At 39.3% G+C, this 71536-nt stretch overlaps 5 protein-coding genes across 7 annotated transcripts; all 5 read right to left on the bottom strand.

The window, feature by feature from the left end:
* Positions 1–3795: 3795 nt before the first annotated feature.
* On the bottom strand, positions 3796–5296 carry LOC105052893 (putative calcium-binding protein CML19). Its single transcript, XM_010933872.4, has one exon. It carries the CDS (start codon positions 4594–4596, stop codon positions 4018–4020), a length of 579 nt encoding a protein of 192 aa, XP_010932174.1. The 5' UTR covers positions 4597–5296; the 3' UTR covers positions 3796–4017.
* A 6395-nt stretch (positions 5297–11691) lies between these two features.
* On the bottom strand, positions 11692–19467 carry LOC105052894 (WEB family protein At5g55860). Its single transcript, XM_010933873.3, has 3 exons — positions 19214–19467; positions 14907–15102; positions 11692–13742 (listed from the first exon to the last, which is right to left on the bottom strand). Exons 2-3 carry the CDS (start codon positions 15075–15077, stop codon positions 11964–11966), a joined length of 1950 nt encoding a protein of 649 aa, XP_010932175.1. The 5' UTR covers positions 15078–15102; positions 19214–19467; the 3' UTR covers positions 11692–11963.
* A 5446-nt stretch (positions 19468–24913) lies between these two features.
* On the bottom strand, positions 24914–29574 carry LOC105053290 (glutamate receptor 2.7-like). The gene is made up of 5 exons (XM_010934396.4): positions 29277–29574; positions 27477–28735; positions 26383–26689; positions 25898–26265; positions 24914–25629 (listed from the first exon to the last, which is right to left on the bottom strand). Exons 1-5 carry the CDS (start codon positions 29572–29574, stop codon positions 25177–25179), a joined length of 2685 nt encoding a protein of 894 aa, XP_010932698.3. The 3' UTR covers positions 24914–25176.
* Positions 29575–34773: 5199 nt separating this feature from the next.
* On the bottom strand, positions 34774–46187 carry LOC105036189 (uncharacterized). Of its 3 annotated transcripts, none has more exons than XM_073245095.1 (5): positions 45461–46187; positions 45095–45230; positions 44012–44150; positions 43711–43797; positions 34774–34920 (listed from the first exon to the last, which is right to left on the bottom strand). In XM_073245095.1, the coding sequence occupies exons 1-2, from the start codon at positions 45839–45841 to the stop codon at positions 45177–45179; spliced, it is 435 nt and encodes a 144-aa protein (XP_073101196.1). In that variant the 5' UTR covers positions 45842–46187; the 3' UTR covers positions 34774–34920; positions 43711–43797; positions 44012–44150; positions 45095–45176. The 3 variants fall into 3 exon arrangements, with proteins under 3 accessions (XP_073101196.1, XP_073101195.1, XP_073101194.1); XM_073245094.1 differs by lacking the exon at positions 34774–34920 and adding an exon at positions 42919–43378; XM_073245093.1 differs by lacking the exon at positions 34774–34920 and adding an exon at positions 42919–43360.
* Positions 46188–50681: 4494 nt separating this feature from the next.
* On the bottom strand, positions 50682–54832 carry LOC105036188 (glutamate receptor 2.7). The gene is made up of 5 exons (XM_010911950.3): positions 54377–54832; positions 53018–54273; positions 51904–52210; positions 51430–51797; positions 50682–51233 (listed from the first exon to the last, which is right to left on the bottom strand). Exons 1-5 carry the CDS (start codon positions 54684–54686, stop codon positions 50781–50783), a joined length of 2694 nt encoding a protein of 897 aa, XP_010910252.1. The 5' UTR covers positions 54687–54832; the 3' UTR covers positions 50682–50780.
* Positions 54833–71536: the final 16704 nt, after the last annotated feature.

Genomic DNA, 71536 nt, shown 5'->3' with positions numbered 1-71536 from the left:
GATCTCCTATCACTTCGTCTACCGCCTCCTCCTCCTCCAAAAGCTACCAAAGCTGAGCTACCGCCACTTGAGCTCGAAGCTGGGTTCTTCCTCCTGAGAATCTCGTTCTGGAGTATCGCCGCGGTGACCTCGTCCATCTTGATGGTGCTCTTCTCTACTAGAAGAGTAGTCACTAAGGACTCGTATGAAGGAGGAAGCGACGCTAGCAAAATCAGTGCCCTGGTCTTCTCCTCAACATTCTCGCCAACGTTGAGGAGGTCGGTGAGGATCTTCTGGAAGTGACTTAGATGCTTCTGTATGCTCTGTTCCTCAGCCATCCGCAGCTGGTAGAACTGTCTCTAGAGGAAAAGAGTATTGGTGAGAGACTTTGCTATGTACAACTCGAGCTTCGATCATAGTACCGTCGGAGAAGTCTCGCTAAGCACATGGATACCATCTCATTCGCAAGGTATATGCGGATGGTACTCACCGCATGCATCTGTAGCCGTTTTCAATCCCGCACCTCCATGGTGGTCGGCTTCTCCTCGCACAAGAGAGTATCGATCAAACCTTGTTGGATAAACACGTCTTTCACCCTTGCCTGCCACAAGGAGAAATTACTCTTACCATCAAACTTGTTGATCTCCATCTTGATTATTCCTATCTTTTTCATCTTCAGTCTTGCTCATCACTACTGCAATCTGCGTCCTTATACCACCTCGCTCTGATACCACTTGTTGGTGGATGTCTGGTCAGGACACTACCTCCCAAGATTTTTTCAGTACCACGCGATGCAGCACGAAGAAAGAAGAAATAAAACAAAAACAATCAAAATATGTGAATCAACCAAAAAGGCTCGCCTCCATGGGGCATTCAAACTTCACTATGAAAAAAAAAATTTATAAGAGGAGATCTCACTCTCAATCCTCATACATCCAATTTCTCTCTCACAAAAGCTCTCCCTTAGAAGATCCTCTTGAACCCCTGAAGTGATCGCTATCCGCTGTACAGGAGCCTCCTGCTCCTCTCACAGCGCCGTATGTGTCCCTCTCTATCTCTTCACGGGATCTTCTTTGGTCTTCTTGGATTCACGCATCGCACATCCACAGAACTAGCCGAACCACTCACACACTCTCTGTAGCATAGATCAAGCTTTTATAGGCTTAAACCCTTCTTAGATTAGGTTTAGAAAGTGATTAGGAGTCCTAAACAACCTCAAATAAGTGCAAAATCCTTCCCCAACCGTCAGATCGTGATCGAAAACTACCCACGCCCTTCGATCGTGTGCCGGTCCATAAAATAGTACCGTGGACCATGCGAAATGCATGGAAAATACCCACGCGCCCATCCGTGGACCGTGGAATCAGGCACCAGCAGTGCACCTGGGCTTGGGCCGGCCCGCGAGTGGGCCTGGGCCGCGCCCCGCACGCCTGGGCCTGGGCCAGCCCGCATGCCCCACGTGCCTAAGCCTGAGCCGGGCCTACCCGTTGGGCTATGCCCCGCCACGCGCGGCCGCGCCGCCGCTGCTCTGCCAGCCGTCGGCGGTCCTCCACCATCTCGGATTTCATGCCGACTTCAAAAGCGCGTATCTCCTCCGTCTGAGTTCGATTTGAGATGATCTTGATCTCGTTGGACTCCATTTTTCATCACGGACCTCGTTGTGGACTCAATATAGACCGAATGTCAATGCGTCAAATCCTAACAATGATTGTGTTGTGAGTTGAACAATGAGATGATAACACCTTCAACCCATATTTGTGAAGAATGGTAATGTGAACCTGTACATTTAAGTTCCTTCCTATGCTGTTCAACAAAAGGAACATTAGTTACAAATCACAATGTCAATGGGCGGCCAGCTATACAAATGAGGTTGGAATTGGAGTGCCTTGGAACATAACCCACCACTACTGTTGGTCCCCGAACAGCACCATCAAAGTTAAGTTTCAGAGCACCCAAGAGAGAGAGAACCCATTTAACAGTTGGGTGAAGAACATGAGCAACCTACCGAGATTTTCCTCAAGTTCTATGTGATATTAGCAGACTGTTATTATTAGAGGAATGATCATCCAGCAACCTTACCTGCCTGATGGTAGTGTTGTGTTGATCTTGAAGAATCCTGCCCTCGCGCACCCACCAAAACTGCCGGGAGCTCCCTATGTTCCAATCTAGTTAGATGGCTGATTGGTGCCGGTGGCTGCATACTAGCAGGAGACTTTGGGTGTCTTTGCCAGTCAAATCGGCCGTCAGACGGCATCAATAGTATCATGCTGTATCAATATTTTTCTTTTTCTCTGCCCTTGCTATTCATCGCCCTATGAATTTTCGAGATAACATATGCTTGCTATTGGTCATTATATCATAAAATCTTGCATAAGGCATTAATGTAAAGCTAATCCAATTTGAACCCTAATGTATCGGGTTAGTACAAAGTCACTTCAAGTAGCTCAAAATTAACTTAAGGATAATGATTCCTTTTTTTGCTTTTTTGTAAGCATTATTAAGGTAATTCCTTGAGATCAATACAACTTATCTAATTTTCTTGCCACCTTCATTTGAAGGCATGATGTCATTTAACCATCTCCCTTGTTAATGGACCAAGCTTAGTTGTTCTTGTTATTGTTAGGCCACACATGCTGGCATTTGCCAAGCAAAAAGCAAAGAAGGGGAAAATATAATTCAATACAACTACAATATTAACTTGTCTTTGAGAAAAACAATAATTCACATTTTGATGATGAGTGAGGAAAACAGTGCAAATCAGGGGTAAGCTAACAACATGGAATAATTTTTTCATGTAACTTCTATCTTGAGGTACTTTACAATGCATTTTGAACTCATTTGTGAAGCGAAGTTCCTGTAATCTCCTGATCACAGTAAAAAAGACGGTATCCTCCTCCAATCTTCTGGGACACAACTGAGGACACTCTCTCAAGATCTGTCTTAAACGTTCTCAAGTTGATCATTTTTCAGTCATTCTTTTTCAGAATCTGCTTGAGGAGTTGTGGTGCTGGCAACTCAAGTTTGTCTTCTATAAACTTGAAGATACTATTTGAGAAGAGGAAATATATATGCCTCGGACCCTCCAAGAACATACACATTCAGGCAATATGAACAACAAAGCGACGCATCATACTTCTTCATGTTCCATCATCATGCCATAATTCTTCATATCGTAGAGGTTCCGCTGCAATTGCCAGTATGAATGGCGCCATAGCTACCATCTAATCATGGCGTAAAAGCAGTCACCCATTACTCTTGCTACTTGGGTGTCACATTTTTTTTGAGATGGTGATAGGAGTAAAGTTTGCTTGTGATGCAATTTTTCTCATTGTAAGATTAATTGATTTGGTTGGTTTTATGTGCATTCCAAGCTGGTGGATCCTAGGCCGAAGGCTATCAAACAATATTCATGCTCCAAGTTTGTGGCTCAATATTAACTTTGATGGCATCTTTACAGACATGTAGGCTGTTGTCATGTAGCTCATGATTCTCAAATTTGATTGCTTCAATTGATGCATGCTGGGACAACCACCCCAAATGCTTTGATCATTTGGAAAGAAGGTCCACCCTTTTTTTTTGATGAAAGGAAGGGTCTAGTCTTTAGATCCTAGCAATTTAATTAGATGCTTGAAACCCATATCCATGTGCGATCGATGTTGCTATGCACCATGGAGTCATTGGATAGGAGGTGTGCCAGTTAGAGAGGATTGGTAGCAGGAACCCCTCTTCTAGGGAGCTTGGAGAGTTGCACTAGCACTAGCCTAGCCGGCTGGTGTCATCCAAGTCCCATTTCTTTTGCGTCCATGGTCCCCAACATTAAGAACCTTCACCACCAATTCCATGGTAAGTAATTGTTGAGACAAGATTAAGAAGAATTGCTTCTCACAGACTAAAATTGATGACCTATATGGCCATGGATCACCTGGAAGGTACCTATGAGGACTGGCGCTATGCATTGTCATTGATCCACAGGTCACATGGCATGCATGAACCTACAAACCAAAAGGTGCCTCCCAACTATATACCATGTCCGTCCAATCATAGCATCATGATCTGGAACTCATCAAAGCTGATCACACCATCCCCATTGATATCAAACCGATGAACCATGACCGTGCACTCCTCCATTGTTTTGGACTCCCCAAGCTTGCCAAGTGCCCTCTTGAGGCTGGTTGGTGTGATACACTCCTGGTCATCCATCTTGTACACCTGGAAAGCCTCCCTCAAACTCCTCCCTTTCTCCTCCTCCCCTTCAGGGCCCACCAACTTAATGAAATCATCAAAGCCCAACAGCCCATCACCATCAGAGTCCATGGACTTCACAAGGGCTGCTGTGTCCTCCAGTGATAGCTCTTCGCCGGTCATCCGCATGCAGCTCTGGAGTTCCACTGGCGAGATCTTGCCGTCACCATTCTCGTCGAAACAGTGGAAGACCCGCTCGAACTCCAGGGAACTTGGCCCAGCCAACAGCAACCTAGATGCCGTTGGGGGCCCAATGGGCTTGGCTTTTTCGGGCTTCTCCTTCTTGGGTGGCGACAGAATACCGCACAGCCAACTGAAGGACCTCTCTTTCTTTTGACGTTCGGTGGAGCTGCGGGTCGCTGCTTTTGACTTCATGTTTTAAAGTAGAAATCGACGACCAATATTTCCTTTGATCAGAGTTTCTACGCCCACAAGCTCACAAGAACAAGAAGTTGGCAGGAGCTATGGAGCTGGTGAAAGTGAGGATTGTTCTTTGGAGATTAAAGAGCTAGGGGCGTTGTTCGGAACTTGGACCGCGATTAAATCTCATGAAACTGGCAAATGAGTGAGAGATGGTGCGAAGAGTATCGGAGTTTGGTGGAAGCTGATCTGAATGGTTTGGCAAACCTGCCATTCAGAGGAGTAGTAGGGTTTTGATGGACTAGAAGAATGGAGAACAGGCCTAAGCAGCGAGAGAATGGATTATAGAGAGGAGAAATAGTAGGTGATCAACTTATCAGAAGCAGAGAGGAGATAGTTGGGAAGTACACCTACTGTTTGCGTTGGTGTTTTGTTCGTGATGGGGCTTCATAGCCACATATGAGAGGGTACACAACATGGCGAGAACTGACAATATTATTGACTCTTGTGCAAGCCTTGAGAAGATTTGGGTACCAGAAGAGGGTGGGAGAGAGAAGGGTTCTCAACCACACCGTGGTTCCCTTATTGGAAGGAGAAAGGCAGGGATTGAAAGAGAGGAAACTTCCTGAGCTGGGAAGCTAGCTAGGTCGGGGTTTCCCGAGCTTGGATTGAAGGAGAGGAAACCTTCCGAGCTTGGAAGCTTAGATTGGGGTGTCCAAGTGCTATATATGATGTGGCGAAAGACTTTTTTAAGCTTTGCATGGCGGTGGCAGTTGACGTATTTCGATCGGAAAGCTCCTACGAAGGTTCCGAGCAAGTTCCTGAGATGTAGACTCGTAAGAACTGGTGGCAGAATTGTATTTCAACAAGAAATATAAAAATTGAATGAGAATAAAAGCTTGTGATATCCTGCACGGCAATTTGTTTATAGTCTCAGCAAATCTGAGGCTGCAATTGGTTTGCATCCAAAATAAGTTTTGAAATATAGAGCAGGACTATGAACACACTAATGGCTCCACAGTCCTGCATGAAACACGACAGGGAGCAGCATCTCGTCCTCAGCTTGACCCACCCCAAGGGTACACTGGGACCATTCAACGTCTGTTTGCAGGTACCATACAATGAATGGTAGATAAACCATGGGCTAGTAGTTAGCTCGATATTTTTAGCCATCCACATGAATTTGTAGAGCCTAGTAGTTCGCCTACATTTAGCATACATCCCTGGAAGTTAGGTTGTATATGTATATATATATATCTTTTGCATGAAAGAATGGTGGATCTTCTTCTTTCATGACGTTGATCTTCGGAAGCATTTTAAACTCTTTCATTTATTTATCGGAGGGAGATAAATCTTTCTCGTAAAAGATGCAACCTCTATCGGCATCTCTACAATTACAAATGTCGACAAAGCAAGCCAAGTGTGCAAAGAGATGTTTCCAACTAATCAAGGTTGGATCCAAAGAGCCAAGGATCAATTGGATTGATATAATATTTCCTTTGACGGAATCATCAAAAAAAAATTCAGGTCAATCCAGAGTAACAAGTAGATGGATTAGAATATTATAATTGTTTTAATTTTTTTATTAGTAAACGGTGCCATCCGTGCCGCACTTGGGTAAGGTACTAGTGCGGCTACGTCATTGTCCACATTGACGTTGTTATCCTATAGGTACCTTTCCCATTCTACTCCACCGTACATAATAAACTTCCAGCTACCTTCTTGGAAAGTCTGTTCGTACCTACCAAAAAAAAAAAAAAAAAAAAAAAAATCCCTTGATGCTTCTGGAACCATGCTTTCACATTTATCAGAAAATACCAACCGATCAGCTAGGGATGCTATTGGGTCAGGTCAGTTAACTAATTCCGGACCCATATCCATACCCATACGTACCCATTGAGGACTTGGGTCCAATTTTAGTTCGGAACCTAATCCACTGAAACATTGGGTCGAGTCAAGATTCGGGTTAGGTGGAGGTTGGATCCGGCTATCCATTAGGTATCAAAAAACGTTGTTCTCCATTTTTTTCCCTAAAAGATTTCACAATCTTGCCAACAAGAGCCACTACGATCACCATACACCATAGATTAATTAGAAAGTTCTCTTTCTATGATTTTAATTCTCTTATTAATTATATAAATATGCTGGCACAGTATATTTTGAAAATATCATTAATAAAATTATTTTTACTTGATGGATATTTCAACTTGTCATACAGAACTTCGGCAATCTAAGTATTGATATTTTTTAATATAAATTAGCGACAAATTCATTTCTAATATTAATGGTTTCAGGATTAGCATTTATAATTTACTAAGCCAAATTTTAATAGATAATATTTTAAAAAAAGAAATCAATGCAATATGTGGATGGATTGATGATTAAAATGGAGAGATTATAGAAATTACATCTTCTGCTCTCTTTTCTATTTTCACTTGCCTACTTTTTTTTTTTAACCATTTCTAGTACTATTTTGTTTCCATAATTTGTATACTTTCAAAGCATTGATTGTGAGTAACCGTAGGAGTTAGGCAGTTTAAGAGTTTGTTTGGCTAAGCTTTTAGAGGGAAAAAAGTTTTTTATTTTTCAAAAAAATACTTATTTTGATAAAACAGGATGTTTGGTCAAGTTTATTTTAAAAAATAATCTGCTTTTGAGTGGTACCAGAAACTATTTTTCTATTGTAGGGAGGAAGCAAAATATTGGAGCTTCTCCTTGGAAGTAGAAGTAGAAGAAAAATTTATTTTTTCAAGACAATATCCTTATTCAAAATCATTATTTACCATAACTACCCCTATTTATTTTCACCTAATTAACCTTCCCATTATTTACCATAAATACATGCCATTTTTCATAATTTGATCGTTAAAAATATTTTTTTTTGAAAGATTTGTCTAACACAAACTGCTTCTTGAATACTAATAAAAATGCTTATCAAATAATTTTGTCAAACACAAACTGCTTCTCTCTCGCACGTAGTACTTCTTCTGAAACTTCATTTGAAAAAAAGTAATTTCAAAATAAACTGATTTTCACAGCTTGACCTAACAGAACCTAAGCCTTTCATTTGTTCATGGTATAACAATAAGGAGCAGAGTTGAGATAGGAACCAATTGTATCTTGGAAGCTTTAAAGATATCTACCCTACCAATGGGATAATAATACTTTTATCGCAATGCGTAGCATGCCTCTGATTCAAATTTCTCTATTTTCTAATCATGATTTATAAAATATTTCTTTCAAAATTTATTTTCTTATACAAAATCTTAATTTATTTTGACTTTATTCATATTTAAATTTAACAAATCTGGTGGCTAATTAACGAACAAGGCATGACGAAAGGTCCATCCAAACTCTTTTTATACAAGTCAGCTTTCATTAATTAATTAATCCTACAAGTAAAAACTACGTATCATCCGCGCAAGATCACGTATTTGGTTTCTTTTGAATGAAACGGACTTGGTCTCGTTGGGGTAGCGTTCTGAGTTCGAAAAGCCATATGGAGCTCTTTCATGTCTCCTCGGGTGGACTTACATGATTAAAGAAATAGAGAATGCGGAAGCAAGAGGTGAACTTCGCAGCAAGTCCGTGATTGACCTCACGCTTTGGCTTTCTTTGGTCTTGCCGTACCCAAAAAAAAATTAGAATTCGGCGAACATGTATCGCGGATGAAGATATGTTAATGCCGACAATAGCATCACCATCTTGCAGTCATTTTTTTTTGGTAAGGACCATCCTGCAGTCTTTAACAAACGATATCTACCGGGCTGTATCGTTCAACAATTAGCATGATGGTATGCATATCCATGTTCGTCATCATGTCGTCCATCTCGGAAATGAAGAGCTCTCCCACAATCTCTCTATGTGACTACGTGCGTATTTGGCATTTCAACAAAACGATCTCAAGTTCTTAAATGAGTGAGAGTTTGTCATTTCTAAAATGAATGATTTGGTTCCATCAAAAAGTTAAAATGAATGATCCGGCAGCAAGTTGTGCATGCACAGCCCTGTGATATGAGAATTGCCCTGCAAAGGATCCAAGCTCTATTTAACATGATTCTTGAATTCGAGAAAAGTGGTCCCTTTTTTTTTTTTTTTTTTTTGTGAAGTATTACGTACATAGGTGACTTGAATTAACTAATTATTCTTTTACCAAAAAGAATTAACTTCTAATTTTCTTTTAACACACTTTTCTTAGAACTAACTAGAATAATGTCGCGGAACCTACGAACGACCTAGCTTTTCTTCTCTAAAAGATGTAACAGTTTCTTTTGAAGAAGGAATCATTTCCTTCTGATTGGAGAAGAAGATGCACCCCTAGTGAGCTCAGAGGTGGGCGGGATCAAGTTGTCCCAGCTAGCTGTTGGTGTTTGCAGGAGGGAAATATTCAATTCTTCCTAAAGAAGAAAGCAACATAGGAGTCCATGCCAAGAGTTTTCTATGCTTGCTGAAGATTGGATTCTAGTCTGCAGCCATGAGAATTTTGATTCTTGTGAGAGGATCATGAGAAGCTTTCATCTTGCATTCAAGCCTGTAACTGATACGTTGATCTGATACCCCTCCTCATTATATGGAGATGGGTTTGCTTTGCCTCATTATGGCGTTCATTTATGATTTCTTTACTCAGTCACTTGTTGGAGGATGGAGGCTTGCAGTTTCCTTGCATGAACACTCTGGTCATTGTAACTATTATGGCTGCTATTCTCTTTGCCAACTTTACTAGTTAAAAAGAGTAATCCATGTTATGGTAGAGAACTTATTAACTTCACATGCCTTTTTTTGGTTGTGAATGTCTTCTTTGCTCAAGTTCTCTTGTTCATCTTTTTTTTTTTTTTTTTTTTTTGATGTAACGATTGGGAGGTTGAAAGCAACCACCCATGAATTATTGTATATATAATATTAAAGCAGTACAGGTATTTGTTGGCCTTTGTGGATGGTGGGGTTCATATCGGAAGAAATTGTTTCTTCCCAACATACCTAAACCCTCAGAGTTTGAAGGTCAACGGTTAACGTAGATATATTGTTAGGTTGAAGAGAAGGTAGAACGGTTGAGACTTGAGAGGGATAGGTGACTTCATCCTCCAATACTATGGAAGGTAGGTTTGGTGCTGGGGTTGCAGTATTGATGGAGATAGAAGTTGTGTTTGTAATATTATTTTGATTATTTTTAGGAGGTACTTGGTTCGTGATCGAAATTGGAGGCAGAATGAGAATCGAAATGACTTGAAATCAAAATCGAAATCGGAATGATCAAATCCTCCAAAGCATTTAGTTCGAGACCGAAATCGAAATTGGAATGAAAATTTGAATCCATAAAGAAGAGTAAGGATGGAGTTTTATATAGATTGAGTCATTTCCATTCCACTTGGAATCAGAATTGGACTTCTTCCAACCAAATAGTTGGAATGGGAGTCACCTATTTTTATTCTGATTCCAGACCTCGCTACCTCCAACCAAGCACCCTCTTAAGGATATACTAAAATGATGCCACGGAAAAATTGATTTAGACGATTGAACAGTCATTAGAGTTGGAGCTTGACTTATGGTTGGGGACTGTTTTGGTTTTGCACAGGGCCCTAATTAAAGAATCCTAAGGGACGAAGAGTTAGCAAACTCATGGCATTTCCTAATCTTGACACAAACTAGTTTGTTGGTTTGTGTGGTTCAGGTTAGGTTCATGATTCAGAGTTTGTTCTTTCAGAAAAGTTGGATTCAATTGGGTGAGAAAGAGAATATCACTAAAAACTTCCTTTCCAACAGCTTAATGCTGTGTTTTCTTGGACATGGTTTCCATCAAATAAGATATACCATATCATAATACAGAGACAACACAAAAGGAAAGGGATGGGATGTTAATAACGGAATTGTTATTCTTCTTGAAGAAGTGCTTGCATAGGAGGGTGGGGAGGAGACGAACGATGAGGAAGAGGTTGTGGGAGTCTGTGAAGACGCGACGGCCTTGAAGGTCCAGTAGTTGGAGCATAGATCAGAGAGGAAGGGAACGTTGGCGACGGGGAGGGAGAGCGAGTGGCCGAGGTCGCAGGCGATGGCACAGGGGAGAGGTGGTTCATCTGATGGTGGAGAGAGAGAGACGAAGAGAAGGAAGGAGCCATTTGACTTGCTCAGCAAGCCTTTTTTTTTTTTTTTTTTTTGGTGTGTTGGGGGGCGGGGGGGGGAGGACAAAATTATTGCAACTTTACCTAGGAGAATGTAGCAAAAACGGACAAAATAGAGCAAACGAACAGCAGTTATAGGCTGCAAAAGTAGTCCCGTCAGACGCTCAGAGTACATAAACAAAAGCGGCGAGAATATGAGAGGAAGGAAAGCGCCAAGCAGAGCACTTGTTGAAGACCCAAGCACCGAGAAGCCTGCTGATATACAATAGAGGCACCGGTGCTTAGATCAACAGTAAGTTCAATACGCCCACAACGGTCTTGATACCTTCCAAGACGGATGGATGATTAATTAAAGCTGGACCATTAAGGGGACGGGGGCAAATTAGTTCCCGACTTTACAACAGTCCCACCAATCTGTTAGAGGAAACCTAATCCAAGGTGTTTGACGCAATTTAAATTAACATTATCTGAATTGATTTGTAAATAGGGATAAGGAGAGGTGTTGTATGTAATTCCGATAAAGTATTCAGTGTGATTTGCCAAAAAAATCCAAAAACGAGAAAGAAAAAAAAAGGGGGGAAAAAAACACCACCCTATCACTTCTGGAAAAACTGGTTCTATCCTAATCTCAATGTCTTGTCTAGGTTTTATGTAAGGATGGAATGTCTACTAGGCCAGTTTAATGATTTTCCCTTCATTGGATACTTGGGGTGAATCTCTCAACTGAGTATTGACAGTGTTAGATTACTAATTTCAACAGGCACTTTGCTTTTGCTATCAAGGTATGAAAATAGTATTTCATGTCTTCATCGCCCCTAAACAGCAACCATGATATGCCCCTTTGTATGCACTGTTTTGGATGCACTGCCTAGAACTTTTGACAGAATCACTTTTTACCGACAGTTGGTTCCTTATATCTCTGGTACAGCTTTATGTGGAGCATGGGCGTTAGTAAAAATTTAGGTTATTTAAATCAAGGGAGATGTACAGGAGATAAAGAATTGTTGTGATGCTTTATTTTTTAAAACCATACACACTTTCCAACCAGCTGCATCAATTTTCAGAGATCATATAGTTCAAACACAGTCCCTCCAAATGATCAGCTCAAATCATAACTGATGCAGAAGGCACCACAACATTGCAAAAACTAAATTTAGAAGCAAAGAAAAACTGCTTACTATCTACAAAGAAAGCCCCTGCATACGTTCTTACTTTCAAGGTCAAAATCACACATTGGTAAATCATACAGCAGCAAAGAGTATGACATCATACAGGTTTCTCACCTGGGAGATAGGACGGGGAGCCACCATCAACCTGGTTCCTTTTCCTGTGGAATATGCCGCTGAAGTTGGGTAGCACCGTCTTCCTCGAGACTGCTGCTCTATTAACCTTTTGATTCCCTTCAGCTGTCTCCACTATGTTTGCATTTGGAGGCTTGGGTTTTGTCTGTGATGCTTCCACAGACATCTGTGTCTCAACCAGTATACGAGAAGCAGCCTCGGCAGCCCTCTTCTGTTCCCTCTCCCGCCACCTCCTCAGCTCTCCTTCCACTGCTTTCTTTGCTGCCTCAGCCATCTCTGCCCTCTTCAGTGCCTCTTCAGTTGCTAGCTCTATGTCCTCCATCTCCTTCCGAGTAACCTCTAATCTCTTAATTGACTCATTCTCACTAGCCCTCACAGCTTCCACCTGGGCCATAGCAGCAGCAACCTTCATCTCAGTCAACTTCCCTGACTCATCCACCTTCCGGCTCAAAGACTCAAACTCCTCTTTGGAGATTGTAATCTTAGCTCCGGACTCTGAAGTTGAGGCTCGAGCAGCATTTGCTTTCTCTGATAATTCCTTTATCTGGTCAAGGGCTCTTGCCTCTGATGCTTTTGCTTCTTCTGCATCCTTTAAGGCAACCTGCAGCTTCTTCTCTGCTTCAGCTAAGGCTATTTGAGATGCTTCCGCTTCATTTCTTAGTTCTTCAGCAGTTTTCTTCATTGCTTCTGCTTCCTGTATTGCACTCTCAGATTCAGAAGATAGCTGCTGAAGGGCTGACATCAGGTCATCAGATGCTGAGGTTGCTTTAAATTCTGCAGCTACGGCTGCCTCCAGCTCATTTTTGCACTTCTGAAGCTTGATGTGAAGGTTCCCAACAACAGACTCGGTCTCTGCATCCTTCTCTTTGAGCTCATCATGCTCTTTCTTCACTGCTTCCAACTCCAACTTCAGGGATTCCACCAAGGTCTTAAGGGAGCTTTCTTCTTCAGCAATTTTTTGCAACACATCCTTCGCTCCATCAAGCTCCGTCCTTACGGTCATCAGAGACTCTAAATCTGAAGCACGGGCATCTTCCATTTCCTTCTGGATGGCTCCAATCTCAGCAGTTGTCTCTGCCAACTTCACCTCAAGATTCTTATGAAGTTCAGGATCAAACTCCTTATGTAAAGACGCCAATTTCTTTTCAGTGTCTTCTAGCGCTTGTTTGTAAGACTGTCGTGCAGCATCTTTCTCAGAATGTATCTTCAATTCCTCCTGTTGGGCTTGTTCTGTGGCAAGCTTAACATGCATAAGTGACTCCTGTGTAGCTGCAATCTCCTTGGAGAGTTGAGCAGCCTTCTCTGTGTTGACATCAGACAACCGCTTGGCCTCTGCTTCCTGATGGAATGCTCTGAGTTTGGCTTCCATGGATGACTCAAAATCCTTCTTGATCCTTCTAAGTTCCTGCTTTGCTGCATCAAGCTCTGTGATGGCAACCGCATACTGTTCTCTTGCACTGTCCAATTCCTGTTTCCAGGCACTGTCCTTTCCAGTACCGTCACTGGAATTCTCATCTTCAAGTTCTTTTGTTTGATTCTTGGCAGCTTCTGTTGCTTTTAGTGCCAAGTCCTTGGACTCATTTATGGTATTGAGTTTGTGGGTTAGTTCCTCGACAGATTTTTTAGCTCCCTCTAACTCAGCTAGTGCTTGGACCCTCGTTGTCTCAGCATTTTTTATCTGTTCCTTATACTTGTTTAGCTCCTTCTGGGCCAGGTGTAGTTGTGTCTCCTTTGCCAATGCTCTCTATTACAAGAAAAATAAATAAATAAACAAATAAAATTTATGCAATGAGTAATCTAAGTGAATACAATGGACGTGCACATATTTTGATCAATGAAATAAATTCAGGAGCAAAAACCCATACCATTCAGCTAACTTGAGGAGTTTAAACTATGCAAAAGAGCCCATAAAACATCCAATGATATATAAATACAGGGCTAAAGATTCAAGCAAATAGAAACAAAAATTCCCTTGTTGACCCTAAGAAATATTATATTCTGAAAAATCAGCAACATCTTCAGGAAATCAAAATGGAAAATTTTTAATAATTTATCATGGGTGTGTTTGTTTCTCTGCAGATGAGGGTCCATACTGCATGTCATCCAGAAATTTGCAGTTCCGGGTGTTTGTTTCAGCATTAAGTGACTCCATAATGTGAAGTTCAGTTTCTCAGTTCAGCAAAAATGCCCAGCTTCAGTTCAGCCTGGAAAACACTTAAGTTTTGTCGAGTGAACCGGGCATTTAGTACTACTTGAGGGCCATGACGCTGACACTTCCAATCAAAGTGGGCCATTTAAGCTAATATCTAAGAGATATAACTAAAAGTTAATAATAATTTTAATGCTGAAGACTTATTTTCCTTTGCACCAACTTCCTCCAAGCAAACAGCAGAATCAAGTTCTAAGAAGTCAAACACTTTAACACTCATATAGGAATAAACACACCTGACTTGCATTTTTTGTAGAGTGCTCTGTGAAATTCGGAAAGCCAAGGTAGTTAAACTAAACTGTTGATAGACATACTATTTTAATGATGGCTCTCCAATTGCCATAGTAAAGGCAGTTATACTTTGCAGCTCTTCCTCCAGTCATAAAATCTTCGATACAGGTAAGGCACAATGCAACTGAAGCTAAGTCAGAAGGCTTCATTAAGTCATGTTGTAGCTTACATATGATCCACGGTGGTTTGTTTTTGCAAGTTGTAGAAGTGATCTCTTATCACTCCACAACTTAGTGTTACATTTTTCTTTTCTTTTCTAAAGATTCATTGGCAAGCTACATTCTATTCTTTGAAGTCAGGGAAATTATCTGGCTTTCAGGACTGCTCAATAATAACAAGTTGACAGCCGTAATATGCATATACTTGGATCTCTGTCACTTTCTCAAGAAAAGCAACTTGCAAAGTTACCTCTGCTGAGGAAGGCTTTGGCTTTCTCGCAGTTGGTCTATCAGCTGAAAATGCTACTTCACCAAACAAGCTGACAGCAGCTCTGACAGATTCAAAAGGTGCCCTCGTGTCTATCTCTCCAACCTCGGCTTTAGGTGAATCAGTAACATTTTGATGAGCTTTCACTCCCATGTTTCCCTTCTTATGCTATACCAGCCTACAAAAGAATTGAATCAGAGAAAATGGCATTTCTGAGCTGATGCAACTCAAAGAAATGATAAGTGATTTAAAATCCATCACCAAAAAAGGAAATTAAAAAAATAAAAATAAAAAGCTAGAATCAACCAAACCTAATACACCAGTACACTCCAGAAATAAGTAACAAAAGCACTTCCTGATACATGAAGTCATTAAGAAAACATTTTGATGACATAAAATATTACATACAGCAGCGGAGCATAATATTTTTTCTCTGGATAATTATTCCAGGTCAATGATTGAAATTTTCAATCAATGTAGAACTACAAACTAGTAGCACACATGACAAATTAGCATCTCAAGGAAACAATGGTGTACTCACATTGTAGCCCAAAGTAAGTCAACAATCATTTAGGTTACAAAAGTTAAAGTAGGAACTAATGACACTATATAATGCCTTTAATGCAATAGACTATTTTTACTGATTAGCAATAGTATTAGATCCATAAAATTCAGTTTGAAAATGAAAGCATAAAGGTAATAACAACTTTCTTTTAAAAAAATTGAGAATAGACCTCGTCAAATTGGCCGCACTAAGTAAATATGCAACTTAGTGGTTGCTTCTTACAAAATTACATTATAAAACCATCCAATATCTCAACATTCAAAATGTTGAAACTAATCTTGCCAAGCTTTAAAAACGAGTAACGGAGGGAGTACTAGCATTTTGAAAAACTGGCATGGTACCAGGTATTGACAAATGGTGATGCATTGTTAACCTATGCTGGTTTTCCACCGGAACGGTACAATGCTGCTCGAATAGCCCTGTTCTAGTGGTTTTAAAAAACTCTATTCACTATCTTCCACTATGCCGGAACATTCATGTCCAGACAGACCAATACCATCTTACCATGCATCTCATGTCAAAGTCCTTTGAAACAATTTCCCTAGCATCCCATGCCAAAATGCCTTTTCAAACTTACATTCAATTTAATGCGTCAAACTCATGAAAGATGCGTATCTCGATATCACCATCAAAATAGCACACATCCCAGCCGTAGAATGTAACTCTCAAAGAGCAATAATCAAACTTGACCTCATGTACACTAAAAACTGCACAACATAAGTCACAAGTTCTCCATTCTCTTAGTACAAGCTAAAATAGAAACATAAACTTGACGCAAATTACAGGCAATTTAGGAAGCATAAAAACTTCAAATCGAATGTAGTCTTCATATTATATCCATCTTCAATAACAATACTTGTCAGATACTTCTCAGATACGTGCCAGATACTTGTGCTAACTATCCTATTTTTTTCCAATTTTTTTTTTAAAAGGCACATATTTCCTAGATATACTTTGATACTCCCTCAACTTCAAAAATGAGGAGGGTCAATTTTGCAGTCTATTGATATTAATATTACAATGTATAGTATGGTTATTGTCTATGGAACAATGACTAACTGAGCTTGTAAAAGTTAATGCGACCATATAAAATATAGATTACGTTATTTTGATAGCTTGCTATGCTTTGTGAATGCTTTTTCATACATACATATGTATTTGTGTGTATGCTTGTGTGCAAGTATAAAATACAAACATAAATACATATTTACATCCAAACATATAGGTATATAAACATGTATGTATGTGTTTATATGTATAAGTTTAATATATATAATATATAGATATAACATATACTCAACTCGGCCTTAAACCCAAACCAATTGGGCTTGGCTGCATGAATCCTTTTCCTCCATTCCGCTTTTTTTAGGACCATACTTTCTAAAAAATGTAGTAATATCAAGTCCTTCCTTACTACTTCATCCCATGTGAGTTTTGATCTAATTCTACCCCTCTTTTCTTCTACATGTATCAAATCACTCCTTCGTATTTGTGCCTCTGTCGACCTATGTTGTACATGTCCTCACCAAGTCATCCTTCTCTTGATTTGGCCTCAATTGATCCTATCTCCACCTTTCTATGAATGACTTCATTTCTTATTCTATTTTTTCTTTTATTGCATTGATATAATATATATAACATAAAACATGTAATATACATAATACATAATATGTATTATGTAATATATAACATATAATATATATACACAATATATAATATATATAATATATGTAACATATGTAATAAAATATACATTATATAATAGATATTATATATATTGTGGATGCTTTAAGGTTGCCTTTCATATACATATATGCATTTGTGCATGTCTGTATGCATGTATGTAATTATAAAATACATACATACATATTTACATATATAAATGTAGGTGCATAAACATAAATGAATCTGCATATGTATAAGTTTAATACATATAATATATAGATATATGACATATGATATATGATATATAATATATAATATATTATATAATATGTATAATAAATAATATATATCTTCCTTGACATGCCGTATCTGTACCCTATATGTGTCCTTTTTGCTTAGGAAGCAACAAATTATGTTTTTAAGATCCTTCTTCTGGTAAACTTATATTTCACTCCTTTTACTTCCATTACTTTCTTATTAGCTTTTGAAGATTGAACATCCTTAACTAGTAAATATGGGGAAAAAAAATATCTGGCATGGAACAAATTTCACTAAGTTTAAATAACAGAACCAGTTAATTCGAAAGAACCAAATGAATCATTATGAACTGTATATTGAACAATGAAGAAATGTGACTATCATAAACAACATCCATAAACATCAAGCATCGAAAAAGCAATTGCATTTTCTAAGGGTTCTTTTGGTATCGTTATTGTCTTCCATTTTCGTTTTCAAAACATAAGATAAATCAATTAGAGTTAAAATCATTTATGATGAAACCTTTTTTTTTCTCAAATTGTTTGTAAAATCTTTAGAGCTCTTGGTAGCACATATTTATTGCTTTCAAAAAGAGTGAACACAAGAGCAATGAATAGCAGAAGTTTTGTGCAAATGCTATTTTCAACATCAACCCTCATGCGTTACTTTCCTGATTTGATGAGAATTAGAAATGCAAAAATAACAATGATACCAAACAGGCACAATTGGTCCGATAGGAATTATTCTATTTTAAAAACAATCAAATGTTGCAGTGTCATGATATCATATATTTTGTGACATTACTCATATAGTTTGTGATATTACTCATGATGTAAGGCAAACAAGTGTCGCCTCGCATCAAGATATGGGCATGAAACAGCTGTTCCAAAGAATTAAAGTATTCCCAAAAGAAAGTACATCAAGATATGCCATATCATCAAGATGAAATTGTCATCAGCGTGAGAAATAACCATTAAAAAACAAGTGAAACTGTTGATGAAAAAACAAGTTAAACTGTTGACTGATAAATATATTTATGTGGACCATAATTGCGGAGCTCTAAAGCATCAGAGTTACATTAAGGATCATCATCAACAAACAAATATAAAAGAAGAATAAGACAGTTATCAAATACACAATCACCTAAGTAGTTAATGATTAACAACTATTTAATTGAAACAAAAATCAGGTAGAGAATATAAAGGATTTTATCAATACCAACAGCAAATATGAGACAAATAACACAAAAAGCACATACGCAACGAGAAAAACCAATTAAAAAAAAAAAAACACAACTAGCTCCAACAATTAAAAAACTACAACCAATAGGCATAGCAAATATTCCATTCGATACACAATTAGCACAAGCAATTAGCATATAAATTAGACCGAACATTTAACAAATGCAACACACACAGCACAAATTACCCAACTAAAAAAGAATAACTTTTCTAACTTCCTCGAATGATCATCCTTCAAACAATTAAAAAAGTGCACGCATGAGACGCTGCGATGACAAATTAAACAACCACAGATCATTTAAACAGTCGCAACCAACAAATTCGGTAGCATGCATATCCAGCATACTCGCCAAGATTAAAAAACAACAATCATGTATTATCTCTTAACATAAACAACCAGCAATTAAAGCATACCCACTTAGAAAACAGAACACAGAATACGAGACAAAGTGGTGAGAGGGCAACGGCGAATAAAGACGTAAATTAGGGTTAGGGTTCCGGTCAAGGGGTGGGACTACACGTATAAGGAGAAAAGAATAGAAGGGAAGAAGAGATCAAACCTCGGAGAAACGAGAGCGCGCCGACGACGGCAAGAGGGAGAGCTCGAGAAGCGGAAAGGAGAGGCGGAGAGGGATCGGAGACCAGATCGAGCGACGGTGAGAGAAGAGGAGAGGACAGGTCGGCGCCGGCGACCGTCGACCAAAGGTGGAGGACCGAAAGCGACGGCAACGAGAGGAGAGCCAGGGAAAAGAGGGGAAAGAAGGGTCAAAGGAGAGGTAAACCGTACGGTTCGGGGAGGAGCGGCAACAGTGTAATTACCCAAACGAGGAAAGCTGGCAAACATTCTCCAATTCAAAATTAATCTTAATTATTACTACATGCCAAGTTGTATAATACGACAATATTAAATTAACTTTCGGTTTAATGTTAGTTGCTCTGGTAAAATTGGGTAATGTGTGATGCACGTGATTTAAAAGGGATTCTAGTGGGTCAGGTTTGGATCCAAGTCCAGCTCGAACCAGACAAAGCCAAAATTGGCTATAGGGGTAAGTTTAAATTGAACCATATTATAATTGTGTGTGGACAAGTGTATGTTAAGAGGAGGTGGATGGTCATGAAGAAATTTTTAGGAAGGAAACATGTTTAAGAAACAGCAATCCTATTGACCAAGGGCACATATGATCTCTCTGGTTACATAAATGGATATATGTTGATATGTTTTATACTACCAAGATAGTACACTATACCAACAGGATAGTACACTAACACCTGTCACATGAGGTGCCAAATGTGCTAATTGCTATCCAAGTCAATTGGAAAGGTATTTGAAGACACCGCCTGCAATGGTATTTATACAACAGTAGCAATTTTAAACTTTTGCCAGGCATATGAACTATCATTTCAGGCTGCATATGGTCGCTAGAGGGAATTAAAACATGCAAGCCACCGAAAGCCACCTCCACGGACCCAATAATTAATGTACCTTCTACTATTATAAATTATCATGTATTTTTTCTTATTAAAAAAAAAAAAAAAGGGAACCCAGAAGCATTATAATTATCTAGCTCTGAATTTTTTAAAATATATTATCAAAGAATCAAATCAAAAATCTCTAACTGCGGAATAGAGAGATGCGACATTAGGCCGAGTCTTAGTTGATAACCGCCATGTATTGTTCTAACACCAAATCAACGGTCATCCTAGCATGCAGACAATTGCACTCAAAGTAACGGTCATAGTCAGGTTGGCTCACCTTATATCAAGTTGTAAACTAATTATAATTTCTCCGAACTAAGTTTATAAAATTCAACTAAATAATTGAAATCTTAAATTGAAATTAACTGTTTTACATTACCAAACTTTCTTTTGGATCGTACCATCTTTTGCCACTACATGCAAGGGTTGGGGGTGTGATTTTACAATTATACCATCCATTGCCATGATTTTTATTTTTTAATGTCTATCTCTACTCGTCATGTTTATTTCAAAAAGCTACATCTTATTTGAACTAGGAGATAAATTTAATTCAAATTTTCATCTTACTACTATAAATACAGATCTTGTATATTAGTTTATCATGGATCAACGAAAAAATAGAATCTAGATCTTATTCTCATCAAAATTTTTATTTTTTTTGAAAGATTCGAATTAAATAGATCGGAAAAATTATTTTCTTCTTCTCGAGTAGATCAGACAATGACAATAATGAGGAAGAAGCGCAATATTGGAGGGTAGAAGCTCAAGCCCGTGGCTGAGCTTGGACTCGGGTTTCCTGAACTTGGATTGAAAGAGATGAAACCTGAGCTTGGGAGCTTGGATTTCAAAGTGCTATATATGATCTAGCGGAAGACTTTTTAAGCTTTGCAAGATGATGGCATTGACGTATTCAATGGGCAAGCTCCTAGCTAAAGAATGTGAAGGTTGCGAACAAGTTCCTAAGATGTAGACCTGCAAGAATTGACAGCAGAATTGTATTGTATTAAGAAAGAAAATTGAATGGGGAAATACTTGTGATATCCTGCACGGCTAGTTGTTTATAGTCTTGGCAAATCGAAGACTGCTTGGCGTGCATCCAAAATGAGTTTTGAAATGTAGAGCAGGACTATGATCCCATTAATGGTTCCATGGTCCTGCATTAAACACAACAGGAAGCAGCATCTCGTCCTCATCTCGACCCACCCCATGGTTACACTAGAACTATTCAATCTGTTTGCAGCGACCATACAAAGTATGGTAGATGAATCATGGGCTAGTTAGCTTGGTATTTTTAATCGTCCACGTGAATTTTTAATTAGCTCTATCTTTCATACAAAAGAATGATAGATCTTCCTCCACGATGCAGACCTTTGGACCGCACCTTGTACCAATCTCAAAGCACTCCAAATTGCCATAGAAAAAAAGAGAAATTTATAGGGATGATGTCAGAGGCAAAGATATGCTAACACCAACAATAGCATCACCATCATAGAGTCTTTAACAAACAATATCTACCTAGCTATATCGTTTAACATTTAGCAATATCCTATGCATATTCGTGCCTGGATTGTCAATCACATCATCCATCTTGAAAATGGAGAGCTCTTGTGCAATCTCTCTACCTAAAATATTTGGTAACCACCTTAGTGTTTGTTACCCCCCCAAAAAGAACAAAAAAAAAAACTACCCTAGTGTTTGGCATTTCAACAAAACGACCTCAATTTCTTAAATAAGTGAGAGTTTTTTTATTTCTAATATGAATGAGTCAACGGCAATCCGTGCCCTGCAAAAAAGATCTGAGCCCTGTTTAACATGACTCTTGAATTCGAGAAAAGCAATATCTTTTTTTTTTGGTGAACTATGACATAGGTGACTTGAATTAGCTAATAATATTCTTATAACACACTTTTCTTAGCACTAACTAGAATAACGTTTCAGAACCTAAGAACTACCTAGCTTTTCTTCTCTAAAAGATGTAACAGGTTATTTTGATGAAGGAATCACTTCCTTCTGATTGGAGAAGAAGACGCATCCCTAATGAGCTCAGAAGTGGGTGGGATCAAGTTGTCCCAGCTACCGTGTTTGTTGGAGGGAAATAATCAGTTGTTCAATAAGAAAGCAACACAGGAGGCCATGCTAAGAGTTTTCTATGCTTGCTGAATATTGGATTCTAGTTTGCAGCCAAAAGAATTTTGATTCTTGTGAAAAGTTTATGAGAAGCCTTTCATCTTCCATTCAAGCCTGTAACTGATTGGTTGATCTAATCCCCCACCTCACTGTGGAGATGGGTTTGCTTTGCTGTGTCTTTTTTATTTTCTCAACAACTGTTGGAACTCTATTTTTATTTAATATTATCATTTTTTTAATTATTTAATAAATAATTTTCTACACATATAAAACAAATAAAATAAGTTATTGATCTTGTCAATTTGAGGTATGCTATAGGAGGTATTCCTTTCAAAGTAGAATTTGTCTTATCTAGATGCAAACAATTAATAATGGTCTACTTACAAGATAGAACTACTACAAGTTCTTCTTGAAGTGCACTTTAATGAAGGAAAATCATTGTCGAACCTTAACTAACCACATCTAAATACTATGAAAATAGGCAAATGGATTGATAAAAATCTCTCTCAATTTGCTTTTATGTGGACTCAATCCTCTCTTCTCAAATGCTCAAAGAAGACACTCCTTTGTTCAGAGATGAATAGAAACAACAATTCCCTTTCCTATTTGGATATGAAAGGATCACGAGTATGAATGAATATTTAGGTATCCTTTTATTAGATGCATTAATCACCATATGATTCATCAGATCATCAAAGGTTTTCTCTCTTAGAATCATCATTAGGTTAGACATATGGAGATGCATCTTTTCATAAAAATGCGTCTCTTAGTGAGCAGAGAAAGATATATTTCTTCATGTTTCTCTTTATGATACTGCGTGTGAAAGAAATAGAGAGATATACCCATATAGTTTTAAGAGAGGAGAGAAATAAAGAAAAAAAAAGTAATTTTTTTCCACTCAAAAGATAAATCTTATTTGGGTATCTAAGATAAGGATTTAAGTAGGTTTTTGTTTAATTTTATATCCCATACAAGACTACTCTAAATATCAAAATTTTAAATTATTTTGATTAATAAACTAAATTCTCTCACATAATTTATAATTTTGAAAATCATATAACACATATAAAGTGCATCGAGATTAAAATAAATAAAAGTATCTTATAGGTTTGAACCTTTATATTGTATTGATGTATTCCATTTGTAGAACTATAGTAAACAAAGTACTAAACTAGACCCTTTGATACATGTTTCACATACTACATATAATGTGTTAGCCATTGTTGATTCAATTTGAGTCAGTGCATTTCAATCTTGTGCTAGTATATTGATTAAATAAATGCTCTAGAGATAGCCCAATCTTAATAGTTGCAGCCACAACCATGCTCACATAGGTGAGTCCTTCATGAGTGCTTGCAATGGATGAACATCCAATTTAATTAGCTACAAATCCACTAAGGATAATTAGCAATGCTCTCTAAATTATGTAATGTTTTTTATGTCATCCTAAAACAAGTTGTTAGTATACATTCAATCTTCTTCTTAGAATCTCCAATCATCAAGATTGGATTGTTGTTGTTCAATTAATAGGTTTCAAACATCCCTTTCGTTAATTTTTTAAGTCGCCCTTTGCAAGTCCTTTAGTTAGTAGATCTACCATATTCCCAGCATAATTTATATGCCATTACTATTATTCCATATTTTTGAAGATATTCTGATATTAGTAGTCCCAGGAATAAGTGACTCTAAGGTTCATTAGAGTGCTTGCACTTAGCCTTAGACATAAATGCTTGATTATTACAAAATCTGGATTTAGCAAAAATTAGCTTTCATATAAATAGAATATATGTTGATAGGCTTTTAAGCCATTTTACATGCTATCCAGGACTATCAAGTGCTATTATTTCAACTTCCATTGAAAATCTTGGGATACTAGCTTGCCAAGCTAATTTTCAAGTGATAGCAGCTCTACCAAGTTTAAAAACATTTCCAACCAGCAATCTAATTCAATTCACATCACTATATCCTTTTAATAGAGCGAGAAGACCAATATAGCAAATATCATATGAAATAAAAATCCTTCAAATATCTAAATACTTTATCAAGTGCTCACTACTATATGTATTAGAGAACTAGCATATCTACTAAGCCTTCCTGCTGCATGAGCAATATCCAATCCAATGTAATTCATAACATACATCAAAGAACCAATAATTTATGAGTCCTTTAATCTCATAGCCAATAGAAGTCAATCATATAATATATTTGCATGTTATGTATAAACAATGAAGAAGAAGATCATACTGTATAATGTGTCTGCACGTTGTATGTGTTGTTGTCACGAAATAGACACCTTTTACCAAGGCCCTCTTGAATTGCAAATTATTATTTTTGGGTACACTTGACTTGGAAATTTAAACATCAAAGGAGGTGGAGAAGAATAAGGAGCCGAAGGAGGAGGAATAGGAGGAGGAGAAAAAGATCATTGGCTGATCAACTTCAGGGTACATCAGCAGGGTTTGTAGCTTGTCTCACTATACCTATTTTGTCCCTTGGCCACTTGTCCACATAATCATCATTATGGAGTCGCCGTCCAGCCATATTTCTTATGCTCGCGGCATGCATTGTATACACCATCCATCTAATAATGTGGTGTAAAGTAACTCCAGAATTTACCTATATAACTTAATTATGCTAATACACGTAAATGTCAGGTGTAAAATAAAACGCTCATAGTTTTCTATACATTACCTTATATATATATATATATACACACACACACACAACATTATATATGCATCTAAAATACGACCCTTCCCATGGCACGGTTCTAGCCACCGTAGGCCTAGCAGAAGTCCACTCCACCCAATGGCACCATCGAACATGTCCACAACTTTCTATCCAAGAATTTAAATAAAAAAAGAAAAAGAAAAAGAAAACATGTCCGTAACTCAGGCTACTCATAATCATCTCCGTGCCTCTATTGGCTTTGCTCAATGTCACCGCAGGCATGATGATGGAGCTCTATCATGTGATCGGATGGTCTTGGATCCGTGCTCGTAGCATTCCCTTCTTGATCTGAAGAAACGGGGGCTACCGATCTTTGGAGTCCGAGCCCTCTTCTCCGGGACTTTCTAGACCTCCAGATCTTATAGAACCTATCCCTCAAGGATACACCTACTGCTCGATGGATGGTCAGGCGAGCCTTGAAGATAAGTACGACAATGGTTGAAGTGCCACCAGTGAAGAGGAAGAGCGCCCAAAAGCTTTCCAAGCTTAGGCTGTCCCGTTTTCTATCGTTGTCTGGGAATGGATAATTGGACAAGGAGAATGAGAACCACTTGTCTTCCAGCTTCTTCAGTGTCCCGTCCTCGGTTAGTCCTAATATGGCTTGAGAGAAATCTTCTGCCATAGGAGAATCTTTTGGAAATGCCTGCGGAGGAAGAGAGATGTAGCCAGGAAGTGAGTTGACAGTAGATATTTTACTTTCGTTTTCCAATTTCTTCTTTGTGATAAGCCCTAGGGGCCTACAGAGACATCATTAACCTATGTAACTATCATTTCTTCGAGAACATTGGAAATGCTCTGACTAGTATTGCAAAAAAAAAAAAAAAAAAAGAAAAGAAAAGAAAAGAGGAGAAGAAGAGATATAGACAGAAACTTTGCCAAAATATAGTAAATTAAGCACTTGAGATACTTACAAAGCCAAAGCCTCCAAGCATGTGAGTTTCTCCTTGAACAGTGTAATTATCATATTTAGAAAGAAACACCCGTAAATAGGGAACCTCAAGAAAGGCTGCCGTGATGTTCCCACTCTTAAAGGCCTCGATGTACTCTTCTGGTTGTTCAATCTTCTCAATCCTTTTCTCCTTGTAGCCCAACACAACTTGCAGGTACTTCACGACAAATGAGTCTCCATCGCATCCAACCCGACTATCTGCCACCACCGGTTCAAGCTTCTCCACAGTTAAAATGGAGCTGAGATTAGCGGTGAAGCTTTGTGTCAAGATCAAGACCGCAATAAGCCACATCGCCACCACAATTTTAGTGTAGTAACTATAGAGCCTCCCTATAGAAAAAAGGAAAAAGAAAAAAATTGTAATATTACTGAGTAATTGTCGAAAAAAATTGGGATAAATAAGCCAATATATTGATGAATCTTAATTTGCTCGTATGCGGAATTCACCATGTGCGAAGAAGATGGTGGAGAGAATTAGCCAAAATGTGGCTCCAAGTTGTGTCCACCAAGGGCCATCAAACTCGGGGTTTACCCTGTGTTCCAGATACCACACGATGATCCCTGTGTAGATAAGGGTGGCAATGAACAAAAGCCACACTTGCAGTGTAAATGGCTTCGTGAGCATCCACGGCGTGCGGTTTGGTCGTACACGGACCAGCATAGAAAGGCCAGACGAGAGGAATGGCTCCGTGAATGTAACCCTCGTTGAACGGCTAGCTAGAATTGTGATATCACCCACCACGGCATCACGCACCTGTTAGCACACACATATCATCATCTTGTAACTAGTTTATATTTCATGAGGACTCTAAAATGTGTTCGATGGATGTACGATTTAAATTTCGTCTAAGGAAATTACTGGATAAAGTCAAATTATCAGATCAGAACCATATTAGAGTATTGAGCCTTACGTGTTGGATTTGGCTTTACATCATCTTGGTTAAAACGGAATAATAATAACCTAACATCATTTCTACAAATAAACATTAAAAAAAAAAATCAAGAATGAAGCTCATCATTTCTAGAAACAAACATTTAAAAAAAAAAAAATCAAGAATGAAGTTCATGTTTCTTTTTTTTTTTTTTAAAATATTTTGTATATATATATATATATATATGTGTGTGTGCGCGCGCGCACACGTGACTTGGGCCTAATGGTGTTTTTGAATTTTTATACTATTTGAAAAAAAAGATTGTAACTGTCTCATCAACAAATTCTCCATTTCGAGTAAATATCCATTACAATGATGATATCTCGTCAAGTTTGTAATAAATCAATCGAAAATTGATAGGATAATATGAAATATCATTATAAAAATAAATAAAATATATGACAATCGATGAAATATAAATATTTTTATTAATTTATTATAAATTTAATATAAAATCACCGTTGCAACGAATATTTACTCATCCATTCCGGCCAGTGTGTCTCAAAGAGAGAGGGGGGCATCAGAAGCATCCAATTGTATATAAGGCCTCCTTTTGTATGCTGGAAGAAATAAAACGGCATCAGCAATAGAGGTTGGGACATTCCAAACCTTCAATGGGATTTGGTTGAGGAGGTCGTCGTAGGTGCCTTCGAAGGGGAAGAACTCATAGTCGAGGTCATACTTCAAGCGCTTCAAAGTCTCATTAAAGACGTCGATGCAAAACCCGGTCACATTTTTCACCTTCTTCCCCTCGTGATACTCCACCTTCACAAACTGATCAAACACCGTCCCCGCCGGTACTCCAATCTTGAGCTTTCCCCACCCACTGGGGACCCTCTCGGGTCCTCCCGGCCAGTACGCCGGGCTTAAGGCATCCACCTGCTGCCCGCGGCGGACCATCTCTCCCTCCTCTTTGTAAAAACCGAACCCTTCCAACCAGAACCCCAACTCCCGGTAGCTCTTCCCCACTACATTAACGACCCGAAATGCCGAGCAGCCCTTACCCTCAGGTAGACCTCCATCACTTCTGAACCTTATGAGCCCACTAAGCCCCATAAAGTTGCTTGATAGCATACCTTCTAACAATGTGTTGCTCCTCATTGTCTTTGTCTCAACGGCAGCATGAGCAATCGCATGTACCGCGTCATATGCTCGAACGGCAAACTTTCCAGGCTCTCCCTTGCTCCCATAATCCGCTTTGAATCTTCGTTGGAATTCGGCGTAGACGACTTGGTAGGGATTGCTTGTCTCATTAAAGTAGGTCTTGATTCCTACCACGCCTTGCATGTAAGAAGAGATGAAGGAGGGGGCCAAGGTCGAGTCGAGGAGGGTGGTGATATCATCGTTGGCAATCCATACATGGCCTTTCGCCATCATTCCCAACTCCTTTGCTTCCTCGAACAGATGGACAGCGAACGATGGTGAGGACCGGAGGATGATGTACACCTTAGAGAGATGATGATCGCGTATCCTCTTCAGCTCTTTCTGAACTGAAGCCCTTGGATTGGAGAGTGTTTCCATAGGTGGGAAGGCGATGTGGTCGATGACCTCCGATCCGGCCATGTTGAGTGCATCGAAAAGGAGTGAGGCCATTGCAGTAATGCTACCATAGTCATCATCTTCATAGATGACGATGACTCTCCGCCAATTGTACGATTTCACGACTTCGGCGAGGCAGTGCACCTGATCGGAGGCAGGGTACGACATTCGCACGAGCAAAGGCCTTGGAGATAAGGTTGATGGCGATGTTGTGGCCAGAGAGAGCACCGGAATCCTTGCTTCGGAGCCGACGCGGGCCACTGTTATCACCTCTGGCCATGTTCCCGTGGCAATTAGTGCTTCTGCTCCCCTTTCGATGAGACTTCCAGCTGCATCAACAGGCATAACGTTGTTATAAGCAAACATAAAACAAAATTGTTAACTGTTTGTTATCCGAACGAAAGATTGTTGGTTGAGGGAATTTTAGGGTGCGTTTGGTTACATTTTTTTATGTTTAATTTTTAATTTTTAAAAAATATTTTTTATTTTTTTAAATTTTTATTATTAAATAAAAATAAAAAATATGTTCGATAATTATGTTGCAATAAAGTAAAAAATAACATTTGGAGACGGCAGATGAATAGCTCAACAAGAAAGAAGAGTTCAGAAAGGGAGGGAGAAGGGGGTGGAGAGGTGACGAGCTCGACGAAGAAGGAAGATTCGGATTCTTTACTTTTTGATTTAGTATTTTAGATATGCGGAAATAAAAAAAAATAGAAAAGTAAGTTTTAAAAAATAAAAAAAATTTATTTTGTATATAAAATAATTATTTTGATTATTTTTATTTTTTATGATATTACTAAATATTATTTTTAATTTTTATTTTTTAAAAATTAAAAAAAAATAATGGCTAACCAAACGCACCCTTACCATTAGCGTTTGCCTGGATGGGATCAGAGCTATTGGACTCACAGACATCGAGGAATAGTGTTGTATTGGAGGAGTTGAAGTAGTGCGCTGCAATCTCGATGGCGATCTTTTGCTCTCTTCCGATTGAAAAGTTAGTATTCACAATGATACCAAGGTGAATGGCGACTACTCCATTAAAAAAGAGAGAGGAGCAGCAAAGGAGGAAGAGAAGGGAAGGAGGAGCTCTAAACTTGTATAGTTGCGTGCATCTTAGGACGTCAATACGTGGGGCAACAAAGGGGCGAAGGGGCGTACTCATGCTGGGAGGCATGTATCAAATGAATCACCTCAGCATTAATATGACAATATTCAAAGTCTCTTATTTCAGGCCTTGGAAGTATTTATAAGCACAGAAGAGTAACGGTGAAAGAGGAAGTGAGGAGGAAATGAGGCTACTAGGGTGCATTGTATCAGTATGTTGAATCTTGATTTTGATTGATCTACAATTTCCTTGCAAACTATTTATCAAAAAAAAAAATCCGAGCAAGTGGGGATTTTAATTAAGGGGAGAAGAAAATTGTGATGTTCAAAGGATTTCTAGTGATGAAGTAAGAGGAGCTTGTTATGGATATCGCAATAGATATCTATCAATTATTTGAAATATCTGACAGGTGCAGCAAATAAAATATGTGTATACGTTGTGGGTGTTTCCTCCTATCACGTTCTAGGACTTGGACTTTTCTGCTGAATTAATTAATTATGGAAGCATTTATAAGCAGAATAAGGTGACGGTGAAAGAAGAAGTGAGAAGGAAATTAGGCTTCCAGAGTGCATTGTATTAGTCTGCTGAATCTTGATTTTGATTTATGGACAATTTCCTTGCAAGCGATTCATCACAAAAAAAAAAAAAAAAAAAAGTCCGAGCAAGTGGAGATTTTAATTATCGGGAGAAGGAAATTGTGATGTTCAAAGGATTCTTAATGATGAAGTAATGGAATCTTTTATGGATTATAATACATATCTATTGTTATTTTGGAAAGGTCTGACAGATGCAGCAAAGAAAATGTGTGTATAGATTATGGATGTTTCACAATCCAGGACTTTGGACTTTGGACTTTCCCACTGAATTAATTAATTGTGGAAGTATTTATAAGCAGAACATGCGGACGGTGCAAGAGGAAGTGAAGAGGAAATTAGGCTGCTAGACTGCATTGCATCGGTCTGTTGAATGTTGATGTTGATTTATGTACAATTTTCCTTGCAAGCGAATAGTCTAAAAAAGAAACCACAGCAACTGGAGATTTTGTCATGAACGGCAGTAGATATCTATTATCTGAAATGTCCAAGCAATACAGCAAATAAAATATGGGTATACATTATGGATGTTATCTGGGCATACAATCGGATCTAGCCGATTTGAATAGTTAGAAGTTTGAGCTCGATTCGATTTAAAATATTAGGATTTGAAATTCAATTCAAGATCGTTTTAGCCTTATGTCTCCAACTCAAATTTGGCTTGATAAAAAATAAAGAAAACTCAAGGTCAAATCAAAATCAAACCTTAGCCTATTAATAATATACATATTAATATATATATATATATGTATGTATTCGAATGAGCTCATAAATTTTTGAACTAAACATTCTGCTATACTCCAACTTAATTCGAAAAGTTATTAGAGGTACTCAAATTTAATAGTAATCAAGTCAAGTCGAGTTCGAGAAACTCGGCTTGTTCCCTCCATTTATCACAATTTAGGACGTGAATTTTCTTGCTGAATTAAATGATTGACAAATGTACAATAAATCAATAGATTGATGTATCCTCCCAGCCAAAGACAAGAAGTTCCTTGACCCAAAGGCAACCCATGGAAAAAGGCCTGCAGGATTTTTTTTGTTTCTTTAATGTAGTGAAGTGGCAGGAGATCTAGCCTAGTTTGAAGAAAAAATTATTAGGCAAACTTAGTCTATAATAAATACTATAGAGTAAACCAATAAAAAAAATACTATAATAATATTTTGAGGTGATTAAGTTGGTGCATTGAGATGGTTGCAGCAACTCAGGTATTTTTTTTTATTGACTTAGTCTATAATATTTGTTGTAGATCAACTCTATCTAATAATTTCTCCGAAGAAGGCACGGAGCCATTCACTCACCAACCATGTAAACAGCATGTACATTATTATCCTTAATATATCAGGTGGCTAATACCTCCCTTTCGATCAAAAAAACAAAAAAAGAAAAAAGCAAAAGAAAAAATTGAATATAATGTGTAGATAGAGATCTTCTAAAGATGCAAAGTTCAATTTAAAGAAAAAATAAAAAAAGAAATCATATCTTGTCCCACATCCTAGGAAGAGGAGAACCAGGGAAACAACTTTTCAAGCTCAAAATTAATTATTTTGCTTTTGTTGTTTGGAAGGTCCAGATGTGTTTAATGGAAGCACTTATAAAACTAGAATTGGATTAAACAAAAAATATCATAATCCAATTCTAATTGGAACTACCATATAAAAATATCACTAGCATCTAGAGAATTAGAAAATTAACTTGCTGATGACAGTTTTGTTTTGGCATTAGCAAAATATGCACAATTTTTTTGGCTTTTATTCAAAGAACCACCTTCCAGTACCCATGGGCTGGATGTTGCTTGACAGACGGTAAAAGTGCTATATATGTAAATTTGTTTAAGATCGACTAAAATGTTTAAGGGATGCCAACATTTCTCTGTCTGATTTAATAAAAAGCAAATCATTTCTTACATTGTTACAAATCATTTTGATAGAAATTTCATAGAATTAGCTGAGGTATAATTTCCTTGCAGCTTCCTGAAGATCATATTCATCCGCTTATGACCTCGTTGATGAATTAATATTCCTTACAGTCATCTATGTTATTTTTTTTGCTTTGTTTAAACAGATTCAACCTCCAGCCCCGTTACTTGGACGGCTGAAGTTTGAGAATAAGCTGCCAGCCGCTGCAGTTTCGTAGCAACTTCGCCAAGCTCGAAGTCAAACGGTAATAACATCAATCAGAATCTTATTATTCCACACCCTGTGTCTGCACATCATACCCACATTCGCTTCCGCAGCATGACACCGACCATATCCAGTTGTAATTAATCGTCTAGTGAAGGCAACATCTTTCTCTTTCATTTGTGGTTCACAAAGGCTCAAGACTTTCTACAAGTTAACTCACCAAGCTTGTGTCTCTTGACATCCAAACGTTGGATAGAGAACAGTTGAAGTTGAAATATGAGTTTTTTCTTCCTCAGCTTCATGAATGTAAATGACGGGAAGGTTCTCAGGACGGGGAGAAGGCATGGAGAATCCAAACGTAACAAGTCTGGAACACGGCATGAAGTCTGCTGAAATGTTTATGAGTGACGAGGGATCTACTCGTGCATTGACTTTGTCCGTGTGGATAAGTCAATAAATTAAAAAAATGAAAAAGTGAAAATCTAACCACGGAGGCATATGACAGCACATCGTTGGAATATTCAAAAGAAAAGCTGGACATCATGCCGCCATTAGGCCATCATGTATTTTGAGGTTACCAGTGTTTTCCTTTTTGCTCATTAACTTGGTATAAAGATGGTGCTGGCAGTCTGAGCATGGATATTGGAAGTAAGACATACTGATCTGTTGGATTCATCCATATGATGGGGAGAGAATATCTTTCTTTAAACTCATTCTCCGAATCGAATATTCTCTGATGGGATTAGAGTCCTATGGGTATGCCCCGAGGAGGTGGTCATGCTGAGAAGTCTCTCTTCTACCTCTTTTACTGTACAAAAAAAAAAAAAACTTGATAAAAAGATGACGGCACATCAAATTTTTTTAAGACTCAATTTTTTTCCAAAACTATGTCCGTTGCTCATCTTATCTTATACTCTATAAAAGCATAAATAATTTCAATCTGAGCCATTAAACTCGTATTTATTCATGAGAACCATTGAATTTGGGAGAGGCACTTATCTCTCGAGTTATGCCCATCAAAAAAAAAAAAGAGCTACTGGATTTGTTTTCATTCATGAGAATAGCTGGATTCGAGGCCGTTGCTTATTTCTTGGGTTTTAAATCATAAAGCATTAGTCCTGACTTATTTTTTGATAAATCGGATTTATGGAACCAATCTACAGTAAATGCATCTATGTGTATTACAAAATAAATATCCAATAATTCAGAAAGAATATCTGTCACAGTTATTCACAAAATATATCTCGTATGAATAGTACTGTTAGATTCTATATAGACATGTTTCCATATATATATATATATATATATATATATATAAGCTCTGGCTTTTCACTTTCTCATAATCTATTGAAAATAACCATGGCGAGATGGTCCTCCCATGTCCTAAAACTATCAAATCCTCATGGATCATGGACCCTCTCCCACTTCCCCCGATGGAATAGTCAAGTATTTGGTCTATCACCTCAAACGCCACTCATGTTTTGCCTCCCAAGTTTATATTTCCACTAGGATTTCCAAAAGTAACCCACAGGCCATGGATTCTCTCCTTCCGCCCGGTGTTTGCTCCACCACATCAAACATCGCTCGTGCCTTCCAAGTTAATATTTCCACTTGAATTTCCGCATAAATTTTCAGAAGTAACCTATGGTTGACGCCTTCTGCTAAATCTCCACTAAAACCACATTCTTCAACACTGGTTTTTTTATTCTCAATCCTAATTTCAAAAGTTGATAATTCTTTGCATCCAAAAAAAAAAAAAAAAGTTGATAATTCTTTATTGTGCATAGAGAACAGATCTTAATAGTAAACAAACAGAGAGAAGTACAAAGAGATTTTTGTGGTTTGGTCTACGGCCTATGTTCACAGTCGAAGATAATCAAAAAAAACTTCTTTAATAATAGAGAAAGTATAGCAAGGAAAAAAGCCCAGTACAAAGTCCTTAATCTTACAAGCACTCAAAAGTCTCAGCCCCCGAGCCAGAAATCCAACCCGAGAGGCCGTTTTAGCGTTCTATCCTATAAACACAAGACACTATAATATTTCTGTTTGCCATTGCAAAAACAAGTCAAGCTCCAAGGATGATAAGAGGCTCTGCAACTTTTGATTTTTTTTTTTTTTTTTTGGCCTGATTTAAAGAATATGGAGGCATCAAAGCTGTAAGATTCAATATTTGTTTGTTGAAAGAAAAGAATTATCCATTAAATGCAGTTTTTTTTGTGAAACAAAACATTTATGCATTAGTCACGGTGTTGATTTAAGGGAAGAAACGCGTTGCTTGTTCCTCAAAGAAAAGCGGAAAAAAAAAAAAAAAAAACATGTTGCTTGCTTTTGGAAACATTTCGAGCTACTTGTGCTTCCACCCTCTTCTCTACAAAACTCAAGTTCTAAACTCTACTAAGAAACAAAAGAATGGCCATGGAACAAGAATTAACGTGCCAACCCTCCCTATAGCATGTGCTGACGCTGACTCAGTTGGGCAAGCTGCTCGTGGGTCTTCCTATGACGCACACAAGGATGATGATGATGATGATCTGCAAATGTTGGAGGGTGTTAATCTTTACATTCATTGAAACTGTCACTGGAAAATGGCCAATCCAATATAGGATGCCAGCAACCTTTTTATTTCTCCTTTGTGTAAAGGCTGGTTGCTTCATGACTATGCTTCCTTTTGATGATCATCAGTTTCCTAACACAAACATTTGTATCCATATATGATAATTAGAATTAGTATGGTAACACAATGAAAGAATTTAAGTTACATGCTTAGAGAATTTTGAGGGGTTTGTTTTGCACTTTATCATCTTGCGAATATGATCTGCAATACCACTTGAAACTAAAAACTTCTCTACAACTTGCAACTTCTTTTTTGTTACAAGCAGTCTTCAAAAAGATTATCAAATACATGATGACCATTGTTGCTTTTTGGCATGGAAAGCATAGAATGATATCAAACTAAAGAAAAAAAAGTAAAACAAAATTTTTCCTTTCAATAAATTATTGGTTCCATTTGCACATATATCTACTGGTCTTACTATTGGTGGTGATATATCATGAACCTTTAGTAGTTGGTTTTAAACCTATGCACCTAACCTTATATGGAGCATGCACCATATCTAATGTCGTCCCGAATTCATCACCTAGGTCAATCACATGATGCAGCTGCATAAACCGCTCTAAAAATCATGCAAGGCCTATAAAATGACTCTTATTGCTTGGACTTCATGATTAAACCCATCCACTACTATGCATCATGCAATCGAAAGAAAAGAGAGAATTAGGTTTGTGACCTTTAAAGTCCAGTAAAAATCCCATCACACATACAGCAATATAATAATAAATTTCAAAATAATAAATAAGCAAAATATCAAAGAAAAATTATAAGCAAGAAAATCTCATATCAGGCATCCAATATAACTAAATAGTTATATAGATATATATTACAAATTATGTATTATTGCAAATCCATCATAATTATGATCAATGAGTTCATATCACTTACAATTCATGTTTCATTAATATGATCCCAATCAATAGTTGTCTATCGATTTTGGATTATTCATAGTCACGCTTCTATGACTGGCAAACTATAAATCATATTTTGGCTCATGGTGGTAATCCATAATAACCATGCTTCGATCTGTCGTGGAAATTAGAATATCCGCATTTTAATCCGCAATAGCAAACTATAATATCCGTACTTCGATTTGCAGTGGTAAACTAAGATGTCATGATTCGATTTATAACTAGCAATCCAAGTGTCACAATTTATCTTATGACTAGCAATTCATATCATTGGGAGTCCAAACCCTCTTGCACAATCAATACACCATTTAATAATTTTGTATTATGTTACTTCCTCAATTTTAAATATTCGATATTTTATTCTTAACAGCCAAATAGTCAACATATGATACAAATATAATAAGATATTATATATTCGATATGGAACCAGAAATATCATCATGCACAATACAGAAAAATTATATATACGATGATCATGTAAAGGATTCTTATCTGTATCAGTCTTAGACTGAACCACAATAATCGATCTAACTCTTCGATCTACGAACTTGAGATTAAAGTATTCAACTCAACACCTTGTACAGATAATTGCATTTCTATATAATCAAAATAAAATATAAAAAATCATAGATGAATATGGATAGTAGAAAATCATAATAAATGATCCTAACATTATAGATTCAAGACCCCTCCCAAGATTGACTGGTCAATATAAGTGTACCTAAATATCTAGACCCTCTATTGATCCATAAGATTTTTAGAGAGAGAAAATATAGAGAGAAAAATTTTTTGAGAGAGAAAGTGGAGAGAGAAACTCAAAAAAGTGAGTGAAGAGAATGAAAGGAGAGAGAGAAAAGAGAGAAGCTCCCTCTCTCTCTCTCTCTCTTTTTCCTTTCTTCTTTTTTTTCTTTCTTTCATTTTTTTTTTCTTTTTCTTGTTCTCCTCTCTCTCTTTTTCTTGTTTTCTTCTCTGTGTAAACAAGGGAACGAGAGATAGAGCTGTAGGCTGGTTATCCCTCACAATGGTGACCTTATATAGCAACAACCTTCCGACGGCCTCAGAACTCGACAATTAGAGCACGACCGTATCCACAAATCCGACGATCTCGATGACAATCGAACCGTCGACATTGATTGAGAGACCTAGAAATTGATATGGAAGAGAGAGAGGTGTTGATTACCTTGCTTTGGAGAGAAAATCAATAGTAAGTAGTCAAGAGATCTCAACAGAAATTCGGATAATCTCCCTCAAATTTTTACCGGTGTTGATCGAGGGGATTGAAGGTGAGATGCTTAGAGGAAATTAAGGGATGGCTTTTTATAACCAGAAACTAGAGCTCCAGCGAGCTCTACGTTCCCAGTCCGGATCAAATTTGGGGAGAGGAGGCGGAGTCCAAGAGTTTTTTCTTTGGATTCTGCTTTAAATACGTGCCGGGGAAAAAAGAAAAGAGCCAGGTTCTTACACCTAAGCTGTTCCATTATGCTTGCAGCCACAACAGTAATCCCATGGCATTGGTGCAAATGCTATTGCGTAGATTGGATTAAATTTCAGAGGCATCTCATTCTAATTGTCTAGGATACAGGTGAGAGATAATGAGCTAAATAATCAAAATAAAAATATGTTTCCGTACTTTCGTTAAATACAAATATGTTTTTCAGGTACCAAGGTTTCAGAGATGCTCCTTCATCAGCATATGCAACCAAGAACATTATCCTGCCTCTTCTATTCCAAGTTTAACAGAAGCCTATTCTTGAAAACCTCTCCCACCAGATAATTGATGGAAATTTAACAAGTAGAGAAACCAAGCAAAATATGTGAAAGATGCAGCGAACAAATCAAACACAGAAACACCAAGATTTACGTGGAAAACCTCCTCAATATGAGGAGTAAAAACCACGGCCCGACACCCACAACTTCCACTATAATCAAATAATGGGAATACACAAGATTCCTCTCTAGTTATCAACAACCAGAGGCATACATCAACTTCTCAACACAATAAATCATCAAGAATCAATATTCTTGGCAGCCACAAACATCTAATGATGCAACAAGTGAAGTTGAGAAGATATTACCAGAAAATAGAAAAATTCTGAAGAAAACGGCAAGCAGAAACCAAAGAAAAAGGACTCCAATTCCGATCTCCACCGTCCAGATTGAAGAACCAGGTGTCGAGAATATGCAGACCAAATTTCAGTTTGATCCAACGGTGAACGAATTCCCGGCAACCACTTTTGCGAAGGCTGCACAAAAAAATCTGAAAGAGGAACGATCTCTCTTTTTGCCGTCTTATGTTTCTGATCTTCAAAACCTCTTTTTCTCCGTGGGTGCTCTCCAAAATTACCTTTTTTAAACACTAGGGTTTCTTTTGGAGCAAAATAAAAATGAGTCATCAATATGGGTTTTGACCCATATAGGCTTTGGGCCATTCTCCACATAGGAGAGACCCAACCCAACAAATCTCCCCCTCTCGACTATGTGGAGAGGGTCGTCATCCCAGCAATATGACGACAAGCTTTGATCTTCTCTGATGGTAATGCCTTTGTCAACATATCCGAACCATTATGATCAGTGGATACTCTCTCAAGTAGTAACAACTTAGCATTCAATACATCTCTAATCCAATGGTACCTCACATCAATATGTTTCGATCTCGAGTGAAAAGTAGAGTTCTTAGCAAGGTGAATAGCACTTTGACTATCACAGAATAGGACATATCGATCTTGCTTGAAGCCTAGTTCCTGAAGAAATTTCTTCATCCATAGCAACTCCTTGCAAGCTTCAGTAGCTGCAATAAACTCTGCCTCTGTGGTAGAAAGTGCAACACATTTTTGCAATCTTGATTGCCAAGCCACAGCTCCCCCTGAAAAAGTGATCAAGTAGCCTGAGGTAGACTTGCGAGAATCAACATCCCCAGCCATGTCTGCATCTGTGTAACCAACTAACACAGGTTTCTCACTTCCAAAACAAAGACTCAGACTAGAAGTACCCCGCAAATATCTCATAATCCACTTCACCGCATTCCAATGGTCTCTCCCTGGATTTGAAAGAAAACGGCTTACCATGCCAACTGCATGAGCTATGTCTGGCCTCGTACATACCATTGCATACATCAAACTACCTACTGCTGAACTATAAGGCACACTTTGCATATCTTCTTTTTCTTCATCAGTAGAAGGACTTTGTTTACTACTCAATCTAGTAGCAATAGAGAAAGGAGAGCTAACCGCTTTGGCTTTATCCATTTTGAATCTTTGAAGAACCTTTTCAATGTATTTTTCTTGTGATAAATACAGTTTCTTTGTAGTTCTTTCCCTAGTGATCCTCATGCCAAGAATTTGCTTAGCAGGCCCTAAGTCTTTCATGGCAAAGAACTTGCACAACTGTTTCTTCAGGCCATCAATTCTAGAAGCATTCCTACCAACAATTAACATGTCATCAACATAGAGTAAAAGAATAATAAAATCAGCATCAGAGAATTTTTGCACAAAAACACAATGATCAGTGGTAGTTTTTGTGTAGCCTTGCTCCCCCATAACTGACTCAAATTTTTTGTACCATTGTCTGGGTGCTTGCTTCAAACCATAAAGACTTTTGTTCAACTTGCATACAAAATCTTCTTTTCCTTTTACTCTAAAACCCTCAGGCTGTTCCATGTAGATCTCCTCCTCCAAATCACCATGGAGAAAAGCAGTTTTTACATCCATCTGCTCAATCTCCAAATCAAGACTAGCAGCTAAGCCAAGAACAACCCGAATAGATGACATTTTCACAACAGGAGAAAATATTTCTTCAAAATCAATTCCTTTTCTCTGACTGAATCCTTTAACCACCAATCTGGCTTTGTACCGTGGATGAGAGTTATGTTCTTCATGTTTAACTCTATAAACCCACTTATTTTTTAGAGCCTTCTTGTCTTTAGGCAATTTCACTAGCCCATATGTATTATTCTCATGCAAGGAATTCATTTCATCTTGCATGGCCTCAATCCACTCCTTTTTCTGCTCACTATCTACAGCCTCTTCAAAACTCTCAGGTTCTCCTCCATCAGTCAATAAGACATATTCATCAGTGGAATACCTAGTAGATGGCTGTCGTATTCTAGTAGATTTTCTGAGTGGCATTGTTGGAGAGGTTTCTATCACTGCTGGCTGATCATGATCATTATCATCTGTCTCATTGTTTACAGGTTCATCTGCATATTGTTCAAGGACTGGTGTAGAAGGGACTATCTCCAAATCAATCAAATTATCAGTGTATTGAGGCACTGATTTCTCAGTCTTGTCAATATCCTGTATTGTCTGGTTTTCTATAAACACAGCATCACGACTTCTAATGAGTTTCTTGCCAATAGGATCATAAAACCTATAACCAAACTCATCCTGACCATAACCCAAAAAATACACTGTTTTGTCTTCACATCGAGCTTGGATCTCTCATCTTTGGGAATATGCACAAATGCCTTGCATCCAAAGACCCGCAAATGATTATAAAAAATATCCTTGCCCGTCCAAACTCTGTTGGGTACATCAAACTGCAAAGGAACACATGGTGAGAGATTTAATACATGAACAACAGTGTTTAAAGCTTCTCCCCAAAAGGATCTAGGTAACTTTGCTTGTGAAAGCAAACATCTGACTCTTTCAATCAAAGTTCTGTTCATTCTCTCAGCCAACCCATTCAACTGTGGTGTCTTTGGTGGTGTTTTCTGATGCCGAATACCTTGCTGTTTGCAATATTCATCAAATGGCCCTGAATATTCACCCCCATTATCTGTACGGATACATTTCAATTTTTTTCCTGTCTCTCTCTCAACTGAAGCTTGAAACTGTTTGAAGACATCTAATACTTGATCTTTATGCTTCAAAGTATAAGCCCACAACTTTCTTGAATGGTCATCAATGAAAGTAGCAAAGTAAAGTGAACCACCAAGTGTACTTGTCTTCATAGGACCGCACAAGTCAGAATGCACCAAGTCAAGTATGTTCTGCTGTCTAGAAGAAGGATGTGACTTGAAAGACACTCTATTCTGTTTTCCTGCTAAGCAGTGAGCACACTTCTGCAAATGTGTACTCATCATACCAGATAATAGATTCTTCTTGACCAATAAAGTCATTCCCTTCTCACTCATATGACTAAGTCTTTGATGCCACAACTCTGTTTCACTCATATTCTCTACTGCATTAACAATATCTTTGGAGAGCCTTGCGTGCAACAAATACAAAGTGGAAAACTTCTTGCCTCTAGCTACAACCATAGCACCTTTGGTGAGTTTCCACTGGCCATTGGAGAAAATATTACAAAAACCATCATCATCCAGTTTACTTGCTGAAATCAAATTCAAACGGATGTCTGGAACATGCTTCACATGCTTGAGAACTAATCTGGTACCATTGTTTGTTTCTAAGCAAACATCTCCAATGCCAATAACTTTAGCAACACCGTCATTACCCATCTTCACAACCCCAAAGTCACCGGCCGTGTAAGATGTAAAGAACTCCTTTCGAGAAGTAATATGTGTCGAAGCACCACTATCAATCACCCAACTAGTTTCGTCATATGCTAAGTTGACAATATCACTATCATAAACAAGAAGAAAATCTTCGGTAGTGGTGGCAACTCGTCCTTCATTGTTGTTATCATCATTATTTTTTTTCTTTATCTTTATTATTTTTGTTCTCTCGCTTTAACTGTCTGCAAAATCTTTTGATGTGCCCTTTCTTACCACAATGATAGCACTCAATATTTGCAAACTTATTTCTGGACTTGCTTCTGCTACCTTCTTTATTCTTCGGCCCACGGCTCTTACTTCTCCCCCTGGTCTCAGCAACTAGAACATCTGACTGTGAAGAGGAATATTGTGACTTTCTTCTCATCTCTTCATTCAAAACACTACTTTTAGCCATATCCATTGTGATCACACCATTAGGAGCTGAGTTAGATAACGACGTTCTAAACGTCTCCCATGAGTCCGGTAGTGTACCAAGAAGCCATAAGCCCTGCACTTCCTCATCAAATCTAATACCCATAGCAGCTAGTTGATTTATGATTCCCTGAAAGGTGTTCAGATGATCTGTCATGGGGGTATTATCTCTATATTTCAAAGCCATCATCTGCTTGATTAAATACAGCTTATTATTTCCAGTCCTCCCTGCATATAACTGCTCAAGCTTAGTCCACAAAGTTCGTGCATGTGTCTCTCCAATAATGTGGTTCAATACATTATCCTCAACCCACTGTCTGATGTATCCACATACTTGTCTATGTATCAAGTTCCACTCTTCATCAGTTTTATCAACAGGTTTTTCAGAAGCAAACACAGGTAAGTGGTATCCTTTCACATAAAGAACATCCTCCATTTTTGATTTCCAAACAGCATAATTAGATCCATTCAAATTGATCATTCTACTTGAATTAACTTCCATTGTTCGACACAGGACAACGAATCAACGAACCTGGCTCTGATACCACTTTGATGGAAATTTAACAAGTAGAGAAACCAAGCAAAATATGTGAAAGATGCAGCGAACAAATCAAACACAGAAACACCAAGATTTACGTGGAAAACCTCCTCAATATGAGGAGTAAAAACCACGGCCCGACACCCACAACTTCCACTATAATCAAATAATGGGAATACACAAGATTCCTCTCTAGTTATCAACAACCAGAGGCATACATCAACTTCTCAACACAATAAATCATCAAGAATCAATATTCTTGGCAGCCACAAACATCTAATGATGCAACAAGTGAAGTTGAGAAGATATTACCAGAAAATAGAAAAATTCTGAAGAAAACGGCAAGCAGAAACCAAAGAAAAAGGACTCCAATTCCGATCTCCACCGTCCAGATTGAAGAACCAGGTGTCGAGAATATGCAGACCAAATTTCAGTTTGATCCAACGGTGAACGAATTCCCGGCAACCACTTTTGCGAAGGCTGCACAAAAAAATCTGAAAGAGGAACGATCTCTCTTTTTGCCGTCTTATGTTTCTGATCTTCAAAACCTCTTTTTCTCCGTGGGTGCTCTCCAAAATTACCTTTTTTAAACACTAGGGTTTCTTTTGGAGCAAAATAAAAATGAGTCATCAATATGGGTTTTGACCCATATAGGCTTTGGGCCATTCTCCACATAGGAGAGACCCAACCCAACAATAATACCAGCAACAGCAAGCTTGTTAACCGGGAACTTTGAGAATCAGCAGCAGTGTTTGTCGTAGCAACCCATACTGTCTGGCATGGGATGCACCATACAGTATTGATACTATTGTACCAGTCTATACCATGTATCGACACCATAAAAGGATGGTTTTGGTAAGGGGTCCGTTACCGAGACGGTGAAACTTGATCAGGAGGCTCAATTGCCTACAGCTAAATTAGAAAGTGTGTAACTGGCTGACGAAAGGAAGGACTTCTCCAGCACAAGGAGAACTGCTTTCGCTAGAAGACTTCATGCCGCTGGAAGCAATTCAAATTGTCTCACTTGCGAAAAGGGGCCTGGTTATCAAAAGGCAGATCAATGGGCGTGGCATTTGCCATAAAACTCTTCCAAGTTGTAGAAGGCTCGTTGTTGTGGAAGAAATATATGGATGACTATATCACCTGCCGGGGAAGCTGGATCTATGAATTGGGTACACAAAACAAAATACATATAAAAAGAAGATGAAAGAAAAGGAAATAGGACCATAGATTAGAAGTGGTAAATATCGAATAAATAGTAAGAGGTCTAGAAAAAAGGGTTTTTGCTGGACAAGATTCAGAAACTTGGCAATATATTTGGCCAGTCAGAGAACGATTCAGGTTGCTTGGATGGTAGGTATTATCAATGCATCTTCAGGGGCATCAAGTGAAAACAAGTTTATCAATATCTTAGTGGTGCATGACCTAGGATTAAATAAAAGAAACTTGATGAAATGCCAATTGAAGTGGATATCATTTGCTAGAAAACTAACCAAAGTCCAGTAAGGTCCATGAGTTGGGCTTGGTATCTCCAGATGCAACTTTCTTGGACTGCTTCTCAGCTGTCTCTTAGTTCTGACCTACAATTTAATTTGAAAAAGAAGGTTTAGACTGACGCAGACGATGCTTCATGTATCAATCTTACAGATGGAACATTATAAAATAACCTATCATATCCTGTTGAGTTCATTTGATTGTTGTGCAGCCATTGCTTAAAAGGCGAATTTCACCTTGCAAGAATTTAACTCAAACAACTAGATGTATACAAGGGGAGATTAAAGAGAAGTAAAATACCTGATAGCATCAATTTGAGGAAGGGAGAAGGCTGTGATGACAATAAAGAACCCGTTCCAGTAAACCAGAGCCTTCACAGAGAGAACATGGATATTGGCAGCCTTTACCTCATTCGCAACTTTAGCAAGTGTTACAGCAACTACAAGAAGACATCATCAAGTAGTACAGTTGAGTTTGTATGTAGAAAAACAAATTAACAGCTGTCTAAGAATGCTCTCTGAAAGGCAAAATTGCTATTGCTCAATCCAACTACACAAGCATACTGAAAGAACAAGCAATCTTAAGTAACAAAATTGTATGCTTATAGAAGTTATATAATATATTGTGTTATAATGGATACAATATCATAAGTTGATGTGAAAAAAGAAGAAATTTTAATATTACAAGTGACTAAGGTATTAAAACTGGAAGGAGAACTAGTATAGGATGTGCTAGGGTAACTTTGCCTGGACTTACTATCCCTTATGAACCAATGAAAGGAGAAATAAGTCGCTAAATTTATCATCCACAAAGTACCTTCATCTTTTTAACATCAGGATACAATGCATCCAAGTCACAGCATCCTATTAAATGGCTGACAATTTCCTCGGAGAATAGCAATGCCTTTGTTAAGAAAAGCTAGCAAACAAACGAAGGTCCTCAGAGCTCCTCATGCAACAGGTGGCATCTACCATAGCACTATAACTCTTAAACATGTTCTCCCACCCTGTGCCTATAAAAGAAACATCTGCATCTCCACAAAATTCTATTGACATTACCCTGCAACACTATAGCAATGCAGCGGCCACCCTCACATATAAATTAACACTGAAAGCATTAGCGTTATTAGAAATCTGGGTCTCAACATTATCTAATATTAAGTCTCAAAGAGTGGTTTTACACTACTATATCTAAGCCTTCTCCAACCTAGCCATTTCTCAGGACACTTTTCTTAATCATTTCCAGAAATCAAACTTCCATTCTGACATTTTATATAAATTCCACAGTTTGCATTGATACCAAACTAAAGGAGGAGGTAAAGTTGCATCAGAACTGAGTTCTACATTCAGAAGGGAAGGCAGATAGGGAGTGGAATGAGCTTACAAGTCAAGCTCTCAGCATCATCATCTGCCTCTGCGCCGGGGGCTTCTGATTACCGCTTCTGTCCACAGTACACCACCGTGGCCTACTTCTTGAACAAATCGTCGAACATCTCATCCGCGTCTCTTCCACCCACATTCTGCAACACGTACCCACAAGACGTATTAACATAAAGGCAAGAAGCCATCACAATAAGTATTATAGCAACTGACATTTTCCAACTGCACACAGGCAATGCAATGAACAACCCATCCATATCGGCTATACAACTACTGGACTCAAGCGAACGAGAGGTGGAATAGAATTAGCTAAAAAAAAGATGGAAGGTAGCTCCAAATGGAGAGAAAAGATTAATTAGCTAGGAAAGACCTGAAACCGGGTAGTGCGGCTGCTGGAGGGCACGCGAGCGCCGGGAAAACTCCTCCTCCTGCCCGAACCGAGCGTGAGGTTTGGCTTCTGGAATTGCCCATGGAATTGGCCGCAAGAAGGAATTGCCGCTGCTATTGCTGCTAACGCCCGCATGTTGGGCCGGCGAGCGGGGAGACAGAGAGGGGAGGGGGCGCAGGGATAAAGTCTCTGAGCAACGATGAAGTGTTGGCGACGCGGAGCGAGGAGCCTGGGGCGGTGAAGCAGTCGCCACTTCGCAAAATCTCTTCTGGCTCCAGAGAGGAAGCTCCCTCCGGGAGCGGATCCCCTGCGGTGCAAATTCTGCACCGCACCGTGCTGTAGATGAATAGATTGCATCCACATGAAGTACAGTGGATCCAACGGTAAACATTAAAATTTATTTTTAAAAAATTTTAATGAGTTTTCTTAAAGCTAATTTAATGATCCTCTTCTTCGATAAAAACATGACATGATGTCCCTTAAAATAAATTTAATAGAGCATGCACCTCTTCTCTCCTATTAAAATAAAATTTAATGGTGCTCTTTTTATCTCTTCTTCCCTTGAATCTTCCTCAATCCCACTTTCCATTAGTCATATTTTATATGAATTGATTATTTTTTATTGTACAGCAGATGTTTGTGGAAATGTCTAAAGGAAATTATAGTTTTTCTTTTTTGAGATATTAGGAGATGGAAATGAGAATGCCAAATAACTGAGGTATATTTGGAGGACTTTAACGGCCCTCGTTAAAATTAATTTAATGATTTTTTCTCTAATTAAATATAATACTTGTTGAAACATGACGTCCATTAAAATAAATTTAATGGGGCATTCTCCCCTTAGAGGTCGATTTGATCTTATGGTCCTGGATTATTTTGACGGCCTGATGAGGTGCTTAAGAAGGTGTGTCATGGGAGCATAGACACTAAAATACTGCATCTATCACACATCTTGATGCATGATTAACTACTGATATTAAAATAATTTATCAAATGTTAAATAAGCATTAGACATATTATGCTCCAAACTTGTGAAAGTACTAGTTATAACTTGCCATGTAACTTGATTTTAAGATTTTGCTGCAATTAAAACTTCAAAGGATGTGCAAAAACCATCATACAATGGAATCCACTCTTGGCTTTAAGGATTTGTTTTTAATAAAAAAAAAAAAGTGCGGACAGCATGCTTTTACTACGTACAGGAGGCCGATAAATTTGAAGCCATCTCGGATTGTCGAAGGATTTGAATGCCAGATTAATTTACGAAAAAAGCTCCATTAGCAATATCTTAAAACCATTCAAAAAATAACTTTCTCTCAAAATTTAATCTACAATAGATTGATGGTGGTTTCACCAAGAAAGCCAAGTGGTCTAAAGTCATAAAAATTTTATAAATATAACATAAGACTTGTTTCATCAACTTGAACTTGCGATGATGAAATAATTGGTCTTTTAGCACATATCTAAAGAATCTTTTATTTTGTTATCCTTCTCAAAAGAAGTATTTGAACTTATTAGTGGCTGCTTGCATCCAATACTTCTTACCTAACAAGAAAAAATTAGAAAGACAATATTATTTATACATACAACCTAAAAGAAATATAAAACCATAATAATATATTTATTATATCTGGCTCCATTGAACACTATTTGATGCTTATGAACTTTGAGATGATGGATTTAGCATTAAATACTGTGAAGAACAAAAGTAATGCGAAACTTTCAGTTGCTTCTATAAGCTAAATATGTATAACTTCATACATAGTACTGAATCTCAATTCTCAAAATAATCAACCAATTAGATTCTATGGATAGCTAGCACCTGGGTGATCGGGCCAAGAATGCCTCATCCTATCCGAGCCTAGGTAATGTCTTGGCCAATAGGATTAAGGTCCCAATCAATCCGATAGTGTCTCCATGGGAGTACTTAGAGTTTAGATCTTCAGATATTTCTTCCTAGATACATAAGATCATAAAACGGAGGTCCCATCAATCATAGGGTGTCTCCACAAGAGTAATTGGAGTTTGGATCTTCCAGTTTTGCTCCCTAGCTGTGTAGGCTGATAGAACGGAGGTCCCCATAAATCTTAGGGTGTCTTTACAGGAGTACTTGAAGTTTGGATCTCAAAATTTTGCTCACTGGTTGCATAAGCTCATAGAATAGAGGTTCCCATCAATCCTAGGGCGTCTCCACCTTCAAGGTCGGTAGTTTTTACGAGACACGTCTGACCTATTGCACTTGAATTCTATCGCCTAGCTCATGGAGAAGAGCTGAAACATAATTTCATTAATTATCAGTAACAAAAGATAGAAGTCCCAATGTCATAATTCTTATTGATCATGTGCTTTGAGATTATTAGAGTTTCGCGTTCGAGTATGGGCACCCTTTTGAGTTTCTCGAACTGATGAGTATTGAGGTAAATGAACTTGACTACTCGATATGAGCTCTTTAGTTTGGTGCAAGCTTTCCATAATCTCCTTATTTTGTGACTTCATCCTCTTTGGGACTGACTCTCCAACTCAAGCTACCCGAGCATAAGCCTTCTAAGCTAAGGGTTGGATCTCCTGGCTATAATTTCTCAAATATTATGGTGATTACCTTGATAATTGGTCGGTTATAATTCTACTTAAGGGTCACCTGTTCTAACCAGCACCTTCTCATTCTCACTGATTGTCAACATATCGGCCAAGATATCTAAGGCAAATGAGGGTCTTAATCTCAACTTTAAATTATAGGCACTTCTCGGCCATGCCTATAATCTTCATAGAAACAACGATATTTGCGCGTGCCCCTCTTTTTTGGCAAGAGCCATGATCTTTCAAGACCAATGCAGGTAATTCCAGTCTCGAATCTTCATCAAAATCTTAGCTCTTGGAATATTAAGAGGGGTATGCCTTTTGAATCTCCAAGGTGACTCCTTCGTTGCATAATGCTTCTTTCTTCTCAACTTTGCTTTCTCCTCAACTCATCCTTTCTTTATGGTTCTTATACTTTTTGCTATTTCTTCATCCTACTACCTCCCTCCAAGCAACTATAGCTTCCTCGGCATTGATGTATTTATATGCTCGGGACTAGAGCTCTGTCATGTCCTTGAAAGGCCACTTCTCCAATGCAAAACCAAAGTGCTTACCTTTTAGCTCATTCATCACTGTTGCAATCATGATAGAGTGACCTAGCTCACGAACCTCTAATGCCTTAATGCTAAAGTAGTCGATTATAATCTTAAAAAGACTTATCTTCCCTTTGCTTGACAATGAACAAACTGGTCAAGAACTTCTTGTGTCTTCTTCTACTGATGAAATGACTAGCAAATTGGCAGCTGAGCTAGTTGAAGGAGCTAATCAAGCCAAATTGAAGGAGCCGATCGAGCCAGATTGAAGGCTTGAGCACCAAAGCCATGTAGCTTTCCTGAGAGTGGCTAGAAAAGCTCGGCACATTACAATATCAGTTTCTCTTTGCAGCAACATGAAAGCATTGAAGCAAGATGGTCCATCAAATCTGAGGCACCATTATAATGCCCGAACTAAGGCATTTTGAATTTCTTTGGCAAGGATTTTTCTATGATTTCTCTAGTAAAGGGGGGCTTGTTGGTCATCTCCTAATCATTGCTGACCTCGACATTCTTCCCCCTTAACACTTCGATTTTGTTATTCATTTTCTTGATCTTGTGATCAAAATCGACCTCCCTCCTGAAGACCCTTTCTAGTCGATGCAGAGAAGGATTGAAACCTGTCTTAGAAGGAGAGTTACAATGGTTGCATCTTCAACCTTACTCAGGGTTCTCGAGGTAGGGATGGTTGCTATACCCTATGCCAGGTCGTCCTGGTGGCTTGGTTTATTGGCTAGAGGATTAATTGTTTCCTACTATAGAATCTGTACTACTATCGTGAGAGCTTACACCAGTTGAATGAGCAGGTTGAATTGCACTATGTTGATAGCTCCCGAGTTGGCTGAGGAGATTGAGATCTTTAAGGGTTGTGCAGGGCACCATTAGACTCTAGTTGGGCATAGTTAGTGGATGGCTTTAGATTTTCTGTTGCCATGTTCCTACAAATGGCACCAATCTTGGCTGGGCTCTCTAATGCTTAAGTTAAAAAGTGTTTTATGTTGATGTGGAAGGAGGATAAGGAGTAGAATTAAAGCAAAAAAAGAGGGATGAGAACTTTGTGAGTCTTATTGTTGTCGTACTACATTCATGCAAGGGTTCTAAGTCTATATATAGCCATGGGATTTGGAATCTCCTAAGGGTCATGCTCCAACCATCAGAAATCATATTATAATGAACTAAGATAGTGCAATAACTGTTGAGGGATGTGCTATAACAATCTAGGATCATGCTGCAACTACTTAAGATATATTGTAACTATCCAGGGTCATGCAACAGTCATCCGCCACATCTTGTAATCATTTGGGATCATTATTACAGGCTTTAATTTGTAATGTAAGGAGTTTGCTTTCCCGTGAGGTAGTAGAGTCGTCTTGAGAGGTAAAAGGGCTCTAGTTGGCCTAGGATTGCTGGCGAGTTGGATAGCTAGTTGCATATTCGAGCTGTAGGACTTCGTTTGGCATGTCAGATGACATGTGATCTTAGAGGTTGGTCGCTTTTAGTCAGTTTGGTCCGGCTTTTATATTGATCACAGTCGACCTGGTCTAATTATATCAAGGAGTTACAAAGTGTATCACGATCACCACATCAACTTTTAGCTGGACTAATCTGGTCATGTCGTATCATTAGATATCTTTTGCAACATGATACGTATATATATGCATTTGCCTATATGCAAATACAGATATGTATTTTATTTTCATCTAGACACAGCTGAGCTAACAGCTTCAAAGTTCTATAGCAACTAAGTAGCAGAGGTTGGCTCTCACAAGACAGAGTGATGGCAAGAGCTAAGCACACAAAGAACAAGGAAAATAGAAGTTGGATCACGAGTTCCAATGAAAAGAACACTTTTAATATGATTTGTTTGGATTGAATTTTTTAGATGAATTTTAATAATTTATGTTCAAGCATGTGAAATATTTAGATTTATTATATGTCATGAAAGATATTGAAAAATTAAAAATATGAAGTTGATTGGATCAACTGAATGATATTACTTCATCGAAAAAATATATTTTTTTTAATTTTTAAAAAATATATTTTTGAAATCTCACTCACTATATATGTGAGACAGGAGAAGGAAGACTTCTGACTGAAAAATTGCATCCCCTGCATTATATGGGATTATGAGTTAGTATATATATAATCCCAAAAACAAGCATGTCCATGACTTAAGTCTATTGTTGATGGTTTCACCAGCGGGTTTGCTCATTGTCATCGCAGGCATGACGATGGAGCTCTATCATGTGATCGGATGGTCTTTGATCCATGCTCGTAGCATTCCCTTCTTGGTCTGAAGAAAAGGTTGCTACTCCTTGAAGTCCAAGCCCTCCTCTTTTCCAGGAATTCCTAGACCTCCGGATCATATTGAATATCTCCATCAAGGATACACCTACTGCATGGTGGATGGTCAAGCGAGTCTCGATAAGAAAGACGATGGTCGAAGTGCCACCGACGAAGAGGAAGAGCACCCAAAAGCTGTCCAAACTGAGGCTATCCCTCTTTCCATCCTTGTCTGGAGTTGGACAATTGGACATGGAGAATGAGAACCACTTGTCTTCCAACTTCTTCAGTGTCCCATCCTCGGTTAGTCCCAATATGGCTCGAGAGAAATCTTCTGCCATGGGAGAACCTTTAGGAAATGCCTGCAAATGAAGAGATATGTAGGAAGTGAGTGGAGAGCAGATATTTATTTTGGTTTTTCAATTTCTTTTTTGTTGTAAGCCTTAATGGCCTACAACTACATCATTAACCTTTATAACTCTCATTTCTTCGACAACGTTGCAAGTGCTCTGATTATTATTGCAAAAAAATAATAAATTAAGGACTGGAGATACTTACAAAGCCAAAGCCTCCAAGCATGTATGTTTCTCCTTGAGCAGTGTAATCATCATGTTTTGAAATAAACACCCGTAAATAGGGAACCTCAAGAATGGCTGCCGTGATGTTCCCACTCTCAAAGGCATCGACGTAGTTTTCAGCTTTTCCAATCTTCACAAACTTATCCTCCTTGTATCCCAACACGTCTTGTAAGTATTTCCGAACAAATAAGTCCCCGTCGTATCCAATCTTACCGTCTACCACCATTGGTTCAAGCTTCTCGGTAGTTAAAATAGAACTGAGATTAGCTGTGAAGCAGGAGGTCAAGATGAAGACCGCAACGAGCCATACCACCGCCACTATTTTAGTGTAGTAACTATAGAGCCTCCCTACAGAAAAGATGCAAAGATAATATTACTAATTAATTGTCGAAAACAACAGGGATAAATAAACCATATATTGATGAATCTTGGATGCATGGTATGCAAAACTCACCATGTGCGAAGAAGATGGTGGAGATAGTTAGCCAAAATGTGGCTCCAAGTTGTGTCCACCAAGGGCCATCAAACTCGGGGTTTATCTTGTGTTCCAGATACCACATGATGATCCCTGTGTAGATCATGGTGGCAATGATCAAAAGCCACACTCGCATTGTAAATGGCTTCGTAAACATCCATTGCGTGCGGTTTGATCGCATACGGACTAGCATAGAAAGACCGGATGAGAGGTATGGCTCTGTGAATGTAACATTTATTGAACGTTTATCTAGAATTGTAATATCTCCCACTGCGGCATCATATACCTGTTAGCACACATATATCATTATCTCATCACTAGTTTATGTTCCATGAGGACTGTAAATGGGTTGGATCAATATACAATTAAAATTTCGACTAAGTAGATTATTGAAAAAAGTTAAATCAGATTAGAACCATCTTGAGTGAGCCTTATGTTTGATTTGATTTTACATCATCTTGGTTAGAAAGGAATAATTAATAATAGGCTAACATCATTTCTATTCCTTCCAAAAAAAACAAAAGTAGAAACAACCATTAAAAAAAAAAAAAAAAAAACCCAAGAATGAAGCTCTTGTTTTGCTCTAAGCTTGTTGTCTCTATTTTAGTTGGATTTGACTGAAGTATTTGCCTGCTGTGATTTGATTTATTGTTGTGAGCGTATATTTCTCGCAACTTGCTTCCTTGGTGCTATACATTTGTTGGGCCTCTCGGTGATCTTGGGTTCCTACACTAGTTGGCCGAGTTGTTATGGTAGACGATCTTCAATTCTGATGCTCCAATCAATAAATTCTCATTCCGGTGTTTGTCTCAAAGAGGAATAATTTTTAGTTGAATTAGATCCACAACTAAGCTGGTGGATCAGTCCAATGGCAAAGCAACATGCATGGAAGCGCATGTGTTGTGCGTTTTTCCCTTTTGTCCATCAATGTGAGTGTTGCTCCGCAGTTCGACTGGTCCACTAGCTGAGCTACAGACCTGAACCAATAACACTCCTCAAAGAGAGAGGAAGGATTAATTCAAATTAAAATATCCAACCCAAAGTAGTCTTGTCCCTTGGAAGAAATGAAACAATTACACCATTCCATGCATACCTTCAAGGGGATTTGGTTGAGGAGGTTGTCGTAGGTGCCATTGAAAGCTAAGAACTCATACTCGAGGTCATACTTCAAGTGCACCAAAGTCTCATTAAAGACGTCGATGCAAAACCCGGTCACTTTCTTCACCATCCTCCGCTCGTCATACTCCACCTTCACAAACTGATCAAACGTTGCAGTCGTCGGTACTCCAATCTTGAGCTTTCCCCACCCACTGGGGACCCTCTCGGGTCCTCCCGGCCAGTACACCGGGCTTAAGGCATCCACCCGCTCCCCATGGCGGACCATCTCTCCCTCCTCTTTGTAAAAACCGAAGCCCTCCAACCAGAACCCCAACTCCCGGTAGCTCTTCCCCGCTACATTGACGACCCGAAATGCCGAGTAGCCCTTGCCCTCTGGTAGACCTCCATCACTTCTGAACCTTATGAACCCACTGAGCCCCATAAAATGGCTTGATAGGATACCTTCTAACAATGTGTTGCTCCTCATTGTCTTCGTCTCGACGGCAGCATGAGCAATCGCATGTACCCCGTCATATGCTCGAACGGCAAACTTTCCAGGCTCCCCCTTGCTCCCATAATCCGCTTTGAATTTTCGTTGGAATTCGGCTTTGAAGACTTGGTAGGAATCGCTTGTCTCATCAAAGTAGGTCTTGATTCCTACCACTCCTTGCATGTGAGAAGAGATGAATGAGGGTTCCAAGGTCGAGTCGAGGAGGGTGGTGGTATCATCGTTGGCAATCCATACATGGCCTTTCGCCATCATTCCCAACTCCTTCGCTTCCTCAAACAGAGAGACAGTCAGCAATCGTGAGGACTGGAGGATGATGTACACCCGGGAGAGATGACGGCGTATCCTCTTCAGCTCTTTTTGAACTGAAGCCCTTGGATTGGAGAGTGTGTCCACCGGTGGGAAGGCAATGTAGTCGATGACTTCCGATCCAACGGTATTGAGAGCATCGAAAAGGAGTGAGGCCATTGCAGTAATGCTACCATAGTCATCATCTTCATAGATGACGATGACTCTCCGCCAATTGTACGATTTCACGACTTGGGCGAGGCAACGCGCCTGACCGGAGGCAGGGTACGACATTCGCACCAGGAAAGGCCTTGGAGATAAGGTTGGCGGCGATGTTGTGGCTAGAGAGAGCACCGGAATCCTTTCTTTGGAGCCGATGCCGGCCAGTGTTACCACCTCTGGCCATGTTCCCGTAGCAATTACTGCTTCTGCCCCCCTTTTCATGAGACTTCTAGCTGCACCCACAGGCATAAATTTGCCAGAAGCAAACATAACATATGGTTGTTAACCTACCTGCTTGTTACCCATGTGAGATATTATTGGTTGAAGAAATATTACCGTAAGCGTTTGCTTGGATGGGATCAATGCTATTGGACTCGCAGACGTCGAGGAATAGTGTTGTAGTGGAGGAGTTGAAGTAGTGCGCTGCGGTCTCAATGGCGATCTTTTGCTCTCTTCCGACTAGAGAGTTGGTGTTCACGATGACACCGAGGTGAAAGGCTACTGCTCTATCAGAAAAGAGAGAGCAACAGGATAGGAGGAAGAGAAGAGAAGTAGGAGCTTTAGACATGCATATTTGTGTCCATTTTAGGACGTCAGTAGGTGGGGCAACGAAGGGGAGAAGGGGCCTACTAGTGCTGGGAGGCATGTGTTCAGAGAATCAGCTCAGGACTACTATGAGAATCAAAGTCTCTTATTTCAGGTCATGGAAGTATTTAAAAGCAGAACGGGGTCACAGTGAAAGAGGAAGTGAGGAGGAAATTAGGCTGCGCATGCTATAATGCTTTGTATTAGTCTGTTGAATCTTGGTTTTGATTTATGTACAATTTCCTTGTTAGCAATTCATCACAAAAAATATCCTAGCAAGTGGAGATCTTAATTAAGGGGAGAAGGAAATTGTGATGTTCAAAGGATTCTTAAAAGATGAAGTAATGGGATCTTGTTATGGATCATTTTAGATATCTATTATTATTTGAGATGTCAGACAAATACAGCAAATAAAATGCGTTTATGCATTGTGGATGTTCCCTGCATCTTTCACAAAACAATCCAGGACTTGAACTTTCCTGCTAAATTAATTAATTGACAAAGGTGCAATAAGTCCATAGATGTATCCTCCCAACCAAAGACAAAACAGAATGCAATATGTAGATAGAGGCCCTTCTAAAGATGCAACCTTCAATTAAAAAAAAAAAATGAAATAATATCCTGTCCCAAATCCTAGCAAGAGGAGGTTCAGGGAAACAACCACTCAGGCTATAAAATTAATTGTTTTGTTTTTGTTGTTTAGAAGGTCCGGATGTTTCTAATGGAAGCACCTATGAAACAAGAACTGGATTAAAGAAAAAATATTGTAGTCCAAATCTAGTTTGAAGTACCATAAAAATATCACTAGTTTCCATAGAATTAGAAAATTAATTAGTAGATGTCATAGTTTTGTTCTGGCATAAGCAGAATATGCAAAATTTTGTTGGCTTTTATTCAAAGAACCACCTTCCACCCAGAGGTTGTAGATGTTGTTTGACAAGTGGTAAAAATGTTATGCAAATTAATGTAAGATGATAGTTCGTGACTAAAATTTTTTAAAGATGCCATTTCTCCGTCCGATTTAATAAAAAGAAAATCATTTCTCTACACTGCTACAAATTATTCTGACAAGCATTTCAAACAATTAGCTAAGGTACAATTTCCTTGCAGTTTCCTGAAGATCATGTTAATCTGCTTATGACCATGTTGAATTAATAATCCTTACAATCCTGTATATTATCCTCTTTGTTTTGTTGAACCAGATTCAACCTCCAGCCATGTTACTTAGTTTGAGATTCTTTTTTTTTTTTAAACGGAAATGGAGGAAACAAAGTGTTCCCCCAGCCTTTGTTAGATTAAGAGGCTATTTACAGAGAAACAAGATGAGAACAAAAGACAGAGTCAAAGTGATACAGAAAAAAAAAAAAAAGTGACGACTGATAGAGGTCATGGTCATGGTCATGGCATCAGGAGTAGCATCTTGCTGCGTCCTATTCCACACAAAGAAAGAGAGAAGAGAGAGCGAGAGAGAGAGATCAGGGCACTAACAGGTAGTCCGAGGACCTTTGTTCAACAAGAGAGGGCCGAGCAGTTTCGCAATCTTTTGGTGGCTGCTGACAGAATTTCTACTGCGTAGATGTTCCTACTGAAGAAATGTGTGGAGGGCCTCATGAAGAACAGAATATATGGTTGACATTTTTTGGAGAAGGATTCGGGCCATTCCATTCTAGCCAGAATTGCGCTGGAGTTTAAGATTCAGCTGCCAGCTGCTGCAGTTTCGCAGCAACTTCGTGGAGCGCGGACTCACCGGTAATAGCATTAATGATGATCTCTTGAGGAAAATCTAAGTTCAGCCGGTACGTAGACCAGCATGGGACCGACTCGTGATGGCGGCCTTTTGGCGAGCATGGGACGCCGGTGTTCTATCAAGGTCAAGGAAGGGCACCACAACATTTTGCTTTGCGTGAAGTCTATCTTGCCAGCCGTTCACACATAAATCAAGACTTTTGCTGGTGCCAAAATTCTTTCTGTTGATGGTGGAGGTTTGGAGGACATCAGTAAACCCGCATATATCAAGCATGAAACTCATAAGCTCCAATTAAATTCTCCGATGCTTAAGTCAGAGGGGACTTCGAAATAGCAATAGAAAAAAAAAAAAAAAGAGTTATATAGAATAGTCTGATTTGCATATTTGGTCGATTAGTTTGGTAAATCTGGATTACTCGGTATGGATAGCTCAGCCTAGATTGCTTGGCTTGGATTGCTTGGCCTGCTACATAGGTCAATCTTCGGAAGATTAGCTAATCGACCTACAAGAAGTTATCTCATTAACCTAAAAGTAAAAGGAACATAAGGATAGTATGAGCTAATGGATGAGCAATAAGATATTGTCCATTTGGAGTCTTTTGGCCCTATTTATATAGAGAAAAAAGCATTGTTCCATTATGAATGGAGGTAAAAATCAAAGGTTGAGGCATTACAGCATTTTTTTGCAAGAAATAATTAACTATCCTTCTTTATGAGTAATAACCATCCTTCTTTATTTGGAATCCCTTAATTGGTCTTGGCCCATGTCGACTTATGATATGTAACTTGATTTTAAGCCATATCATGTACCATCCATTTTCGAGCCCGAGCTATTTTCTCTAGTTTAGCTGAAGGAAGTAGTCAAATCATTCATTGACTAGATTCATAATCAGACATTTTGAGTGGTATTGAAAATAATTTTGTTTTTACTCATATCTTATTTCTTCTGTGATATCTACATTTGAGGCCATATTTAACAGACTTTGCAGTCGGTACTTGAAAGAAGTCGGAAGTAATGGACAATGGTCCTCTATTGGCCTTCAGGCCTTTGTTTCCTTTCTCAGCATTGTGGTAGTAGACTTTGATCTTTCACAGCCATTGGACCTCTATCCTTGATTCTTAGCGTTGTCCAGCCAACGTGGACTGCGGTTCTTCCAAGGTGGCCAACAGGACTTTTTAGGTGGCCAACGGGCCTTTTCAGGTGGCCAATAGGTCTTTTTCGGTGGCCAATAGGTCTTTTAGTTGGCCAATGAACCTTTATGCCTAAATAGATCCAAATCTTGAATTCTAACGAAGCTGTGAGCTATGAAAGTTAGATCTTATGCTTTTGAAACCGTTTACAAGTAGTTAGATTATAAATATTCAATTCATATATGGCATATATGCAAATACCACTTCAAAACCCATGTGATATGCTGAATTGGTCATAGGTGCATCAATAGTGAGATTATTGCCAAAGATGCTCAAATCCGATAAAGAAAGAAGATAGGATATATTCTCATTTTTCATAGATGATGTCAATCTGTTGATGCCAAAATCTTGTCTAATGATAGTGGAGGGTTGGAGAGCCAGTAAATCTACATACATGAAGAATGGAGCTCGTCAGTTGTCTCTAATTGCTTGGCCTCAAATAAAATGGGGAACCTATTCATTGCAACGCTCCTCGAAGCTCATCATGTTGGGAGAATCTCTCAGAGTGCGGAATACGGATTCTCCACCCAAGATCGCTAACACTGGTGATGATGTCAATATCGCAATAGGAAGAAAGAAGAGAGATATACAAAATGACACAATCAAATACATGGATCAGTCCAAGACTTACCTCCAAGAGGTATGCAAGCTTCACTATAAAAGAAAGAATAAGTATATGAGGAGATCACACACTCTCAGCCCTCATACATCAATCTTTCTCTTAACAAGAAGCATAAAAAAAATTCTTACAATACTCTTAAAACCCACCAAGGAGACTCTTTGGCCGTTGCTAGCCTCTCTGCTCATGCTCTAAGCCGCTACTAATTGCTGCCTACTACTACACCCTCTTCTTAGCCCATCTGCCCCTTTTAAAGGGCCCAAATCGAGTCCTAGTTGCATCTATACTCCTATTAGGACTCAAAATAATCCTTCTAACCGTTTGATCGTGCCTGCGTGCAATCGGAACCATTCGATCGCACAAAACAACACCCATGGCCGTCTGATCACACACTCACGCGTGTGGACTGCGATAAAGATCATGGTGGACTGTGTGAAGCAGTCTCCTAAATTGCACAGTAGACCGCGCTACTCGCATGCCTGGGCCGCACGCTACGGGCCTATGTGTTGCGGGTGACAGTGGGCCTGGATGCCTACAGGCCGAGTCGCAAACCTAGACCATGCACTGCGGGCCTACATGCTGCACTATGGGTGACAGCAAACTTGGGTGCCCACAAGCCTCTATCTTATGTTGCGCTACTATGGGTCGAATTTTGAAGTGCCAAAACCCAACATCCCAAGCATGCAAAAGGGCCATGGCTGCTGTAAGATTATATAGAAAAAACAATCCTTCCAACCATGAATGGAGGAATAGCCAGGTGGAAGATAATAACCTTTCTTACAAGAAATGCACCACTAGCTCTTATCCCAAGGATGTTCTTTCAATTGAAAGAATACTCAAAAAAGCTCCATAGAGAGCTAGAAACCATGAAGTAACAAGAAGGAAAAGAAATCTGCAATCATCTGCTAAGCATTGGGGATGAGCTTAGTAGGAACTAATTGACAAGTTGATAGAAGGTTAGAGAAAAATAGAGGAATGGAAGCCTCAACCTCATCCTCAAAGCCTCAACTTGGCCCTCAGAGTCTCCTCATAGAGGTAGAGTGGGTCAGCATGATTAGAATTTGCTTGGCTAGAAGGATTAAGCATCTCTAAAGTGAAAGAAAAAAGAATGAGGAACTCAACCTTGATCCTCTCGAGAATGTCTTCTTGTAAGATACTCTTCTCGACATCTAGAGCAAAACAAGGAACCCACCAAGGCACCAGAGGCTTAGTAGGGAGATAACCAAGCAATGGCCTCATGATATGGTGACCACTCTTCGATCGACAAGCTCATGAAGAACTAAAAGAGAAAGGAAGAAGAAAGGAGATCCTAAAAAAACCAAAAAAAATGGAAGCCTTAAGCTACAGGGCCGAAGACAAGAACAAAAAAAATGACAAAAAGCCAAAAAGAAAAGAAGAAGATCAAAGAAGGTACCTAATAGTAGCCTAGCCAAAGTAAAGACAAGAAGGACCTCTAAGCACCAGCTTCTACAATGAACTGAGAGCAGCCCTAGCATGAAAGCCTTAAGCTACAGGGCCGAAGACAAGAATCAGAAAAAATGACAAAAAGTCAAGAAGAAAAGAAGAAAATCAAAAAAGTATCTAATAGTAGCCTAACAAAAGTAAAGATAAGAAGGACCTCTAAGCACCGACTTCTACAATGAACTGAGAGCAGCCCCAGCATGAAAACCTCCAAATCACAGCTTTAGCAAAAGCCTTTGAAATGCAAGAGAGCAAAAATAGTCAGAGAAGCGCGGCAGCTCACCTTATATAGAAGCTCGTACGGCATGGATTGATCTGACTATTTGGCTGCTTAGCATGATCTTTCGCTATATTTAATCATGGCATTCTATCTCTAGCAACCATGCAAATTCTCACTTTGTGAAGTCCAATCATTGCCTTAGAGTTCTCACCATAAATGATGACATCTCGAGGACATCGAATGCCACTAGGTAATAAATACGACCCTAGAACCCTCTGGAAGACTCCAGAAGTAGCTTGAGAAGGTGATCTCGGTGTCTTAACTCAACGAGTCGGCTTAATGGACTATCATGACTAGTTCCTTCATCTAAGCTAAGGAAATTAGGTCACTCTTAGAAATGGAGGGCAACTAATATATCATGGACCGAACCATTACTAACCTCATCAAGTAGACTGAAGGAAGGTCACCACATGGCCTCCACTTAAGGCACCATAAAGGCAATTAAAGCTCACCCAATAGACAATTATTACTGCTCAGCCCACAAATGCATATCATGCCCTATGATGTATGTCATATTTAGGTGATTTTTGTTTGCCGAATAGTTAAGACTTATGCTTGCCTTTTTCAGTAATTGGCACTGACTTAAGAGATCTCCAAGTACATTTACACTAACACTACACTACTCTTTCTTTCATATCTCTCTCAAACTTAAACTTTTAACTAAAATTCTTTCCTGGCTTAGGCATCCAATGATCCATCATCAAACAAAGTCCGGCAATGTTCAGTATTTTCTCTCCTATTTTAAGGTTGGACTCTCAGCTCCAAGTAGACCTATTCCTCTAAGCAGATCAATCCAACCATGGCAATTTGAGTAGAGTCAACCACTTTTATTTGGCAACTCATCCAATATCATCAGATAGGATTTTAGTAGGGGTGCAATCGAGTCGAACCGAATCGAGTAGTTGGAAGCTTGAGCTCGATTGGACTCAAAAAACTCAAACTTGAAATTTGACTCGAGATCAACCGAGCCTTAATATCCCAAGCTCAAGTTTGACTTGATAAAAAATAGGCAAAACTGAAGATTAACTCGACTCGACTTAAATATCAATCGAATCAGACTCAAGCTCGAGTTTGAGCTCAAAATCGAACCTTAATATATTAATAATATATATTAATATATATATATATATTATAAATAAAAATAATATTATTAAAATATAAATAAATTTGAGTATGCTCGCAAGCTTTCAAGCCAAGTATCTTGCTATTCGAGCTCAACTTTAAAAACTATTTGAGCTACTCGAGCTCGATAATAACAAAATCGAGTTGAGCTTAGACTCAAGTCGAGTTCAAGTTGCTCATGAGTGATTCAACTTGTTTGCACCCCTAAATTTTGGTGGCAACGACTTTATTAACTAGAATCATCATCTTGTTCCAGTGTTACCACCTCTGGCCATGTTTCCATGGCAATTCCTACTTCTACCTTACTTCTAATGAGGCTTCTAGCTGCACCCATAGGCCTAAAGTTGTTATTAGCAAACATAAACTATCGTGGTTAGCCTAACTATGTGTTACCCAAGTGAGAGATTATTGATTGAGGAAATATTATTTGTTGCTGCTAAAATCAGTCGAGGCCAGAAGACGGACACCTAAAAACCTCGTGGGATGTTGGCGCTGGAGTGACCTATAAAATAAGTCTCAAACCAAAGGTTGTGGCTTCGGTGAGGATCCTTTGATGCTCAAATCAAAAAAGCAAAAAATAAAAGAGCAGCAACGGATTCTTTGAAAGAGATTTGATTAGACTTATGATCCTCGAAGCTCTGATTGTTTATATAGAAAGATGTCGGATAGCTAGATTATCAACTATGAGATTGCATGATCCTGAGATTATCGGATCATTGGACATATCAAACTAGATGAGATAATTCAGTCTTAATCGCTCCTGTGAAATCAGGAGAGATGATTATATCAAATCCTATCTATTCGGAATAGACAGCTGTCGTACAAGTTGAAGAGATAAGTCGGCTGAACAGCTCATACACAGATCAGACCTCGAAGATACCTCAGCTCAGCATGGAGATGGACTCCTTTACTCATACAGTGGTCAGCATCGTATTGATGATCAAAGAACTTGAAATATCTTGTGATATAGTGCTGATCCGAGAAACTCACGGTAATCACCGTAACACTACCTTCCTACTCCTAAGTTTGAAGATCAGACGAAAAGAGTACTTCAAAAGTACCTCGAATCTAATGCCATGTATTTCTGTCTTTATGTCTGTCTTCTGCATTTAAGATGTGTGACATCATCCTAATGCGTCTGATGCGGATGGGCATAACTGATAGGACCATTCAGACGGTGATTCTTTCAGAGTTTTAATTATTTTACGATGATTTTTTATTTTTTTCTCCTTTAAATTTATACTTTGAAGGCACAGATAGCCACAGATCTTTTTTGTGCTGATTGTTCATCATGATTTTTTGGGACAAGATGGATTCATAGCATGTGAAGAGAATTGAGCAAATTCTAGCTCGTAGGAAGTAGGTTATGGTTTCAGTTGCTGAAACGGAACCCACAATCAGGGAAGAAGAACATGCCACTCTTACAGTTGAACCCACAATCCTACTATTGAAAGCCATGACGTAGGATTCTCTAGAAGAAGTTTCGATCAACGGGAGATCGATGGAGATGGCACCAGAAATGAGCATCGAGGGATGCTCTGAAAAAGATCTGATTGAGATAGCATGGATGGAAGAGGTGGTCGACAACCCGAAGAAGGATCTGATGATAACGATAGAGGCTGGGAGATCTTTGGAGATGGCAACTCCTACTGGGCACTTTCTTGCATCTACTGCTCATGCAGGATCCTCAAATTCAACCCCTCATGCTCCATCCACAGAAGAGAGCCTCCAATTCATGGTGGAATACTTGAGGAACCTCCTACCGCTAGCAGAGAGGTTGTTCCTCAACGAACAAAGTGGGGAGAAGCGATCTACCGATGCCTTAAGATCTCTTATACATGTGGGTCAATATCTGATAAGCCTCGTTAGTTCCAACCTCGATGTTCTGATGATGGAGAAGGAGGAGATCGACTTGCTGAAATATCGGTTAGAGCATCTAGAAAGGGATAATACTAAGCTGGTCAAGGAGCTCAGTCTTACAGAGGAGGCTCTTCAGGAGACCTAGAAGTTGATTCTTTATCGGGATGAAGAACTGTGGTAGGCCAAAAGACCGATTGAAGCCCTTGAACAATAGAAATCTAGGACCGACAGGAAGGTTGAAGACCTCGAAGGGAGGATTAAAATTCTCGAGAGACAAAGGTCTGAGGCTGAGAAAGACTGTCGTCGGACCCATGATGACCTAGAGCATTTGAGGAAGATATTTGAAATGAGAAGAGGTTCTCCTTATCTTGAAACACACTCTCAAAGGAGCCCCAGTGGTAGTCCATCCAAGAGGATCAGAATCTCCGAAAGAACGAGTCGAGAAAAAAGAGCTCTTCAAGGAGATGGGCGCTCTGCCTCCAAGGGAGTTCAAGCCTCCCCAGAGTCACTCTCGAGAGTCCAGAAGATCGGATCGAAGGTGGAGCACCAGAAGAAGAGGTTGAAAGAGAAAAAGATAAATCATAAACTTCTCTGGGAAAAATTTATAGATCAGAGAATTTTACTTAAATATGCTAAAAGCAGGAGAAAGCAGCTGGAGAAGAAAGAAGCTAAGATCATAGCCCAAGCTTGCAAGGCAGTGTTCTTCGTGGGCTTCAAGAAGTGTAAGTTTATTGTCCAGATGCACCTTCCTCCTAACCTCATCAAGTATCTTCAAATCAATTGTCTGGATGAAGATTTACAGGTGGTGTCATCGGATAACTGATCGAGGTTTATAATGACATCTCACTTTTCGGATAAGGTGGATAAGATCGACACAGCCGTCCAAATCGAAGGTATCGTCAGTACTGAGAAATACAATCCCGCAGATAACCGTCCCAACAATCCCCCTAAGGAATGATTTATGCCCCCTTCTTCTTTTATTCTTTGTGATCCGAGGTCCCTAGTCTTGTAATGAATCTTCATAGGAGCAGATGTATTTCTCTTCTTTTGATGAATAAGAATTATACTTTTAAATATGTGAATCAAAGTCTTTAACATATGCTCGGCTCCTGGCTATAACTATAAAATTTGATTAGAATAATAGCCCAGGCGAATACTTAGCCTGTGTTGTGCTTCAGGCAAGGCACGAGCCGAGCTGAAGTTAGGATGAAAATCTGAACTGTCTCTAGCTGTAGTTAGAATTGCAAACATAATAGAGATTATAATTCTCACTCCAATTTGGAATGAAATTTTCATATCTGTCGTACAAATTTTGAAAAGACTAAAATTTGAATTGTATCCATGTGGGAGGAATTAGAGCATGTCTGCACACATTCCTTTGAAAGTGGCATAAAGTATGATTCGCCTGTCATCGACATTGATTACTATATCGATAGCAGCAATCATGTCCATTCGCAGTCTTCACGTGTCACGCATATACTAGTCTTCTGTCAATGCATGTCTCCTACAATTAATGCACCAATAAGAGGCGGCTCTTGAAGGTCCCATTCAAGCCTGAGGTTATTTAAAATCTCCAGACAGAATGAAATGCGGACCTTACAAAGTTTTGATTTTCTCCTTTCACTATGAGTTCCTCTCTTCTTCATCCTTTTGCGATTTTCCTGCACGAGAGAAAGATGGCCACCATGGAGCCTGACTTTGCACCGCTGGGCTTCAGTTCATAGTCGACAGAGTAGGATATAATCGTGCTGCATGAGCAATATCAAATACCTTTCGTATTCCAACTTGAAGTCTTAGGACTAGGTGATCGAATTTGTCCTCCGCCTTTAGGACATATGGCTTATACGAGGAGTGCTTTCGAGCTGAACTGAGACTTCCTCTCCATCCTTTTTTTATGGTATTCTTTCAATATTTTGAAATATCGCCATGTACGATGGTACTGAATGCATGGCGACATATCTGTGGCTTCATCATGTTATGCATGCTGGCTGGGATTGTGCCAAATATCACATTCTTTCATTTTCTCTTCAACCTCAAGCGGCATCTAGACTCACACGAATGGTGGTACGTGACTCTGTGAAAGAAGAAGAATGACTTTCGTCTAATATTTTCAGATATGCCTTCCACCGTGTATGATTGGAAGCTAAATTTTTTTTTCATCTCACAGACATCAGACGAAGACTAAAATTTTTTCATCTGGGGCGAACCCTGAGAGGCTGCGCTAAAGGAGCCTTCAACAAACAAGAGCCTGGAGGAGGAGATGGTAGCTCTGCAGAGCTTCAGGATTTTAGAGTTGAAAGAGTTGCTGTCGGCTCAAGTGCTGTTTAATGCCGATATCAGCCAAGTCGCTCCATAAGATGCACGAGTCAGTTGTCTTGGCCTTAAATCTTCTGGCTCTATTCATCTTACAATTTGAGCACCATGATTGTAGAGCTGGATGTTGAGAAGAGCTCGAGCCCGCCAAAGGAGAAGAGGAAAATCCTGTGAAAAAGAGGTATCAAGCCCGCCACCGTGTGGAGCCTCCTGGCTACAGTCAGGGATCTCACACAACTGACTTTGGAGGTCAAGGAGTTTGAACCTTCTCATCCAAAAGGTCACGAGATTAGTCAGGTGAAAAGCAGCTCGCCTACCACCTCAACTACTGTAGGCTACTAGGTGGCCATGCAGAATAAAGTTTGGAGGAGATGATTCTGAGCCTACCTACTCCTCCCAGCTCATCGATCCGACCAGCTTCACCCGCTGTCGAGTCTTCCTCAGATGAGGCACCAACTAAGGTTGCCGGCATATTTGAAACTACACCAGCTGGGCTGAAGCTTGAGGCCTCAGCACTGAGGAATCTCATGCTGGCGAGCGAGCTACTCTCCAGACTGCTCCTCTCTACTAATGCGAACAAGCCGCTAAGCATTCCTCAGAGGGAGATGAGGAGAGGAGTAATGGATTGCCTCATCCAGATATGCTGGGGCTTTCTCATTTAGCACTTACTGTATGCTCATTTTTTACTTATAAATTTTTCTTCACTTACCAGCTCATCCATTACTTGAACGGATACATTGAAAGCTTGCATGAGCTGACCAAAGAGATGAAGAAGTCTAGGCTCAAATCTAAGATGCTCAAAAGAACAAAAGAGAAGGCTGAAAAGAAAGTCGGAGAAGTCTCCATGAAAATCGATGCTGTCGAAAGGAGAGCCGAAGACACTGAGGCGACGTTGAGGAAGGCTGTTGAGAAGAATTCTCAGCTGTTGGACAAGACAATGAAGTTCCAAGCTCAGGCGAAGAGGAACGTGGCCGCTTATGAGAAGAACTCATGCTTGCAAAAGAAAACAAGAGAGCTGAATGCCCGACTAGAGGCGGAGGAGAAGCGAATAGCCGAGGCCACTTCTAAGGCTGTGGAGGACTTTCGGATCTCAGAAGAATATGAAGAAGAAAGAGCTGAATATTCTGTCGATGCCTATGATGTTAGGAGGCAGTCCATCCGAACCCAAGTTGCTACCAAATATCCAGGTTTAGACTTAAATTTCTTAGATAAAATCTGAGATCCTACCACGACGAATGTCCCAGCGGCCGATACCTCAGCTCCAGGCACCACTATGTAATTTTTATATTTCTTTTTTTGATGTTTTAAGATCATTGTAAGAAAATTTTAAAAGAAATAAAATGAGTAAAATCTTTTTTATCATACTTCTGCTATGTGAACTTACTCATGCCGATCTGAGATAATTTAAGTGAATGATAACCTTATTCTGCTTCCTTAAATACGAACGATTATGGAGAATAGCGATCGATGACTCACTCGATAAGGCCATGTCTGGGAGACGGTACGGGATCTATGAAGATGCATCACGTGGGCACATTTTATTTTGTGAAGCATTGCAAGAATTTATTTTCACTCTAGAGAAAGCGTGTCATTAACTGCTTGACTATTAACTCCTGAAAAGCATCGATTGATGATTGATGTGGCTGTTAGCACTTATAAATAAAGAATTAGAGAGCAAAGGGATCGCTACCCCTCCTTCTATGGCAAGAAGTCTCCTTCTTCGTCTACGGTCATGTTGTTACTTTCGAATCTGTCACCCTTGGAGTTAATTAAGCAACGGATAAAAGAGTGAAATACCTTTGCAAGAGATGTCCGTCGAAGATATTTAGTCCGTAAAAGGGAGAGAGCTAGATGGGCTGACGCATCTTCTTCTCATGGGGCCCCCCTCCTTTACCTCCTACGACCAAGATCTCCCATCAGCTTGAGCACATCCCGCCTATAATTCGGGAGCGCTGCATTGCAGAATTTCGAGATTCTACGACATTCAGGAGAAAAATGCTCGACGTCGCCACCACCGCCTTCATCCAGGGTTTTGATGATTGTAAGGCCTGTCTACTGAGGATAATGCCGTATCTAGAACTTCACGGCATATAAGCTGGTGATACTGATGAAGAGGTGGAGACCTCGATGAATGAAGATTGAATCAGCTCATCTGGATGGTGAGGAGGTGAAGTCCTCGATGGATGAAGATCGAGCCAGCTTATCTGGCTGATCTGATGCTCCATCGATTGCAATGAAACATCCCTCCTCATCTCCTCTTATTTCCCTCTCCATCTTTTGCTATCCTCCTCTTCTTCCTCTTTCCTTTCTTATTTTCTTCTCTTGTTTGCAAGATGATACCTGGAGCAACCGTCCTCTAAAGTATTTGAAATACCAGCTTTTTCTTTTTAAAGTACTTTGTAAAGTATTTAGAGCACTGACTTTTTTTTTGCAGAGATTTTAATGAATAAAAAAAGAATACTTTGTTCTGAAAATGTTGCTTCATTTTCAACTTTAAATTTATATCTGTGGACTTTATGAATTTTGCTCGACTCATAAAGAACTGCACAAATAGATGCTCAGATCAGTGTAAGAAAATACTCAGTGTTCAGCTCAGCACAAATAAGATTCTAGGTAGCTCAGCTTTAGCATAGATATATTTAAGATAACTTCTATAGAAGTAAACATATTTAGAGCAATTTTGAGTAACTTGAATGTAATCCGACCATCTATGGATCAGAGGCATCATAATAATCATCTCAACACTTTCTTCTATTCTTGAGTCTAAGACAATGTCTTAGGCAGAAGGAGTACTATTGAGATAATACCTCTGACTGTACATTGTCTGTCTTTTTATTTTTCTTCTGAAGAGGCAGTGTATGCTGGCGGCAAGCTTGTGCCTAGGGCATCTAGGACTCTTCAGTGATATTTCGAGGGTCTGATTAGTTATCCCTCTGGAGGTTCCTTTAAGGGTCTCCCTCCGCTTCTCGTGCGACTCGGACTCTGCAGAAGTCTGGCAAGTTTGCTCCACCTCGGAGTCATCGAGGGTCTGGTAAGTTAGCCTTCATGAGTGGCATTGTGTGCCCATAGTGATCTTATACCTATGGCATCTAGCACTTCTCATCTTCGTGTGAGAGGCAATGTATGTCAGTGGTGAGCTTGTGCTTACAGCATCTTGCACTCTCGACGATATTCTGAGGGTCTGATTAGTTATCCCTTCAGAGATTTTCTTAAGGATCTTCCTCTGCTTCTCGTACAACTCGGGCTCTGTAGGGATCTGGTAAGTTAGCCCTGCCTCAGAGTTATCGAAGTTTTCTCGAGGGTCTGGTAAGTTAGCCCTCTGAAAATTTTCTCAAGGATCTCTCTCTACTTCTCGTGCGACTCGAGTTCTGTAGGGGTCTGGTAAGTCAGCCCCACCTCAGAGTCATCAAGATCTTTTTGAGGGTCTGGTAAGTTAGTCCTCATAAGTGGCACTATGTGCCTATAAAAATCTTGTGCCTACAGCATCTAGCACTTCTCATCTTCGCATGAGAGGCAGTGTGTGCCAACGACGAGCTTGTGCCTACAATATCTTACACTCTCGATGATATTCTGAGGTCTGATTAGTTATTCTTTGAAGGTTCCCTCAAGGATCTCCCTCCACTTCTCACATGACTCGGACTCTATAGGGACCGAATAAGTTAGCCCCACCTCGAAGCCACCAAAATCTTCTCGAGGGTCTGATAAGTTAGCTCTCACGAATGGCATTGTGTACCTATGGTGATCTTGTGCCTACAACATCTAGCACTTCTCATCTTCGCATGAGAGGCAGTGTGTGCCAACGACGAGCTTGTGCCTACGGTATCTTGCACTCTCGGCGGCATCCTGAGGGTCTGATTAGTTATCCCTCCAGAGATTTTTTCAAGGATGTCCCTTCACTTCTCATATGACTCGGGCTCTGCAGAGGTCTGAAAAGTTAGCCCCATCTCAAAATTGCCAAGATCTTCTCGAGGATCTGGTAAGCTAGCCCTCACGAGTAGCGTTGTGTGCCTACGGCGATCTTGTGCCTACGGTATCTAATACTTCTTGTCTTTGTATGAGAGGCAATGTGCACCAGCAGCGAGCTTGTGCCTACGATATCTTACACTCTCGACGACATTCTGAAGATCTGATTAGTTATCCCTCTGAAAGTTTTCTCAAGAGTCTCTCTTCACTTCTCGCACGACTTAGGCTCTATAGGGGTCTAGTAAGTTAGCCCCACCTCGAAGTCACCGAGGTCTTCTTGAGGGTTTGATAAGTTAGCCCTCCAAAAGTTTCCTCAAGGGTCTCCCTCTACTTCTCGTGCTACTCGAGCTCTGCAGGGGTCTGGTAAGTTAGCCCCACCTCGGAGTCACTGAGGTCTTCTTAAGGGTCTGATAAGTTAGCCCTCACGAGTGGCGTTGTGTGCCTGCAGTGATCTTATGCCTACGACATCTAGCACTTCTCATCTTCACGTGAGAGACAGTGTGTGCCAGCAAAAAATTTATGCCTATGACATCTTGTACTCTCGACGGTATTCTGAGGGTTTGATTAGTTATCCCTTTGAAGATTTCCTCAAGGGTCTCTCTCTGCTTTTCATATGACTCAGACTTTGTAGGGGTCTAGTAAGTTAGCCCTACCTCAGAGTCATCGAGGTCTTCTTGAGAGTCTGGTAAGTTAGTCCTCCGAAAGTTCTCTCAAGGGTCTCCCTCTGCTTCTCGTGCGACTCGGACTCTACAGAGATCTGGTAAGTTAGCTCTGCCTCAGAGTCGTCGAGGTCTTCTTGAGGGTCTGGTAAGTTAGCCCTCCAGAGATTTTCTCAAGGGTCTTCCTCTACTTCTTGTACGACTCGGGCTCTACAAGGGTCTGGTAAGTTAGCCCCACCTCAGAGTCGTCGAAGTCTTCTCGAGGGTCTGGTAAGTTAGTCCTCACGAGCAGTGTTATGTGCCTGCAGCAATCTTGTGCCTACGGCATCTAACATTTTTCATCTTTGTGCGAAAGATAATGTGTGCCAGCAGTGAGCTTATGCCTATGACAGTTTGCACTCTCGACGATATTCTGAGGGTCTGATTAGTTATCCCTCTGGAGGTTTTCTCAAGGGTCTCCCTTCGCTTTTCATGCGACTCAGGCTTTACAGGGGTCTGATAAGTTAGCTCCATCTCGGAGTCGTCGAGATCTTCTCGAGAGTCTGGTAATTAGCCCTCTAAAGGTTTTCTCAAGGGTCTCCCTCCACTTCTCGTACGACTCGGGCTCTATAGGGGTCTGATAAGTTAGCCCCACCTCGAAGTCACTGAGGTCTTCTTGAAGATCTGATAAGTTAACCCTCCGGAGGTTTCCTCAAGGGTCTCCTTTCGCTTCTCGTGCGACTCGAGCTCTGCAGAGGTCTGATAAGTTAACCCCATCTTAGAGTCATCGAGGTCTTCTTGAGGGTCTGGTAAGTTAGACCTCACGTTACTTAATCATAATTATAGTTCAGGATCTTAAGTAGGAGGCAATTCTTGGAGGACTCGGGCATCCATCATAAGTTGATGGTCCTGTAATTTTTTTTTTAATGAAAAATATTGTTACATCATTGATAATATATGCTGAGGTTCATAGAGTTTTATGGCCTGAAGATTGGAGTCCCGTCAAGCTGTTTTAGCCTATAAGTTTCTGGGTGCACCACTTCATCCATCTAATAAGAACCTTCAGTTGGGTGATAGCCATCCTTCTAGCGCCTAGTCGGTAGGCTATGAGACTTCTCCTTGCTGCATCACCAGATCACCAGCTCAAAATCCTTTTGGCTTGATCAAGACAAAACTCTGATTTTTTTGCTTCATCGATCGATAGATTGGGTCCACCCTTAGGTGATGGGATTGAAGAAATCAGATCTAGGATTTCGGGGTTAGATCTTGAAACTTTTTCAAGATCAGACAGGGGAAGACTAAAATAAATCAAAATTTATCTTATAAAATCAGAGAATCCTAGATCTAAGATTCTATTACATGATTATTTATGATATTAAATCAAAAATTAAAATATAAAGAGCAAGAACTACATGTTGATCATATCAACATGTTTCTATGCTACATTTAATGTATGTAAAATATAATAGATCAGATCTATTACTTTGCAAGTTAGATGTTCTAACTTTGTTGATCTGAGTTTGAGGATGATGTTGCGAGCCGCACACACATCTAGCCTTTAGGAGTCATCCACACGAGCCCACGAATCACGATCAGAGGTCTTGGTCCAGAAAATCAGCACAGTATGCTAGTACTGTGCTGATCCTTCTTCGATGGTCGATCAGATGCCTCCTTCTTTTTGATTTAGACTCTTCCAAAGATGAAAAGTAGGAGGAGTT

This window comes from Elaeis guineensis, chromosome 10 (genome assembly GCF_000442705.2).
Source record: "Elaeis guineensis isolate ETL-2024a chromosome 10, EG11, whole genome shotgun sequence".
NCBI classification, from domain to species: Eukaryota; Viridiplantae; Streptophyta; class Magnoliopsida; order Arecales; family Arecaceae; genus Elaeis; species Elaeis guineensis.
This window is presented reverse-complemented; position numbering and strand designations above follow the sequence as displayed.

Bases quoted from the DNA above. Each gene is read 5' to 3' on its own strand.
- LOC105052893 (XM_010933872.4), bottom strand. From the start codon at position 4,596: ATGAAGTCAAAAGCAGCGACCCGCAGCTCCACCGAACGTCAAAAGAAA.
- LOC105036189 (XM_073245095.1), bottom strand. From the start codon at position 45,841: ATGTGGATGCAATCTATTCATCTACAGCACGGTGCGGTGCAGAATTTG. The intron at 45,231-45,460 runs GTCTTTCCTAGC...TACGTGTTGCAG, and splicing joins GCCGCACTACCCGGTTTCAG to AATGTGGGTGGAAGAGACGC.
- LOC105052894 (XM_010933873.3), bottom strand. From the start codon at position 15,077: ATGGGAGTGAAAGCTCATCAAAATGTTACTGATTCACCTAAAGCCGAG. The intron at 13,743-14,906 runs GTAACTTTGCAA...TTCTTGTAATAG, and splicing joins CAAAGCCTTCCTCAGCAGAG to AGAGCATTGGCAAAGGAGAC.
- LOC105053290 (XM_010934396.4), bottom strand. From the start codon at position 29,574: ATGAGTACGCCCCTTCGCCCCTTTGTTGCCCCACGTATTGACGTCCTA. The intron at 26,690-27,476 runs GTTTGGAATGTC...GTGTGCTAACAG, and splicing joins TCAACCAAATCCCATTGAAG to GTGCGTGATGCCGTGGTGGG. The intron at 26,266-26,382 runs GTGAATTCCGCA...TTTTTTCTATAG, and splicing joins CACCATCTTCTTCGCACATG to GGAGGCTCTATAGTTACTAC.
- LOC105036188 (XM_010911950.3), bottom strand. From the start codon at position 54,686: ATGCCTCCCAGCACTAGTAGGCCCCTTCTCCCCTTCGTTGCCCCACCT. The intron at 54,274-54,376 runs GTAATATTTCTT...CTGTGGGTGCAG, and splicing joins CATCCAAGCAAACGCTTACG to CTAGAAGTCTCATGAAAAGG. The intron at 52,211-53,017 runs GTATGCATGGAA...GTGTGCTAACAG, and splicing joins TCAACCAAATCCCCTTGAAG to GTATATGATGCCGCAGTGGG.